We start from the raw sequence: 72,089 nt of genomic DNA, 5'->3' as shown, positions 1-72,089 counted from the left end.
AATGATTAGCAAGAGCAAAATCTTCGCCCTGTACATCCTCGTGTTGCCAATGAAGTGCAGATTGGAAGAATAATTGATAGCATCAATGCACCCAACACTCGTTCAAGGGCAACTCAGCTAGCAAATTTCTATGGGCACTTCGCATTCGTCTCAATAACAGAACCCAAGAAAGTTGAAGAAGCCTTCATGGAACCTGAATAGATTCAAGCTATGCAAGAAGAGCTTCAACAGTTTGAGCTAAATAATGTATGGGAACTAGTTAAGCGTCCCGATCCTCGGAAGCACAACATAATAGGCACAAAATGGATATACTGCAACAAACAAGATGAGCATGGTCAAGTTGTCAGAAACAAAGCTCGTCTCGTTGCTCAAGGATATACACAAGTGGAAGGCATTGACTTCGATGAAACATTTGCTCCTGTGGCTAGACTTGAAGCCATACACATACTGCTGGCCTATGCAAATCATCACAACATACTTCTTTATCAAATGGATGTGAAGAGCGCCTTTCTCAATGGCAAGATTGAAGAAGAAGTGTATGTTGCACAACCACCTGGCTTTGAAGATCCAAAACATCCTGACATGGTATACAAGCTCAACAAGGCACTATATGGCCTCAAACAAGCCCCTCGGGCCTGGTATGACACACTCAAATACTTCCTGAACAGCAAAGGCTTCATACCTGGTTCCCTCGACCCCACTCTCTTCACGAAGACATATGATGGTGAACTGTTTGTGTGCCAAATATATGTGGATGACATTATCTTCGGCTGCACCAATCAGAAGTACAGTGAAGAGTTTGGATATATGATGCAAGAGCAATATCAAATGTCTATGATGGGAGAGCTGAAGTTCTTTCTTGGTCTTCAAATACGACAGCAACGCAACGGCATCTTCATATCTCAAGAGAAGTATCTCAAAGATTGCCTGAAGAAGTTCGGTATGCAAGACTGCAAAGGCTTCACGACGCCAATGCCAGCCAAGCATCATCTGGGTCCTGACGACAATGGTAAAGAGTTCGATCAAAAGGTATACTGCTCCATGATTGGTTCTTTGCTCTATCTATGTGCATCTAGGCCAGATATTATGCTTAGTGTTTGCATGTGTGCTCGATTTCAAGCGGCACCAAAGGAGTCGCATCACTTAGCTGTGAAGCGAATTCTTCGATATTTGGCTCACACACCAACTCTAGGATGATGGTATCCAAAGGGCTCAGAGTTTGATCTGGTTGGATTCTCGGATGCTGATTATGCTGGTGACAAAGTGGATCGCAAGTCTACATCAGGCACATGTCACTTTCTGGGACGATCACTTGTATGTTGGTCTTCTAAGAAGCAGAACTGTGTATCTCTCTCCACTACTGAATCTGAATACATTGCTGCTGGATCTTGCTGCGCTCAGCTTTTGTGGATGAAGCAAACACTCAAGGACTATGGCATTCATCTGAAGCAAGTGCCACTCTAATGCGACAACGAAAGCGCCATCAAGATTGCCAACAACCCAGTTCGGCACTCGAAGACAAAGCATATTGAAATCCGTCATCACTTTCTCAGAGATCATGTTATGAAGGAAGACATTGATATCCTACACATCAACACTGAAGAGCAATTGGCAGATATCTTCACCAAGCCCTTGGATGAGAAGAGATTTTGCAAGTTACGGTGTGAGCTAAATATCCTGGAATCCTCAAATGTCCTGTGATCAGGCACACATCCTAACCCTTATGCATATTGATGACTTAGATGTGCAACACACGAAGTAAAGTATATCTTCAATCAATGAAGACAAACATTCTAAGTGTGAATACATTAATGTGGAATTTGACTTCAGAGCGCCATGATAATTGTGCGCCGTGTCTGGGTCTAATACTTCCTATACGGTGGGTAACGCCACCACCAAATGTTCTATTTGAAGTGTTTCACTCATGGCGTTACCTTGCTATGTCTTCACATTTGGTTTGGCTTCAATCTCAACATGTTTTCATGATTATCTTCACTATGTTGATTATATACATATATGCCAGTGTTCTGTCCTCTACAGCATTCACTTATAGCTATGTCTTCTTGTTGAATCTTTTGAACTAAGTGAATGTGATCGGACCCTAACCTCTCTGTGCTTTCTATCTCAAACTCTATCTCTCCAAATCATATGCATTCTATTGAAACTGTCGAATGTCTTCTCTGCGTCCCTGTCAGCAAAAGATACAGAGACAAACCTTAAGTCCGCTTTCAATGCTCATTCCTCCACATGAAACCCGGAGAAGTAGGAACGACCACCCGACAATCCAGGCGTGCGTGGGACGTGGAACAAACCCCAAAATTCTGCATGATGGCCACGTGTTCCTCAGATGCGAATTGTCAGGGGCACCTGTGTAATAACGCAGTGCCGCCCCTGTACCTATAAATACACACTTCACAGCGGTCATTATCTCTTCTTCCACTCTCGCACGAACCCTAGCGCCACCACTAGCCCTCGACGACATCGACGACGAAGCGCTTCGCTGCCGCAACCTCTCCGACGCCGTCTTCACGCCGACCGTGGACATCGTCCTCTCCGCCGTCGCCAAGTTAGGGCACGGAAGATCGAACTGCTCGGCCTCCTCTTCCACTCTATCTAGCAGTTCTTAGTGTGGTAAATAAAACTTCCTTTCTACGGCCCCATTGATCCTATGGCTTTGTCACTTTCTACCACAAGCAGTTTCTATTCACACAAGTTGGATCTCTCTCATACTGCATCTCATAACATGCCTAGTATATTCACTTATGCTTCACAAAGTAGTTAGATTCCTCACTTGTACTGGTCTCTGGATTCGTACAAATCTGGAACCGACTCCTTATCTATGAGTGAATGTCTTCGCACGATGAGGTCAATGTCTTCTAAACTGATTTATATTCAAAATCTTCTGAGAATGCATATGACCTCTTCCCCTTCCCTCGCACCTTAATGCTGTCATAGGTACATGTCCGTGGGAGAATCCCTTGGTTCTCATAGTCTGCATTCATTTGCAGAATTCTTAGAGCATCATATAAATTCTCCCGAAGCCAGTTCCTGTCTGTCCAGCAAGCGAAAGCCCTTGAAGCCTTTGAACGTATTTAAGCCTTTCAGTTTAAAGTTCATGGCTTCGAAGAAATCAGCAAGGAAGGGTGGCAGAAAGCGTCGTGGAGAAACATCAAGAGATCTGCCAGATGACCTCTCAGAACTGTACAAGACAGATCCTGAAGAGGATTACAATCAGCGCAAAACACGAATCCAATGGATTCGACGCTATTGGGCAGAACAGTGGTTCAAGTACAGATTTGTGACAAAGGAATATGCTGAAAAGAATGCCATCAAGCGACCATGGGGAGACATCCTCTACAAAAATCTTCAACCCAGGATCAGAGATGAAGCCATTGAACAAGGCTTCTATCCCTGCATGGTCCGTGGACCACAGCCTGCGGATGCTGACCCATCGTCACTGCTATGGTGTCGTGATGACATTCTGTTCAAGCGCAACTTTCAGTTTGCCCAGAACTCAGCGAAGCAGAACAAGAAGACATTGGGACTAGACTTTAACCCTGGTCCTTCTGCTCCAAGGGCTGACGGCACACGGGATGCAGAACCCAATGTCGTCGGTCCTTTCTACAACCTTGAAGGTCTCATCACCCATATCTTGGTTCAAGGGATAGCCGTGAATGAGCCTGGAGCTGACGCTGAATCAGATGAAGCGCCTGCAGCGCCGAAGCCAAAGAAGTTGAAGAAGCCTAAAGCTTCAAAGCCTGCCTCTTCACCAAAAATCTCACGGGCGAAGCCACTGGCAACTGCACCTCCTGAAGACAGTGTGTAGTCTGAAGATTTGTCACGCATCTCCAAGCCCCAGAAGGTCAAGATGCCTCTGCCACACACCGGCCAAGAGCTAACTGCTGCTGCCATTCTGCGCAATGATGCCATTGATCTATCAAGTGATGAAGATCTTGCAGATGACGCTCTTGAGCAACTCATCAAGAGCAAAGAAGAAGCAGAAATCTTCAATGATATGCTGCTCTTTGATGTAACAATCATCCACAACTTCATTGATGAGTGGTTTGACATGCCAAACATCAGCTTCGAAGATCTCCAACTACCCATCAGCCTCAGTGTCGCCTTCCATGGCGTCATTGCTTCAGAGTTAGCCATCGCCCAGCGCATTGTTGAACTGAAGCAGAAGATTGACTTTGAGAAATCTCAGTTCAAGAAGCATATGGCCAAGCTCAGCGTGCAAGACGTGAAGAACTTCAAGATTATGCTGCATGAGCTCAAGGAAGGCTTTCTAAAGAAACATGTAGAAGCTCAGGGTTCTCATGAGCGCATGAAGGTCCTGGCTGATAGGTGTGTGCAAGCCTACAATGAGGCTGAGAAGCGCAAGGCCCTTGGGCGTCCTGGCATCGACCCCAGGATGGCTGCCAAGAAGAAGAAGAAGCCCGCTATGGCTGAACCCGAAGCACCAAGGCAGGAAGCAGATCTCCTTGTCTTCCCAACTAGCATGACTGGCCCGAAGCCAAAGGCCAGGTCAACCACTTCAGAACTGAAGAAGACCAGGACTGCTGAGGCTGAAGCAAGGAAGAGAAAACATCCTGAAGCCTCTGCTACTGCCCTCGCCAAGAAGAAAAGAAAGACCAAGAAGGAATGGGCTGCTCCCACAGAACCCCTAATTGTTGAACCCATTTCCATGGTTCACCCCGACGCTGATCCACAAGAACGTCAACTGACTGTCCATGAGCCTGCTTTCACAGAGGCTCATGAAGCTGAAGACTTTCCAGCAGTTGATCCCATCGCTGCTGAAGACATTGGTCACCATGACCATGTTGAAGATGATGCAGCCCTTCCTCAGCTAGAGCACCAACAGGTATCATCGCCTGTGCTAACGCACAGCAAACTCATCAGCATTGGTCGTCCACTAACGCCAATTGCACATGATGCTTCATGGGCGGATCGCCCACAAGAAGAAGAAGACTTTGAGGCCCAGCCAACACCAACTCCACAGGCGTCACCTGCGTTGCACAGGCTTCCCAAAGGTCCAAGGCCTCAAGTCTCTGCGACTGAAGATAAAACTGCTGAAGACAATCCGGCTGCATCAGCCGCTGAAGAAGAAGTCCCACAAGTTGCCACTCCCCTGTCCCACCAAGAAGCGGTTCTCGAGGAGAACGTGATCGTGACCGACCCTCCTGCTCGTCAAGTGGAGGTTGAAAATCTTGAGGCTGCCACCACCAACACCACTGAAGCCACTGACGCTGTCATGGCTGAAGCTAATGTGGAGCCCTCACCAACAAAATCACCAGAAGTCAGCGAAGCCACTGATCCCGCTGCTTCTGTTCCTGCGTTTGCTGCCGGTCCCCAGTTCGACTATCATGTTGAGCACATGCCTCAGGTACAGAAGCCAATCCCAAGATTGCCCAGGTTCCCAGGTCCTGCATCAGCACCTGGCTCCTTCAATATCAATGGCTTTAGAGCAGACAACACATTCTTCAATAGCTCCAGGAACCCCTACTCAAGGGAAAGAATATCATCTGATCGGTTCTGGAGCTATCCGCAGCGAAGCTATTACTCATGCATTCTTTACAACCAAGGTCGCATCTTCCCACACAAGCGCCTTGACATTGAAGCAATAGCTGGTCTGCCCTGTCTAGAAGAAGCTTTGAATTGCTTCAAAGAGGTTGGACTGCTGTCGTTCGTCACTGACCAAGAGCATTGGAATGAAGAGTTGCTGCTCCAATTCTATGCCACACTTCACATCCGCGGGTATAACAGAGATCCGAAGACTTGGGTCCTGGAGTGGATGACAGGAAACGTTCATCACGAAGCCAAAGCCTTTGACATCATTGAGCTCACTGGTTTGCACACTCCTGGCGATCTCTATGAGCATGGCTGTCAGCTTCATAGTGAAGCTGTTGAGAGCATCTTTCAGAAGACTGAACCTAATATGAGTCAGATGCTCAGTATGATGAAGCCATTGCCCCAAGATGCTGCTTATCCCACGGAGTTCTTCGTTGAAGACCTTGAGTATTTGCCAAGGACCATTTATCACATCATAAGGCGAACTCTCTGGCCAATCAAAGGACATTCTCCTCATGCCAAGCTGGAAGGTGCAATGAAGACTTTGGTCTTCTATATTCTTCATGGAAAATGCTTCAATACACAGGATTTCTTCATTCGCCAACTTGCTGCATCTGGCTCTGATCTGTTTGGTTTGAAGTTCTACGCCCCTTGGGTGATGCGGCTGATCAAACTTCACTCCGCTATCTCATATCAGCCCTCTGCCCGCAATCATCGGATCTTTTTGCCTGATGTGGATATGTCTATTGAAGCCATCTATCCTGAGCCTGCCAAGGAACCTCTAAGTCTTCAGAATGCAGAGCATCAAAGTTTTTCTCAGAACGTTGAAGGCGTTGAAGCCGTAACTCGTGTGTATCCTTTGGCTGGCACTACACGTGCACCGCATCCTGCTCTCACTGAAGCCACTGATAGCACCATTGCCCAATGACCCAAGAAGCGCACTCATGTTCTCAATGACCGAGAGCTTCTGGTGGCTCTTCATCAGAAACAGGATAGGCATCATGCCTGGCTGAAGCATCAAATGCAAAGCCTCTTGGTGGATGTTAATCGCATTCGCAATCTTGCCACCAAGAATGCCTTTGTTGCTCGTGAAACCTCTCGACGCACATGGAAAGGGCTGACGCTGCTGTGTTCTGAAAATGTTCTTCAAGAGGATGGCTTCTCTGAGCGATTCAAGTTTGACTCCACACCTCCTCGAAGGGCAGTGCTGCGACGAACTCCATCCCTTGAAGACACTGAATTCTCTTCCTCTCCTGCAACTGTGAATGCCAGAGTGATCGAGGATGAAGACGATGCTACTTCATCGCCACCTCCTTCTTCTGCACCGCCGAACACCACTGACGACCCTGCTGCTTCACCTACTCTTCATGGGAACGAGTAGATGCTCTATGTCTTCGAACCTTTTTGGTCCTTACTGACAAAAGGGGGAGAAACATATGAGTTTGATAGTCTTCAAGCGGGTCCATATGGGCGGGTGCTTTATATTTTTTGCTTCGTGCTTACAACTCTCGTTTTGATACATTTGGTTCTTTGAGTTGTAACACTTAAACTCGATGGTCGTCTGCTACTTATTTGCCACCTTGTGTTGCGATGATAAATTCCACATGTGCGACGATAAATTCCGCACTTAGATCATTCTGCAGACGTCCATTTTCCATTATGCATGTCATTATCTTCACATACTTTCACATGCATAGTGGATTGTCATCATAAGTTGAAGTGGATCTCCACAAGTACAACCTGCCATGCGCATTTGCATTCCAAAAGCAAATTACTTATATGCACATCTTTAGGGGGAGCCCTTGCAACTTATGAAGACAATTCCTTATCCTTTACAATTTCACAGATTATATTCCCCGTTGAAAACTTCAACTAGTTTGTCATCAATCACCAAAAAGGGGGAGATTGTAAGTGCATCTAGTGCCACCCCTAGTTGGTTTTGGAGTATTGGCGACAAACCTAGTTGAGGGACTAATGTGTTTGTGAGAATTGCAGGATAACACGGGTAGAAGTCCCTCATTGATTCGGTTTTCCTACCAGAGATGACCCCTAAAAATGTATGAAGACATTGAAGTCAAAGGTGGTATATGAAGATATTCACATTGAAGACTATGACAAGAGAAGACACCGCATGAAGCCTATGGAGCTCGAAGACTTAGATCTTTCGTAGTTCTTTTTCTTCTGTGTTGAGTCATAGGAACCACCGTGCTGTTAAGTGGGGTCCAAGAGAACCAGTCAGAATGACTGAAGTGATGCTTAAACAAAACCTATGTCTTCGAGTGAAGACTATGAGAGCGAATCTTGTCCAGAGTCGGACAAGTCAGCTTTGCTTGTAGCCCAAGTAAAGTTGCCGTGTGAGTTTGAAATCTGACCGTTGGAACACGTGTCAGTTCCTTAGTGACCCAGGGTCATTTCGGACAAATCAGGTCAGGTTGCCTAGTGGCTATAAATAGTCCACCCCCTACAACCATAAATGGTTGGCTGCTCAGATTCAGAGTACGGCTTTTGTCATTTGAGAGCAACCCACCTCGAAGCCTTTGAGAGAGAATTCCTTGCGAGGATAAAGCCCTAACCACCCAGAGCCAAAGAGAATTAGGCATCACTTAAGTCTTCTTGTCTGTGTGATCTAAAGACTTATTACACTTGAGGACTGTGCATCCTCCAGCCGGTTAGGCGTCGCGTTCTGAGCATCCAAGAGACATTGTGGATTGCCGGTGAACGAAGTCTGTGAAGGTTTGGGAGTCTACCTTGAAGACTTACCAGAGTGATTGGGCGAGGTCTGTGTGACCTTAGCTCAAGGGGAATACGGTGAGGACTGGGTGTCCTGAGCTGCGTGTTCAGGACTGGGTGTCCGGTTCTGTGTGTCCTAAGGTTTAAATACCTAGCCGCCCTAACCAGACGTACAGTTGTCACAGCAACTGGAACTCGTCCAACAAATCATTATCTTCAACGAGTCACTGGTTTCATCCTTCCCTTCCCTTTACTTACTGTTACTCCTTGTGAAGTCATTGTATGTTTGCACTATCTTTTGTCTTCACTGAGTGACTGCATGTTCTGTGTGGCTTCACAATATCTTCCTACCTGGTCTCTACTACATTGCTGCTATTAGTCATTGTGCTCTCACTTCATTGAATACTTGACTATGGTTTGCCTAGTGTAGTCTACCTTCCGCTGCATGGTAAAAGGTTTATTTCTATCGTTCGTCTTCGAAACTTTCACATTTTGAAGACTTTCATAAAAATCGCCTATTCACCCCCCCCCCCTCTAGTCGATATAACGCACTTTCAGTCCTTGTCAGCAGAAGATACATAGACAAACATTAAGTCTGTTTTCAATGCTAAATCCTTTCACCTGAAACCCGGAGAAGTGGGAATGACCACCCGACAATCCAGGCGTGCGTGGGAACGTGGAACAACCTCCGATATGTTGCATGATAGCCACGTGCCCTTCAGATGTGAATCGCCAGGGGCACCTGTGTAATAACACTGTGCCGTCCCTGTCCCTATAAATACACGCCTCGCCATAGTCATTATCCTTTCTTCCACTCTCGCACAAACCCTAGCGCCACCGCTAGCCCTCGACGACGCCGGCGACGAAGCACTTAGCTGCCGCGACCTCACCGACGCCGTCTTCACGCCGGCCGCGGACATCGTCCTCTCCGCCGTCGCCGTAGGTGTCCTCCGTCGCCAAGTTAGGGCACGGACGATCGAAATGCTCAGCCTCCTCTCCCACTCCGTCTTGCAGTTCTTCGTGTGGTCAATAAAACTTCCTTTTTACGGCCCCTTTGATCCTATAGATTCATCACTTTCTACCACAAGCAGTTTCTGTTCACACAAGTTGGATCTATTTCATCCTGCATCTCATAATATGCCTAGTATGTTCACTTATGCTTCACAAAGTAGTTAGATTCCTCACTTGTACTTATTCGTGGATTCGTACAAATCTGGAACCAACTCTCTATCTATGAGTAAATGTCTTTGCACTATGAGGTCAATGTCTTCTAAACTGATTTATCTTCAAAATCTTCTGAGAATGCATATGACCTCTTCCCCTTCCCTCGCACCTTAATGCTGTCACAGGTACATGTCCGTGGGAGAATCCCTTGGTTCTCATAGTCTACATTCGTTTGCAGAATTCTTACAGCATCGCATTAACTCTCCCGAAGCCAGTTTCTGTTTGTCCAGCAAGCGAAAGCCATTGAAGCCTTTGAACGTGCTGGAGCCATTCAGTGTGAAGTTCATGGCTGCAGAGAAATCAGTAAGGAAGGGTGGCAGACAACGTCGTGGGGGAACGTCAAGAGATTTGCCTGATGACCTCTTAGAGCTTTACAAGACAGATCCAGAAGAGGATTACAATCAGCGTAAGACCCGAATCCAATGGATTTGAAGATATTGGGCAGAACAATGGTTCAAGTACAGGTTTGTGACCCAGGAATATGTTGAGAAGAATGCCATCAAGCGACCATGGGGAGACATCCTATACAGAAATCTTCAACCTAGGTCCAGAGATGAAGCCATTGAACAAGGCTTCTATCCCTGCATGGTCCGTGGACCACAGCCTGCGGATGCAGACCCATCGTCACTGCTATGGTGTCGTGACGACAATCTGTTCAAGCGCAACTTCTAGTTTGCCAAGAATTCGGCTAAGCAAAACAAGAAGTCATTGGGACTAGACTTCAACACTGGTCCTTCTGCTCCCGTGCCGATGGCACCCGCGAAGCTGAACCCAATCTTGTTGGGCCCTTCTACAACCTGGAAGGTCTCATCACTCATATCATGGTTCAAGGGACAGCTGTGGATGAGCCTGCAGATGACGCTGAATCTGATGAAGTGCCCGCACTGCCGAAGCCAAAGAAACTGAAGAAGCCTAAAGCTTCAAAGCCTGCCTCAGCACCAAAAATCTCACGGGCGAAGCCACTGGCTACTGCACCTCCTAAAGACAGTGTGCAGTCTGAAGATTTGTCACGCATCTCCAAGCCCTCGAGAGTAAAGATGCCCTTGCAACACACCAGCCAAGAACTGACTGCTGCTGCTATTCTGCGCAATGACGCCATTGATCTGTCCAGCGATGAAGATCTTGCAGATGACGCTCTTGAGCAACTGATCAAGAGCAAAGAAGAAGCAGAAATCTTCAATGATTTGCCTCTCTTTGATGTGGCAATCATCCATAACTTCATTGATGAGTGGTTTGACATGCACAACCTCAGCTTTGAAGATCTGCAACTTCCAATTGGCCTCAGTGTCGCCTTCACTGGCGCCATTGCTTCTGAGCTAATTCTAGCTCAGCGCATCATTGAACTGAAGCAAAAGATCGACTATGAGAAAGCTCAGTTCAAGAAGCACATGGCCAAGCTCAGCGTGCAAGATGTGAAAAACTTCAAGATTATGTTGCACGAGCTCAAGGAAGCCTTTCTCAAGAAGCGTGAAGAAGCTAAAGGTTCTCGTGAGCGCATGAAGAGCCTGGCTGACAAGTGTGTGCAAGCATACAATGAGGCTGAGAAGCGCAAGGCTCTTGGTCATCCTAGCATCGACCCCAGAATGGCTGCAAAGAATAAGAAGCCCTCAACTGACCAGTCTGCACCTTCAAGGCAGGAAGAACCTCGCATAGTCTTCCCAAGCAGCATGACTGGCTCAAAGCCAAAGGTCAGGTCAACCACTTCAGAACTGAAGAAGACGAGGACTGCTGAGGCTGAAGCTAGAAAGAGGAAAAATCCTGAAGCCTCTGATGTTGCTCCCTCCAAGAAGAAGCGCAAAACCAAGAAGGATCGAGCTGCTCCCACAGAGCCCTTAGTTGTTGAACCTATCTCAATGGTTCGCCATGCATCTGAACACCACGAGTGCCAACTGATTGTTCATGAGCCTGCTTCCACAGAGGCTCATGAAGCTAAAGACATTCCAGCAGTTGATCCCACCGCTGCTGAAGACATTGGTCACCATGACAATATTGAAGATGATGTAGTTCTTCCTCAGATCGAGCACAACTTGGTATCATCGCCTGTTCTCATGAACAGCGAACTCATCGGCATTGGTCGTCCTCTGACGCCAATTGCTCAGGATGCATCTTGGGCTGATCACCCACAACAACAAGACACACCGAGTACTCCCCAACAACAAGTCACACCACCCGTGCAAGAAGAATAAGATGACTTTGAGGCCCAGCCAACTCCATCTCCAAAGGCGTCGCCAGCGTTACGCAGGCTTCGCAAAGGACCAAGGCCTCAAGTCCCCCTTTCAAGCATTCCAGAAGGAGAAGTGCCCCAATCTGTTGCACGTCAAGTGTTCCCAGAAGCCACTCCGACTGTGAATGTCTCCGTGTCTGAAGCCAAAGGTGCTGAAGACAATCAAGCTGCATCAGCCGATGACAAACAAGAAGAAGATCGTGTCCCCACACCCCCAATCTCTGAAGAAGTTGTTCCTGAAGTGAACGTGTCTGTGCCCGACCCTCCAGCTCATCAAGTGGAGGTTGAGAATCTTGAGGCTGCCACCACCAACACAAATGAAGCCAATGATGTAGTCATGGCTGAAGCAAATGTGGAGCCTGCACCTGAAATCAATGTGGCCCCTGAAGCCCATGAAGACAATGCCAATGCCCCTGTTCCCCCTCCAAGACCTCACACAATGGAGCTGGCATTTGATCGTGGTCAACCAGTTATGGTTCGATGGCCCATTCTGACTCCTCCACCTGATGTTGGTCCACAATTTGAGTACCACGTCGAGCACAGGCCTCAAGTCTAAAAGCCCAAGCCAAGACTTCCACGTTTCCCAGGCACTGCCACTTCACCTGGGGTCTTCAATGCGAATGGCTTCGTGGCACATAATACCTTCTTCAACAGCTCCAAGAACCCTTATACCAGACCGCGCATTTCCTCAGATCGGTTCTGGAGCTATCAGCAGTGCAACTACTATTCTTGTGTCCTATACAATCAAGGGCGCATATTTCCACATATGCGCCTCGACACTGAAGCTATAGCTGGTCTGCCCTGCCTCGAAGAAGCATTGGACTATTTCAGAGATGCTGGTCTGTTGCAGTTCATCACTGACAAGGAGCACTGGAATGAAGAATCGTTGCTTCAATTCTATGCCACTCTTCATATTCGAGGCTACAACAGGGATCCGAAGACTTGGGTCCTTGAGTGGATGACAGGCAATGTCCATCATGAAGCTAAAGCTCTTGATATCCTTGAGCTCACAGGCCTACACACTCCTGGTGAATACTATGAACCAGGTTGTCAACAACATCAAAATGCCTTGGAAAGCATCTTTCAGAAGCCAGAACCCAACATGAGTCAAATGTTGAGCATGATGAAGCCTCTGCCTCACGACGCTGAATACCCATCTGAGTTCTTTGTTGAAGACCTAGAGTACCTGCCTCGCACCATTTACCACATCATCAGGAAGACTCTATGGCCTGTCAAAGGACACTCATCTGCAGCGAAGCTTGAAGGAGCAATGAAGACTTTGGTTTTCTATATCTTCAATGGCATCAGCTTCAATGCTCAAGACTTCTTCATCAGGCAGTTGGCTGCATCTGGCTCCGACATCTTTGGGTTGAAATTCTATGCTCCATGGGTCATGCGTCTGATCAAGCGTCACTCAACCTTCAACTAGCAGCCGTCTGCGCGCAATCATCTTATATTCTTGCCCGAGGTTGATCTGTCAGTTGAAGCCATTTGCCCAGAGCCTTCTAAGGATCCCATTTATCTTCACAATGCTGATCACCAAAGCTTCACCCAGCCCATTGAAGGAATTCCATCAGTGTCTCGTGTTTATCCCCTTGCTGGAAACACACGTTCCCCTCGTGCTCAAACTGATGCCACTGGTAGCACCATTGCGCAAAGGCCTCAAAGACGATCTCGTGTCCTCAATGACCGAGAGCTTCTCGTCGCGCTGCATCAGAAACAGGACAAACATCACGACTGGCTTAAGCGTCAGATGCAAAGCCTCTTGGTGGATATCAACCGCATTCGCAATCTTGCCACCAAGAATGCCTTTGTCACTCATGAAACCTGTCAGAGGTCGTGGAAGAGTTTGACCCTACTGAGTGCTGAAGCTGATCTACACGACGATGGCTTCACCGAATGCTTCAAGTTTGACTCAACTCCTCCCAGAAATGCTCACTTGCGTCGGACTCCCTCACTTGAAGACTCTGAATACTCATCCTCAGCTGCGATCGTAAATGCCAGAGTCATCGATGACCAAGATGATGCAACTTAACCTCCTCCAACTTCAGCGTGTGACAACACTGCACCAAGTTCCTCTGCACCACTGGATCTCACCGACGACCCTGCTGCCTCGCCTGCACCTTATGGGAACGAGTAGGCGCTCTATGTCTTCAAACATTTTTGGTCCTCACTGACAAAAGGGGGAGAAGCATGTGAGTTGATAGTCTTCAAGCGGGTCCATATGGGTGGTTGCTTTACTTTTTGCTACTTTTGCCAAGTGCTTACAACTCTCGTTTTCGATACATTTGGTTCTTTGAGTTGTAACACTTGAACTCGATGGTCGTCTGCTACTTATTTGCTTTTCTGTGATGCGATGATAAATTCCGCATGTGCAACGATAAATTCCGCACCTAGATCATTCTGCAGACGTCCATTTTTCATTATGCATGTCATTATCTTCACATACCTTCCATGCATGATGAATTGTCATCATAAGTTGAAGAGGATCTCCACAAGTACAACCTGCCATGTGCATTTGCATACCAAAAGCAAATTATATATATGCACATCTTTAGGGGGAGCCTTTGCCACTTATGAAGACAATAACCTATCCTTTACAATTTCACATATTTTATTCCCCGTTGAAAACTTCAACTAGTTTGTCATCAATCACCAAAAAGGGGGAGATTGTAAGTGCATCTAGTGCCACCCCTAGTTGGTTTTGGAGTATTGACGACAAACCTAGTTGAGGGACTAATGTGTTTGTGAGAATTGCAGGATAACACAGGTAGAAGTCCCTCATTGATTTGGTTTTACTACCAAAGATGACCCCTAAAAATGTATGAAGACAATAAAGTCAGAGGTGGTATGTGAAGACATTCACATAGAAGACTATGATAAGAGAAGACATCGCGTGAAGACCATGGAGCGCGAAGACTTAGCGGTTTCGTCGTTCTGTGTTTTTCTTTGTTGAGTCATAGGAACCACTGTACTGTTAAGTGGGGTCCAAGAGAACCAGTCAGAATGACTGAAGTGATGCTTAACCAAAATCCTATGTCTTTGAGTGAAGACTATGAGAGCAAATCTTGTCCAGAGTTGGATAAGTCAGCTTTGCTTGTAGTCCAAGTAAAGTTGCCGTGTGTGTTTGAAATCTGACCGTTGGAACACGTGTCAGTTCCTTAGTGACCAAGGGTCATTTCAGAAAAATCAGGTCGGGTTGCCTAGTGGCTATAAATAGCCCACCCCTTACAACCATAAACGGTTGGCTGCTCGGAGTTAGAGTACAGCTTTTGTCGTTTGAGAGCAACCCACCTCGAAGCCTTTGAGAGAGAATTCCTTGCGAGGATAAAGCCCTAAACACCCAAAGCCAAAGAGTGTTAGGCATCACTTAAGTCTTCCTGTCTGTGTGATTTGAAGACTTATTACACTTGAGGACTGTGAATCCTCCAGCCGGTTAGGCGTCACGTTCTGAGCATCCAAGAGTCATTGTGGATCGCCGGTGAATGAAGTCTGTGAAGGTTTGGAAGTCTACCTTGAAGACTTACCAGAGTGATTGGGCGAGGACTGGGTGTCCTTAGCTCAAGGGGAATAAGGTGAAGACGAGGTCTTCTGAGTTGAATCTCAGCCTCCCTAACCAGACGTACAGTTGTCACGGCAACTGGAACTGGTTCAACAAATCATTGTCTTCAACGAGTCACTGGTTTCATGCTTCCCTTCCCTTTACTTACTGTTGGTCCTTGTGAAGACATTGTATGATTGCAGTATCTTTTGTCTTCACTGAGTGACTGCTTTTTCTGATTAGCTTCACAATATCTTCCTACCTGATCTTTACTACCTAGCTGCTATTATTCATTGTGCTTTCACTTCATTGAATACTTGACTATGGTTTGCCTAGTGTAGTCTACCTTCCGCTGCATGGTAATAGGTTTATTTCTATCATTTGTCTTTGAAACTTCCATGTTTTGAAGACTTTCATAAAAATCGCCTATTCATCCCCCCCCCCTCTAGTCGATCACTGGCACTTTCAAGATCCATTTATTCTCAATTGCTTGCCGATCAATGGGCAAGTCAACCAAAGTCCATACTTTGTTCTCATACATGGATCCCATCTCAGATTTCATGGCTTCAAGCCATTTTGCGGAATCTGGGCTCACCATCGCTTCTTCATAGTTCATAGGTTCATCATGATCTAGTAGCATGACTTCCAGAACAGGATTAACGTACCACTCTGGTGCGGATCTTACTCTGGTCGATCTACGAGGATCAGTAGCAACTTGATATGAAGTTCCATGATCAACATCATTAACTTCCTCACTAATTGGTGTAGGTGTCACAGAAACCGATTTCTGTGATGTACTACTTTCCAATAAGGGAGCAGGTACAGTTACCTCATCAAGTTTTACTTTCCTCCCACTCACTTCTTTCGAGAGAAACTCCTTCTCTAGAAAGGATCCATTCTTAGCAATGAATGTCTTGCCTTCAGATCTGTGATAGAAGGTGTACCCAACAATCTCCTTTGGGTATCCTATGAAGACACATTTCTCCGATTTGGGTTCGAGCTTATCAGGTTGAAGCTTTTTCACACAAGCATCACAGCCCCAAACTTTTAGAAACGACAACATTGGTTTCTTGCCAAACCACAGTTCATAAGGCGTCGTCTCGACGGATTTCGATGGTGCCCTATTTAACGTGAATGCGGCCGTCTCTAAAGCATAACCCCAAAACGATAGCGGTAAATCTGTAAGAGACATCATAGATCGCACCATATCTAGTAAAGTACGATTACTCAGACACACCATTACCCTGTGGTGTTCCGGGTGGCGTGAGTTGCGAAACTATTCCGCATTGTTTCAAATGTAGACCAAACTCGTAACTCAAATATTCTCCTCCATGATCAGATCGTAGAAACTTTATTTTCTTGTTACGATGATTTTCAGCTTCACTCTGAAATTATTTGAACTTTTCAAATGTTTCAGACCTATGCTTCATCAAGTAGATATACCCATATCTGCTTAAATCATCTATGAAAGTGAGAAAATAATGATATCCGCCACGAGCCACAACATTCATCGGACCACATACATCTGTATGTATGATTCCAACAAATCTGTTGCTCTCTCCATAGTTCCGGAGAACGGCGCTTTAGTCATCTTGCCCATGAGGCACGGTTCGCAAGTACCAAGTGATTCATAATCAAGTGGTTCCAAAAGTCCATCAGTATGGAGTTTCTTCATGCGCTTTACACGGATATGACCCAAACGGCAGTGCCACAAATAAGTTGCACTGTCATTATCAACTCTGCATCTTTTGGCTTCAACATTATGAATATGTGTATCACTACTATCGAGATTCATCAAAAATAGACCACTCTTCAAGGGTGCACGACCATAAAAAATATTACTCATATAAATAGAACACACATTATTCTCTGATTTAAATGAATAACCGTCTCGCATCAAACAAGATCCAGATATAATGTTCATGCTCAACGCTGGCACCAAATAACAATTATTTAGGTCTAATACTAATCCCGAAGGTAGATGTAGAGGTAGCGTGCCGACCGTGATCACATCGACTTTGGAACCATTTCCCATGCAGATCGTCACCTCGTCCTTTGCCAGTGTTCGCTTAATCCGTAGTCCCTGTTTCGAGTTGCAAATATTAGCAACAGAACCAGTATCAAATACCCAGGTGCTATTGTGAGCTCTAGTAAGGTACACATCAATAACATGTATATCGCATATACCTTTGTTCACCTTGCCATCCTTCTTATCCGCCAAATACTTGGGGCAGTTCCGCTTCCAGTGACTAGTTTGCTTGTAGTAGAAGCACTCAATTTCAGGCTTAGGTCCAGACTTGGGTTTCTTCTCCTGAGCAGCAACTTGCTTGCTGTACTTTTTGAAGTTCCCCTTCTTCTTCCCTTTGCCCTTTTCTTGAAACTAGTGGTCTTGTTGACCATCAACACTTGATGCTCCTTTAGCATTGCGAAGAGCTCGGAAATTGTCTTATTCATCCCTTGCATATTATAGTTCATCACGAAGCTCTTGTAGCTTGGTGGCAGTGATTGAAGAACTTTGTCAATGACACTATCAACCGGAAGATTAACTCCCAGCTGAGTCAAGTGATCATGGTACCCAGACATTCTGAGTATATGTTCACTGACTGAACTATTCTCCTCCATCTTGCTGCTGTAGAACTTATTGGAGACTTCATATCTCTTAATCCGGGAATTTGCTAGAAATATTAACTTCAACTCCTAGAACATCTCATATGCTCCATGATGTTCAAAACATCGTTGAAGTCCCGGTTCTAAGCCGTAAAGCATGACACATTGAACTATCGAGTAGTCATCAACTTTGCTCTGCCAGACGTTCTTAGCGTTGTCAGTTGCATCAGCAGCAGGCCTGGAACCCAGCGGTGCTTCCAGGATGTAATTCTTCTGTGCAGCAATGAGGATAATCCTCAAGTTACGTACCCAGTCCGTGTAATTGCTACCACCATCTTTCAACTTTGCTTTCTCAAGGAACGCATTAAAATTCAATGGAACAACAACACATGCCATCTATCTACAATCAAACATAGACAAGCAAGATACTATCAGGTACTGAGTTCATGATAAATTTAAGTTCAATTAATCATATTACTTAAGAACTCCCACTTAGAAAGACATCCATCTAATCCTCTAAGTGATCACGTGATCCAAATCAACTAAACCATAACCGATCATCACGTGAAATGGAGTAGCTTTCAATGGTGAACATCACTATGTTGATCATATCTACTATATGATTCACGCTCGACCTTTTGGTCTCAGTGTTCCGAGGCCATATCTGCATATGCTAGGCTCGTCAAGTTTAACCTGAGCATTCTGCATGTGCAAAACTGGCTTGCACCCGTTGTAGATGGACGTAGAGCTTATCACACCCGATCATCACGTGGTGTCTGGGCACGACGAACTTTGGCAGCGGTGCATACTCAGGGAGAACACTATCTTGAAATTTAGTGAGAGATCATCTTATAATGCTACCGTCAATCAAAGCAAGATAAGATGCATAAAAGATAAACATCACATGCAATCAATATAAGTGATATGATATGGCCATCATCATCTTGTGCTTGTGATCTCCATCTCCAAAGCACCGTCATGATCACCATCGTCACCGGCGCGACACCTTGATCTCCATCGTAGCATCATTGTCGTCTCGCCAATCTTATGCTTCCACGACTATCGCTACCGCTTAGTGATAAAGTAAAGCATTACATGGCGATTGCATTGCATACAATAAAGCGACAACCATATGGCTCCTGCCAGTTGCCGATAACTCGGTTACAAAACATGATCATCTCATACAATAAAATTCAGCATCATGTCTTGACCATATCACATCACAACATGCCCTGCAAAAACAAGTTAGACGTCCTCTACTTTGTTATTGCAACTTTTACGTGGCTGCCACGGGCTTAGCAAGAACCGTTCTTACCTACGCATCAAAACCACAATGATAGTTTGTCAAATTGGTGTTGTTTTAACCTTCGCAAGGACCGGGCATAGCCACACTCGATTCAACTAAAGTTGGAGAAACTGACACCCGCCAGCCACCTATGTGCAAAGCACGTTGGTAGAACCAGTCTCGCGTAAGCGTACGCGTAATGTCGGTCCGGGCCGCTTCATCCAACAATACCGCCGAACCAAAGTATGACGTGCTGGTAAGCAGTATGACTTATATCGCCCACAACTCACTTGTGTTCTACTCGTGCATATAACATCAACGCATAAAACCTGGCTCGGATGCCACTGTTCGGGAATGTAGTAATTTCAAAAAAAATCCTACGCACACGCAAGATCATGGTGATGCATAGCAACGAGAGGGAAGAGTGTTGTCCACGTACCCTCGTAGACCGAAAGCGGAAGCGTTATCACAACACGGTTGATGTAGTCGTACGTCTTCATGATCCGACCGATCAAGTACCGAACGTACAACACCTCCGAGTTCAGCGCACGTTCAGCCCGATGACGTCCCTCGAACTCCGATCCAGCCGAGTGTTGAGGGAGAGTTTCGTCAACACGATGGCGTGGTGACAATGTTGATGTTCTACCGACGCAGGGCTTCGTCTAAGCACCGCTACATTATAATCGAGGTGGACTATGGTGGAGGGGGGCACCACACACGGCTAAGAGATGAATGATCAATTGTTGTGTCTCTAGGGTGCCCCCTGCCCCCGTATATAAAGGAGCAAGGGGGGGGGTGGCCGGCCAAGGGAGCGAGCGCGCCAAGAGGAGTCCTACTCCCACCGGGAGTAGGACTCCCCCCTTTCCTAGTTGGATTAGGACTTGAGGGGGAAGGAGTGGAGGAGAAGGAAGGAAGGGGGGGCGCCGCCCCCCTCTCCTTGTCCTACTCGGACTAGGGAGGAGGGGCGCGCGGCCAGCCCTTGCCTCCTCTCCTCTCTTCCACCTAGGCCCACTAAGGCCCATTTGATTCCCGGGGGGTTCCGGTAACCTCCCGCTACTCCGGTAAAATCCCGATTTTACCCGGAACACTTCTGATATCGAAACATAGGCTTCCAATATATCAATCTTCATGTCTCGACCATTTCGAGACTCCTCGTCATGTCCGTGATCACATCCGGGACTCCGAACAACCTTCGGTACATCAAAACATATAAACTCATAATATAACTGTCATCGTAACGTTAAGCGTGTGGACCCTACGGGTTCGAGAACTATGTAGACATGACCGAGACACGTCTCCGGTCAATAACAAATAGCAGAACCTGGATGCTCATATTGGCTCCTACATATTCTACGAAGATCTTTATTGGTCAGACCGCATAACAACATACGTTGTTCCCTTTGTCATCGGTATGTTACTTGCCCGATATTCGATCTTCGGTATCTGAATACCTAGTTCAATCTCGTTACCGGCAAGTCTCTTTACTCGTTCCGTAATACATCATCTCGCAACTAACTCATTAGTTGCAATGCTTGCAAGGCTTAAGTGATGTGCATTACCGAGAGGGCCCAGAGATACCTCTCCGACAATCGGAGTGACAAATCCTAATCTCGAAATACGCCAACCCAACAAGTACCTTTGGAGACACCTGTAGAGCACCTTTATAATCACCTAGTTACGTTGTGACATTTGGTAGCACACAAAGTGTTCCTCCGGTAAATGGGAGTTGCATAATCTCATAGTCATAGGAACATGTATTAGTCATGAAGAAAGCAATAGCAACATACTAAACGATCGTGTGCTAAGCTAACGGAATGGGTCATGTCAATCACATCATTCTCCTAATGATGTGGTCCCGTTAATCAAATGACAACTCATGTCTATGGTTAGGAAACTTAACAATCTTTGATCAACGAGCTAGTCAAGTAGAGGCATACTAGTGACAGTCTGTTTGTCTATGTATTCACACATGTATTATGTTTCCAGTTAATACAATTCTAGCATGAATAATAAACATTTATCATGATATAAGGAAATAAATAATAACATTATTATTGCCTCTAGGGCATATTTCCTTCACCAACATGTTGAGCTTGCCTTTCCCCCTCATGCTAGCCAAATTCTTTGCACCAAGTAGAGATACTACTTGTGCTTCCGAATATCCTTAAACCCAGTTTTGCCATGAGAGTCCACCATATCTACCTATGGATTGAGTAAGATCCTTCAAGTAAGTTGTTATTTTTGCAAGCAATAAAAATTGCTCTCTAAATATGTATGATCTACTAGTGTGGAGAAAATAAGCTTTATACGATCTTGTGATGTGGAAGAAATAAAAGCGACGAACTGCATAATAAAGGTCCATATCACAAGTGGCAATATAAAGTGATGTTCTTTTGGACTAAGATTTCGTGCATCCAACCATAAAAACACATGACAACCTCTGCTCCCCTCTGCGAAAGGCCTATCCTTTATTTTTTTTCCTATACTTTATACAAGAGTCATGGTGATCATCACCTTTCCCTTTTACACTTTTTCCTTTGGCAAGCACTTTGTGTTGGAGCAATCCGGATATATATATATATATATATATATATATATATATATATCACTTGGATGTAGGTTTTCATAAATTATTATTGTTTACATTACCCTTGAGGTAAAAGGTTGGGAGGCAAAACTATAAGCCTCTATCTTTCTCTGTGTTCGATTAAAACTTTGAACCAATAATTATCACGTGAGTGTTAGCAATTGTGAAAGATTAAATGATAGTTGAGTATGTGAAGTTTGCTGAATCAAAGATCTTACATAGACCCTTCCCGAAAATAAGATGAATTGCAATTGTTCGATGACTAAGAGCACGGTTTGTTAGTTTTCAAGAAAGTTTATGATCTATACTTTAACATGTGAATAGCTTGTTACTTGATCATGAGAAGTTTTATGAGTTGAGCTACTGTTATGATATATAATGATGCTATGAAAGGTGATTGAAACTATCATTGATCAAACTTAAGCACTTGCTAGCATTCACACTTCATAAATTATTTCTTTTATCATTTACCTACTCGAGGACGAGCAGGAATTAAGCTTGGGGATGCTGATACGTCTCCAACGTATCTATAATTTATGAAGTATTCATGCCATGTTTACAATAGTTTTATATGATTTTGGTATGATTTGATTAGAACTAACCTAGACTAACATTGTTTTCAGCAGAACTACCATGGTGTTGTTTTAGTGCAGAAATAAAAGTTCTCGGAATGCGATGAAAATCAACGGAGAATTTTTCTGGAAAATATAAAAAATACTGGAACAAAAATCTATCGGAGGGGAGTCCCGTGGGCCCCACAAGGGTGGGGGCGCGCCCACCCCCCTAGGCGCGCCCCTGTGCCTCATGGACTACCCATGGGGCCCCTGACTTGTTCTCGACGCCAACCTCTCCTATAAATACCCAAACCTCTAGAAATTAACCTAGATCAGAAGTTCCGCCGCCGAAAGCCTCTGTAGCCATGAGAAATCAATCTAGGCCCTCTCTCGCACCCTGTCGGAGGGGGCCATCATCACCGGAGGCTGTGGAGGAGGAACCCGAAGGGGCCATCATCACCATGAAGGCCAAGGACCAGAGGGAGAACCTGTCCCCGTCAAGGGGGGAGGCCATGAAGGAGGAAGCACAAGAGGGAGAACCTCTCCTCCTCTCTCTTGGTGGCACCAGAGTGCCATCGGGAGGGGAATCATCGTCGCGGTGATCGTCTTCATCAACATCACCATCATCATCACCATCCTCATCTCTTTTACGCGGTCCACTCTCCCGCACCCCACTGTTCCCTACTTGAACATGGTGCTTTATGCCACATATTACGATCCAATGATGTGTTGCCATCCTATGATGTTTTAGGTAGATATCCTTTGTCTTTCGGTTGATTGGTGATCTAGATTGGTATGAGTTGTATGTTTTATTTTGGTGTTGTCCTATTGTGCCCTCCGTGTCGTGCAAGCGTGAGGGATTCCCGCTGTAGGGTGTTGCAATACGTTCATGATTCGCTTATAGTGGGTTGTTGAGTGACAGAAGCATAAACCTGAGTAAGGGGTTGTTGCGTATGGGATAAAGGGGACTTGATGCTTTAATGCTATGGTTGGGTTTTACCTTAATGATCTTTAGTAGTTGTGGATGCTTGCTAGAGTTCCAATCATAAGTGCATATGATCCAAGAAGATAAAGTATGTTAGCTTATGCCTCTCCCTCATATGAAATTGCAATGACGACTATAGGTCTTGTTAACAATTGCCTAGGACAATTCCGCACATAGATCCATCATTATTCCACACTCGCTATTTATAATATTTAGTAATATATTCTAACATTATGATAACATCACCTACTTTTATATTTTATCCCTCTGATACCATGCAAAGTTATCCTCTTCATACCCACAACGTAGTTTTATTTCTCGTTTCTAGTTGGAAGCAAACGTTCGGTGTACATAGAGTCATATCAGTGGCAGATAGGACTTGAGAGAATATTGATCTTACCTTTAGATCCTTGTGGGTTCGACACTCCATACTTATCACTTCCACCATTCGGAATTGCTACGATGATTCCCTGCACTTGGGGGTTATCACCCGCTCAATCCATATGTGCCAATCATGACTCTTGAGACCAAATATCTTCAATTTATCAAGATTCGCTCCCCTCTTTAGATTCGCTGCATACCCATCGGGGAACATCAACTGCTGTTTCACCCACAAGATAATTTCCCTCATAGTTGGCCTTCCAAGATTGAACCATGCCTTTGGCTTCGTCCAGTCCTACTTTCCTTTCGGTTCTTTCATGTTTTGTAATGGCCTATCACATAGCGCCTCCAGATCGACTCTAGCCTTAGTATTATCCTTTGACTTCCCATCTATGCCGAATAATGTACCAAAAAGTTCCTCGGCGATATTCTTATCAGCGTGCGTCATGTCGATGTTGTGTGGGCAAAGGAGGTCTTTGAAGTAAGGCAGATCCCACAAGCATGTCTTGTGAGTCCAGGCGTGTTTCGAATTATACCCCTTGAAATACTCTAGATGCTCTGGATCTGGCTCGAGAGCGTTTAACTGATCTAGTGTCTCTTGGCCTATCAACGCAGGTGGTGCCGAGTTTTTGACAACTCTACCTCTGATGAAGTTCTTCTTGTCTTTCCTGAACTTATGGCTAGGATCCAGGAACTGTCTATGCATGTCGAAGCAAGAAAACTTGAGACCGGTCTGAAGCCAACGAAACTCAAGAGCTCCCTTGCATGTGACCCTTGCAGCGACAAAAAAACTGCACATTTAAATCGAAAGATGAGTTTCATAGCAATATTGTTTTCTCCGTCAACCTAAGTAAATATTTACAATAGGACGAGCAGGTTAGGGGTTCCTCGGCGTTGATAAAACCCTAAATAGCAACTACCATCAGTGCAAGATACATGAGGCGCTCGGCGTTGAACACTAGATCCACGTCCCACAAGTGATGTCGACGCCCGACATCCTGCAACAATAGTTCTGGTGGCCGATGACGGTCGAACACCTTGGCAAATTTGTCTGGCAGCCTCTGCAATGAGGATTTAAGCCTAGCTTTGGAATTTCAAACAACCAAACCGACTTGAGTCAGTTTGGGTGTTTCAAGTTTCAACACTTAGCTTTCAATCGTCATCTCTGAGGCTGCCAGACAAATTCGCAATGGTGTTCGACCGCCATCGACGCCGAGAATTGTTGCCGCGGGACGCGGGACCCCTGTGTCACTTGTGGGACGTGGATGTGGTATTCGACACCGACGGCCATATGTATCTCGCACTGATGATACATGCTATTTAGGGTACCATTAACACCGAGGAACCCCCTAACCCGCTCGTCCCCGGGTAAACTAAATTAGAATGCATTCAATAAGCAAAACTACATCATCTCTTGCGTCCGTACATCATCGAATATTATCACTATACATCTCGAATTGTATCATACATATAGCATCGCTAATATAGCTAGAACTGTAGTGAACGACAGGTATCGGCGCGAGTGGTGGACACCCAAAGAGAACCAATGAGATTGCTGAAGAACCTGCCAGGTACTGTCCAACCTGCCCTCCAACGCAACCATGTAGCGATGGATGTGCTCCTCCTCCTCGCTGACACGGTGACGTACCACCTCCGCGGTGTCCGAAAGCCTCGGCACCGTCACTGGCCCACGCGACCGCCACCAAACAAGGTTCAGGTCAACGACAGGCTGACTCCTCACCAACCTACTGATACCTCTTGAGCATGCGTTGGTTTTCCCTTGAAGAGGAAAGGGTGATGTAGCAAAGTAGCGTAAGTATTTCCCTTGTTTTTGAGAACCAAGGTATCAATCCAGTAGGAGACTACACGCAAATCGCCTAGTACCTGCACAAACAATCAAGAACCTTGCCACCGACGCGATAAAGGGGTTGCCAATCCCTTCACGACCACTTGCAAAAGTGAGATCTGATAGAGATAATAAGATAAATATTTTTGGTATTTTTGTTGTATAGATTGAAAGGTAAAGATTGCAAAATAAACGGCGGCAAGTTGACGGGGAACTAATATGATGTAAAATAGACCCGGGGGCCATAGGTTTCACTAGTGGCTTCTCTCATGATAACATATATTACGGTGGGTGAACAAATTACTGTCGAGCAATTGATAGAAAAGCGCATAGTTATGAGAATATCTAGGCATGATCATGAACATAGGCATCACATCCGTGTCAAGTAGACCGAAACGATTCTGCATCTACTACTATTCCTCCACACATCGACCGCTATCCAGCATGCATCTAGAGTATTAAGTGCATAAGAACAGAGTAACGCATTAGGCAAGATGACATGATGTAGAGGGATAAACTCAAGCAATATGATATAAACCCCATCTTTTTATCCTCGATGGCAACAATATAACACGTGCCTTGTTGCCCCTGCTGTCACTGGGAAAGGACACCACAAGATTGAACCCAAAGCGAAGCACTTCTCCCATTGCAAGAAAGATCAATCTAGTAGACCAAACTAAACCGATAATTCGAAGAGACTTGTAAAGATATCAAATCATGCATATAAGAACTCAGAGAAGAACCAAATATTGTTCATAGATAATCTTGAGCATAAACCCATAATTCATCGGATCTCGGCAAACACACCGCAAAATGTATTACCGAATAGATCGCCAAGAACATCAAGGAGAACTTTGTATTAAGAACCAAAGAGAGAGAAGAAGCCATCTAGCTAATAACTATGGACCTGAAGGTCTGTGGTAAACTACTCACACATCATCGGAGAGGCTATGGTGTTGATGTAGAAGCCTTCCGTGATCGAATCCCCCTCTGGCAGATCGCCGGAAAAGGCCCCAAGATGGGATCTCATGGGTACAGAAGGTTGCGGCGGTGGAAAAGTGGTTTCGTGGCTCCCCTGGATGTTTTCAGGTTATAAAGAGTATATATAGGAGAAAAAAGTAGGTCGGTGGAGTTACGAGGGGCCCACGAGGGTGGGGGCGCGCCTACCCCCTGGGCGCGCCCTCCTGCCTCGTGGCCTCCTCGTTGTGTCTCTGACTTCCACTCCAAGTCTCCTAGATGACGTTTGTTCCAAGAAAGATCATCGCGAAGGTTTCGTTCCGTTTGGATTTCGTTTGATATTCCTTTTCTGCGAAACACTGAAATAGACAAAAAACAACAATTTGCACTGGGCCTTCGGTTAATAGGTTAGTCTCAAAAAAATAATGTAAAAGTGCATATTAAAGCCCATTAAACATTCAAAACAGATAATATAATAGCATGGAACAATAAAAAATTATAGATACGTTGGAGACGTATCACCTGCGACCCCGGAAGGTAGAACCTCCCAGTACCAGCCCGGCGGAGCCTAGTCTCAGACATGGCCCCTCTGATCAAGTAGGCCTCCTCCGCCAAGCCGCCGACGAGGATGCAGGATAAGCATCGTCGACGTTGAAGCGGGAATAAATGTTTGAACTAAAAAAATAACAACAAATTTCACATGTTCAAAATAAACCAGAAACTTAACCTAACCTAAACTAAACTAAACTAAACCTAAACTAAACTACTAAACCTAAACTAAACTAAACTAACTAAACTAAACCTAAACTAAACTAAACTAACTAAACTAAACCTAAACTAAACTAAACTAACTAAACTAAACCTAAACTAAACTAGAAACTTGACCTAAACTAAACTAAACTAAACCTAAAGTAAACTAACTAAATTAAACAAAACCTAAACTAAATTATACTAAATCTAAAAAACAGAAGAAAAAAAATGAAAATGTCTCACCTTGGAGCGGACGGGGCGGCGAGGCGCCGCGGCGGGGTGGGGAGGCGGCGGGGCGGCCGAGGTGGGGCGGGCCGGCGTGGCCTGTCGGGGCGGGGCGACGACGCGGCCGGGGCGTGGCAGCGGCGAGGGGGGCGACCGGGGCGGGGCGGTGGCGAGGGGCGTCCGTGGCAGGGCGGCGGCGAGGGGGGCAGTCGGGGCGGGGCAGCGGCACGGGGTTGGGATGAGGGGAGAGGGAGAGAGAGGGGTAGGGCGCGAGGGTGTTTTGATACATACAGGGCTAGGCTCTTTGCCGCCCGTTTCTTTGCCATCAGCTAGCGGACGACAAAGAAAGTGGTCGTTAGTTGCCCCTCACTATCGGCCCACCCTGCCTCTTTGCCATCAGCTAGCGGACGATAAAGGTTCTATGCCGTCAGCTAGCTGACGGCAAAGATGGAGCCGACAACAGACACTTTCTTTGCCGTCAGCTGCTTCTTTGCCGTCAGGTTTCTTCAAGCTGATGGCAAATACCCTCTTTGCCATCAGCTAGCTAACGGCAAAGAAACAGCTGACGGCAAAGTTCCTTATTCCAGTAGTGAATGCGCCAAGAGAGGGACAGACCAGCCCCTAAGGGGCTGGTGCGCCCCCCTATATGGGCTAGCCAAATTGGAGTAGAAAAGGGGAAGGAGGAAAGGAAAAAGGGAATATGATTCCCCCTTCCCCCTCTTGCCTTCCTACTCTGAATAGGAATAGGAAAGGGGGAGGTCGAATTGGGAGGACCCCAAGTAGGATTCCTCCTACTTGGGGCGCCCCCTTGGCTGCCTCTCCTCCTCTCCAACCTATATATATGAAGGAGCACCTCTAGAACACACAACAAACATTGTTAGCCGTGTGTGGCACCCCCCTCCATAGTTTACGCCTCTGGTCATATTCACGTAGTGCTTAGGCGAAGCCCTGCGCGGATCATTTCACCATCACTGTCACCACGCCGTCGTGCTGACGAAACTCTCCCTCGACACTTTGCTGGATCAAGAGTTCGAGGGACGTCATCGAGCTGAACGTGTGCAGAACTCGGAGGTGCCATACGTTCGATGCTTGATTGGTCGGAACGAGAAGAAGTTCGACTACATCAACCACATTGTCAAACACTTCCGCTTTCGGTCTACGAGGGTATGTGGACACACTTTCCCCCTCTCGTTGCTATGCATATCCTAGATAGATCTTGTTGAGCGTACGAAAATTTTGAAATTGCATGCTACGTTACCCAACAGCCTCGACATCGTAGCTCTGGTCATGCATGGCGATCCGGCCACTTCGGCGTGGGGTGAAGTTGGGCGGGATCTCGCCGCGCCTGGGGGTGGAAGTTGCCAGCAGTGGCGCCGTTGGCGCCTTGATCGATTCCAGGAATCCCAGGATGTGGGAAGGGATGGCGTAGGAGGCGGGTCCATTGGACGTGCATGGTGGGAGCTGCGAGGTTGTGGTCGTGGACGCGCCACGTGGGATGCAATTGGCGGGTTCCGCATGGGCGTGGTCGCCACCAAGTGCATGGGTAGGGGGCGGGGGACCAATACGGCGGCCTGGGGATCGGTAGCGGGCCCAACCTGCGCCTGGTCGGACTCCAGTCCCAATGTTGCCACAAGCGGTTGGGTAGTGTCGCCCGGGGGGAGGGTGGGAATGGCCACATCCAAGGCCGCAGATTGGCATTCATAGGTGGAAGTAGCCGTAGAAGGCTGCAAAAGTGCTTTTGCAGGCGATATGGTGGGGTTAACAACTACGGTTTCAGGCTGGACGCAGAGGACATTAGATTCCGCCTCTAGCTGGAGCAACAGATATGAGGCGGACCCAGTGTGAGCTGGGTGGAGGGTGCGCTGTGTGGCGAGTTAGACCCGGTCAAGAGCAGGATTCAAATTTCGAGGTCCACGACTTGCACATTTGCTTGGCCTGTAGTGGCTTGTGGGTTAGCAGCCTGGCCTAACAAGAGCAGGGGTGCAGCCGGGCCCGCTTGACTGGCCATCAAGCGTGTGTGGACTGGAGGCGATGTGGCGCCGAGCCGGTTGCCGGGCAGGGGCCCAGCACGCCGTGCCAGTCGTGGCAGGCTGGAGCGGCATGGCGATGACGACCGATATTTGCACGGCCAGTGTTTTTGCGGCCAGAGGGGTGGCCGACATGCTGGTTTCTGGTGGGTCACGGAAAAGCGTGCCGGTGTGGCCAAGCGTCAGGGCAGTGAGGGGATCCTCGGTCCGGCCCGTTGTCAGAGCTAGTGCTGACCGGCGGGGGCGGCGGCGGCGATGGGAGGCGGCAGTTGGTGGTGTGATGGACGTGGATCATGACCGGGAATCGCATGAGCCGCAACGTGAAGCGCTCAACACGGTCAGTATCTGCATCAGCGAACTCATCGGGCTCCTCTTGGAATGCTATCTGGGTTCGCAGTCCAATCCTCTAACTTGAACACGGAGAGGTTGCTGCCGTCGGTGGTCTCCGGCGTGAGGCGTCCCACCATGCAGTAGGGGGAGAGCAGCTGCACGACGGAGGAGACGTCCCAGCCATGCTCCGGGATGCCGTAGATCTCGATGTCGAAGTGAATATGTACGTGGAGAGGTTCAGCGCCGCCCAGGCGGCTCCAAGGTTGCAGGAGAAGGCAAAAGTTCATCCCGTGCACGGTGGCCATGGCAGCGCGCGCTCGAGCGGCCGTGTCAATGAAGCGGAGGAGGAACTCACCATTGCGGGTATGGTGGACGGTGAAGTCAGTGGGCTGCAGCGACACGCAGGAGCAGACGACACGAGTGACATCAGCGGTCGACACACCGAAGCGGTTGCCGACCACGCCGGCGACGAGCGCAAGCCCGAGGGCGTGCTCGGCTGCCTCGATGCGCCCGGAGCGCGGCATGTAGCAAACTGCACCCGCCGGGCGCAGCGAGGGGTGCCCCGACATCGCGGTGATTTCGCGTGATGAGGAGGCAGAGGAGGAGGCCGTTGCTGGAGAGGGGGTACCCGCAGCGATGGGGGCAAGGAGGAGGTGGGTGTGAAGGAAATATGCCCTAGAGGCAATAATAAAGTTATTATTTATTTCCTTATATCATGATAAATGTTTATTATTCATGCTAGAATTGTATTAACCGGAAACATAATACATGTGTGAATACATAGACAAACAGAGTGTCACTAGTATGCCTCTACTTGACTAGCTCGTTGATCAAAGATGGTTATGTTTCCTAACCATAGACATGAGTTCTCATTTGATTAACGGGATCACATCATTAGGAGAATGATGTAATTGACTTGACCCATTCCGTTAGCTTAGCACTTGATCGTTTAGTTTGTTGTTATTTCTTTCTTCATGACTTATACATGTTCCTATGACTATTAGATTATGCAACTCCCATTTACCGAAGGAACACTTTGTGTGCTACCAAACGTCACAACGTAACTGGGTGATTATAAAGGTGCTCTACAGGCGTCTCCGAAGGTACTTGTTGAGTTGGCGTATTTCGAGATTAGGATTTGTCACTCCGATTGTCGGAGAGGTATCTCTGGGCCCTCTCGGTAATGCACATCACCTAAGCCTTGCAAGCATTGCAACTAATGAGTTAGTTGCGGGATGATGTATTATGGAACGAGTAAAGAGACTTGCCGGTAACGAGATTGAACTAGGTATTGAGATGCCGACGATCGAATCTCGGGCAAGTAACATACCGATGACAAAGGGAACAACGTATGTTGTTATGCGGTCTGACCGATAAAGATCTTCGTAGAATATGTAGGAGCCAATATGACCATCCAGGTTCCGCTATTGGTTATTGACCGGAGACGTGTCTCGGTCATGTCTACATAGTTCTCGAACCCGTAGGGTCCGCACGCTTAACGCTACGGTGACAGTTATATTATGAGTTTTATGTTTTGATGTACCGAAGGTTGTTCGGAGTCCCGGATGTGATCACAGACATAACGAGGAGTCTCGAAATGACCGAGACATGAAGATTGATATATTGGAAGCCTATGTTTGGATATCGGAAGTGTTCCGGGTGAAATCGGGATTTTACCGGAGTACCGGGAGGTTACCGGAACCCCCGGGGGCTTAATGGACCTACATGGGCCTTAGTGGGAAAGGAGGGAAGCTAAGGAAGTGTGGGGCGCCCCCCAAGGCCCAAACCGAATTGGTTTAGGGCAAGGGGGGCGGCTCCCCTCTTTCCTTCTTCCCCCCTCCCAAGTCCTATTCCAACTAGGAAAGGGGGGAGTCCTACTCCCGGTGGGAGTAGGACTCCTCCTGGCGCGCCTATGCCCTGGTCGGCCGCACCCCCCCTTGCTCCTTTATATACAGGGCAGGGGGGCACCCTAGAGACACAACATTAGATCATTGATTTCTTAGCCGTGTGCGGTGCCCCCTCCACTATAGTCTACCTCGATAATACTGTAGTGGTGCTTAGGCGAAGCCCTGCGTCAGTAAAACATCAACATCGTCATCACGCCGTCGTGCTGATGAAACTCTCCCTCAACACCCAGCTGGATCGGAGTTCGAGGGACATCATCGGGCTGAACGTGTGCTAAACTCGGAGGTGCCGTACGTTCGGTACTTGATCGGTCGGATCGTGAAGACGTACGACTACATCAACCGCATTGTGCTAACGCTTCCGCTTTCGGTCTACGAGGGTACGTGGACAACACTCTCCCCTCTCGTTGCTATGCATCACCATGATCTTGCGTGTGCGTAGGAATTTTTTTGAAATTACTACGTTCCCCAACAGGGTGACGGGGAGCCGGGCCTGGAAGACGCAGGCTGGCTTGGTCCGGCCACGCTTGATGCGGAGGAGCTTGCGGGGATCGGGAGGAGGTCCATGGCCGCTTGGAAGGAGCCAGGGGAGCTGGGACGCGTGGTGCAGTTCCTGACGATGTAGCCGAAGAAGCGGCACCGCCGGCAGCGGACGTCGCGCCTACACTCAGAGCAGGGATGGAAGCCGAGACAGCGGGGCACTCGCCGGGAGCTGGCGACGACGGCGGTTCGCGACACACTCCAGGGCTGCAACGACGAAGCCGAGTGTTGCGCGGAAAGCGCGACCTCTTGTCGCCCGTGGCGACCCTCCAGCCGTCGTCTCGGTCGGCCTCGTGTCCATGGTCCACACGATGGCCCTTGAAGCGAGGGATGCGGCGTAGGACCGACGACGATGGCGGGGGGTGGGGTGGAGGAGGGGCCTAGGAGAGGGCATCGTGCGGAGCCCGTCGAGGTAAGATGGGGCCTCAGATCCGGCAGAGGAGGAACTCGACTCCATCCATCTCAGCTCGCGGATGCGGCAGGCGGGCGGGGTGGCCATCAAGGGAGGTGGGCAACGGTGCCGGAGTGGTGGACGTCGCGAGCATGGGGGCGCCGGGGCCGGAGTGCCCGACGGCGCAGGAAAGGCTTGACGCTTGGCACTCAAGACTCTTGCGCACAAAAAATCTAATTCTGCTAATAATCTTCAACACTGTTTAGCTAGCAAGGACAAGTTAAAACCGTGCAAATCTATGAAGCCCATACCTCCAAGTTGAGATTGGAGAAGCGAAGCAAACAAAGTTACCGAACTCGAGTGTCTAGCAGAGTCCACGCGCCACGCATTGCGCCCATGAAATCTGGGCCGTCCACACCTCAATAATTCTCCCGTATCCCCCGTCCATTCCCCCACCGTCCTTGCTCCGCAAGCCTCCGCATAAGACCCTGGAACTTTCCACGACCCCAAAACCTCCCCGCTTTCTCTCTCCTCCACCTCCCCCCTTCCCCACCCCCACCCCCACCTCGCGATCTCCACGCCTCCCGCAACCCACTCCCGGGGCGGGCCCCACATCGCCGCCGGCCACCCCCTGGTCCCCTCCCCCGTCGCTATGACGATCTCCACACCGCCCCCGGCGCCCGCAGAGGTAAGCTTGCGCGGGGTGGCCGAGGCAGCCCTCTCCCCGCAGCATCCCCTTTCTCCCTCTTTGCCTTCCTCCTCGCGCGGGCCCTGTCCGTCGCTTTGGGCAGCCGCGTTGCCGTACGCATCGTCGCCTGCGGACGCCGCGGTGTCCGTTGCCCTAGGCTTCTGGGTTGGTTTCCTGGGCGGGGGTTCTGGCGTTGGTGCCCTCAGCCAGGGTGTGCATCCCGCGTGGGCGGAATGGATTCTAGGGTTTGGGGTTTTTAGCCGCTTTGATGAGGTTTGTTGGGATGGATCTGATATGACGTCAATTTTGCGCAGCCGCAGCCGCAGCAGGAGGAAGAGGAGGTGCTCGTGCCGCACCAGGAGCTACCCAACGGGACGCAGCCAATGGAAGGTTCTCCTCCGTCACCTCGCCTCGCTTTTCTGCTACGGCTTGTCATTTATTTTATTGCCTGTTGACGCTCTCAGACGTGTGTTGTGTCGAACTGATTAGCTACCCTGTAGGTTGCATGTTGCTGTCTCGTTTTTCTTTCCCTTTGGTGGGAGTATTTTGCTGCTTATTGTGTAGAATGATGATTCGTTATTTGATTGATTGCAAGATTTTTTACTTCCTGCCTTATGCAGGATTTCTATTGTTTATCATATTTGTTGTGCAGAACGGTGATTCATCATTTGCTTGATCTGTTAGTTGCTCTATACTCAGAGCTATCATGGTTCTGTGTAGTTTTGTTAGATATAAAAATAATGCCAATCACTGCTCCCAGTTAACAAAAAAGCTTGCTTGCTTCGCTTGCAACGTTATTTCCTTGCCCCATGCTGGGTTATTGATCTACTTGTGACATTTTTATGCCAATGTGGTTCTGTAGTAATTGTTAGGGTTGTTGTAATTGCGTTTTTGTGTAATTGCATTGACACAGAAACTTCTTTTATTTGCTTTCTTTCTGGGTTGCATTTTTTCTCTCTCTATGCAGTATGTTCAGCAAATGCATTTAATCGCGCCCTTTGTTTGTGCTTCGTGGTAATACAGGATCCAGTTGGAACTGGTGTGCTATTAAGTGTTGTTTTGTTATTATATGTGATTGCCATGTAAGGTTAAGCCGTATTCATTCATGCTGACTCTGTATTGTCACTCCAGTTGTGCCTGCTGAGCCAGCTGCTACTGTCGAAAACCAGCCAACAGAGGATACACCAATCTCGAGATTTACTTGGACCATTGATAACCTATCAAGAGTGAATACGAAGAAGCTCTACTCTGAAACTTTTGTTGTTGGTGGCTACAAGTGGTAGGTTCCTACTGCTCTTTTTCTCCGAAATAGTATTTGATTAGCCCTGGTCTCCGAGAATGTCTGGTAGTGTTCTTTATCAAATCCTTTTTGTTTTCAGGCGAGTTTTGATTTTCCCAAGGGGAAATAATGTTGAATTCTTGTCTATGTATTTGGATGTTGCTGATTCAGCAGTCTTGCCCTATGGATGGACTAGATATGCACAGTTCAGCCTCTCAGTGGTTAATCAAATTCACAACAAGTTTACAATAAGAAAAGGTACTTTTTTGCCCCTTTTGTGTGTAATAATCTGCTGGCGAAGAAGAATGCTTATGGTACATTGGTTTGCAATTTATGCATTTTACATAAAGTTCTCTGACCATCTTCTAGTCACCCTACAATTGGAACTGTTTAACCAATAGAGACAATATTTTGATCTGAGGTGTAACGGCTTCTATAACAAGTGAATTGAAATGCTTGCAGAAACACAACATCAGTTCTCTGCTCGAGAAAGCGATTGGGGTTTCACTTCATTTATGCCTTTGAGTGAACTCTACAATCCCAGTAGAGGTTATCTTGTAAATGATACTTGTGTAATAGAAGCAGAGGTTGCTGTGTGTAAGGTTGTTGATTATTGGAGTTATGACTCTAAAAAGGAGACTGGCTATGTTGGCCTCAAAAACCAAGGTGCCACTTGCTATATGAATTCTCTCCTTCAGACTCTCTATCACATTCCATATTTCAGAAAGGTACTGACTCCTTGTTCACAGATTATTTTCTTTTTCTGCTCAACCTATCTGGACTGTGGTAACTTGGTATATTGCTTGCTAGGCGGTTTATCATATGCCCACTACTGAGAATGATATGCCCTCAGGAAGCATTCCATTAGCTCTTCAAAGTCTCTTTTATAAGTTGCAGTATAATGACAGCAGTGTTTCCACAAAGGAGCTAACAAAATCTTTTGGGTGGGACATGCACGATTCATTTATGCAACATGATGTGCAAGAACTAAATAGAGTTCTTTCTGAGAAGTTGGAAGATAAGATGAAGGTTTGACATCTGTAAGCTCTTTCTTTTTATATCCTCCGGTGTTGTTTATTGAATCATATATCTCTGACTGAATTATACCTGTACAATGTTGATTCAAGGGAACCGTTGTGGAGGGCACAATACAACAATTATTTGAAGGGCATCACATGAACTATATCGAGTGTATCAATGTGGACTTTAAATCAACAAGGAAGGAATCCTTCTATGGCAAGTGACGCTGTTACTGAAAATGGTTAACAAAGTTTAAACCTTGCACCCTTGTTTGACCTAATTGTAGTGTATGCTTCTGCAGACCTACAGCTTGATGTCAAAGGTTGTCAGGACGTCTATGCTTCATTTGACAAGTATGTGGAGGTGGAGCGCCTGGAAGGTGATAACAAGTATCATGCGGAACAGCATGGATTGCAGGTTAGTCCTCTGGAGCTTTTGTGGCAGCTCAAGCAACCCATGCACCCTCTCAACCTTGGGTTTCCTGAACTTAATCTAAATAGGGCTACACCACCCCACCACACACCCTAACCCCACGCTGATTGTTGAATATAGTGAGCTGTGGTCACCAGTTACCTGATTATCTGGCAACAAAGTAAATTGATGTATTGCATGGGTTTCTTCATTAGACATATTGTTGTTTCAGGATGCAAAGAAAGGTGTTCTTTTTATCGACTTCCCTCCTGTTCTACAACTTCAGCTAAAACGCTTTGAATATGATTTCATGCGTGACACAATGGTGAAGGTTTGTATCAGCGCCACCAACTTATTACTTATCCGTCTCTGTTTTCGCATTCCAGTAAATTTGAAGATGATGACTTTGTTGGTAGGGGAAAGTTTAGACCTGACAGGGCTTACACATTTGTCTGAGTATCTATTTGAAGCGCAGAAATGCTTACACATACTCCCTCCGTTCCAAAATAGATGACTCGACTTTGTACTAACTTTAGTACAAAGTTGAGTCATCTATTTTGGAACGGAGGGAGTACCTCTGAGTATCTGTATTTGAAGCGCAGAAATGCCTATTTAAAAGAATACAGCACAGTATTATCTAGCATATGTCTGATCTCAGGGAACCATAGTAGTAACACTGTTATCTTCTAGGGTGGTAATAACCTTCTGTTCAGTGATGTTGACTGAGTACTCTATGTGCAGTGTGAACAAAATGCTAACACTTGTATCAGGCTGATACATTCGGAGTTTACATTAGCCGTCTGTTTGAAAGTTGGAATAAAGTCTCAACATGTCTCTTTAGTCACTTTTTTTTAATTTTCTGGATTATTAGATTTCTACCACAGCTGCATATACTAAGATGACATCAAGTGGTATAAATGATTTTCAAGTGCAACAACATCACCTCATTCAATACTGTTTTAGTTATTGGAAATGCAAATCCTAACTTAGTTCATAAAATTCAAGTCTCCTTTGCTTTTTTTTATCTTCTACTCCCTCCGTCCCATAATATAAGAGCGTTTTTGACACTACACTAGTGTCAAAAACACTCTTATATTATGGGACGGAGGGTCTTTTATGAAGAATACTTACCTCTACTTCCTGAAATGCAGATAAATGACCGTTACGAGTTCCCACTTCAGTTGGATCTGGATAGAGATGATGGGAAGTATTTATCTCCCGATGCAGACAGGAATGTGCGAAATCTTTACACTTTGCACAGGTTAGGTTGGATATTCTAATGTTTTCTTGTGTAAGATTTTGATAGTTGAAGATGTCACATATCATGGTTAATTAGCCAATAGTACTGGAGGTGAATTTGATGTTCTGATATTGCCATTTCTCCTGTCCTCAACTTACCTAGAGATCCTAGCCAGACCATAATTAATCTATGAGTTGTAAGTGTTTCTTTGTATGGACATACTTCTTATGTCCATTAACTTAAGCTAAATCCAAGTAAAGATGCATGGTTCTTGATCAGACACAATTACGGTATAACAGCTGGGGGGGGGGGGGTAATGGCCCAACCTTTTAGATGGTCTAGGTAAAAAGTAAAATAATGATTGCAACTCATAATTACATGTTAATATTTATCTCGATACAGTTCATAACAGTTATTTTCTTGCAGTGTTCTTGTCCATAGTGGCGGTGTTCATGGTGGGCATTACTATGCTTTCATAAGACCTACGCTCTCTGATCAGTGGTACGTCTGTTTGCCTGGATTGTTTTTTATGACTGGCTCTGCTCCCTGTAGGAAAATAGCAGATTCTTGTAACCATCTTGGCCGTGCTGGGCTTGTCAACATTTTTTTTACTCTTGCTGGATTTGGTCAGTTGCTGTTTGCAGCTGGACAGCATGGTGCTGCCAATAAAATTTCACAGTATTTTGTTAAATGCACCTGTGGCGGTGCTACCTGGCTCATCAAACTCATGATGATTTGGAATTGTTCGCAAAGAGTTTATTTTTTGTTTTGGCAATGATGCATGTTTTTCGACAATGTTTTCGAGAAAATGCAAAGAGATTTTTGCATTTCTTTGTATTGAGAAGATAGGGTTTATCGTACAATCCTCCTAGGAGGTACAGAAGTACAGAACTGATGATGAAAACAGGGAATCAGTGCACGTCCCATGTCTGGGGGATGATGTCGCGAAGGCCAGCGGCTCCCGCCTTGGCCCAGAGCGACACCTTACGTTTGATTATTTTTGCTCATCTACTCTAGAAATTTATTTGTATCTTAAACCAAATGTATCCATTGTAAGTAGTTGTTGGCATGCATGATGGCCACCTTTGCTTTTCAAAACATAATATGATCTTGTTGGCTAGTTGTTGTGTTCATGTTTAATTTAATTACTCGCTGAGCAACAATTTCCAGGTTCAAGTTCGATGATGAGCGTGTAACAAAAGAAGATGCAAAGAGGGCATTGGAAGAGCAATATGGTGGTGAGGAGGAGGTTCGTTACAATTCCTCATGGGTACAATACCTTTATTTGGTGTCTGAACGTTGGGCTAATTAATCGTACCTACATTTTTGCAGCTACCCCAGACTAATCCTGGCTTAAACAACACTCCGTTCAAGTTTACCAAATATTCGAACGCATACATGCTTGTATACATTCGTGAAAGTGACAAGGACAAAATAATTTGTAATGTGGATGAGAAGGACATAGCTGAGCACCTTCGAGTAAGCTGTCTCCTAAGATATCTGTCTATTGAGAGCTTCTATTTTAGTAGTCTTATATTTCCATGTGCTCCCAGATTAGACTGGAAAAGGACCGTGAAGAGAAGGAGCGCCGGAAAAAGGAGAAAGCTGAGGCCCACCTATATACCATCATTAAGGTATTTGAGTCTACCTGCTGGGCGTAGAAAACATCAACTGTTTTAAGCAGCTTTGTGTTATTTTCACTTACTTTTCTCACATGTTTTCTTCCTGTATAGGTTGCTAGGGATGACGATTTGACTGCTCAGATAGGGAAAGATATATATTTTGATCTTGTTGATCATGATAAAGTCCCGAGCTTTCGTATTCAAAAGCAGATGCCTTTTACTCAATTCAAGGTAATTACATGGGGCAAGACTATGTTTGCTGTGATGCTGCTTTTGGCTTATTCCAGCTGTAGGAATCGAATCAGGCTGTTGCTTATTACTGGTTGTATCCATAAACCAAAACCGATGATTCAAGGGCTCGAGTGGCCCTATCTTGTTACATGACACTTTTTGGTAAAAATAACACTTTGATGCCTATCTCAGATGGACTAGTTGCTGTTTGTTCTTCAAAAATAGTAAGCCTAAAATGGTGCAATAATACTTTGGTTTTAAGTAGCACATTTATGTGTTTCTTAACATTCTGGAGGTGTAGCCTATTGTGAATCATTGATAGGATTTCTAATTTACCAGTATGATATCAAGGAGGAATATGTCTTGCTTGCTACAGCTATGTGCACTGTTATTTTGGAATACCAAACTTAGCGCCAATAAGAGTAGAATTTCATGGTTTCCATGTTGATCAGTCATCTGTGAAGTGCTTTACAGGAGGAGGTAGCAAAAGAATTGGGCATCCCTACGCAGTTCCAACGATTTTGGTTGTGGGCCAAGCGGCAAAACCATACCTACCGACCCAATCGACCGTTGACTCCTCAAGAAGAAGCACTAACTGTAAGATGCTTCCATTACATTGCATTGGATAATGATTTTCTTGTCTCTAGTTCTCCTTGAGTATTTGCAAGGGCTGAATGGAACATACACATACTTTATGTTACGGTTTTGGTATCCTGTGGTTTCTTGGTTGATTACTCTGTCTTCAGAAACTAGTAATTTTGTGATAACTTATGGTGTTCATAACTGAAATCTGTTTGTATTACGATGCGGTAGTTCTTTTGGATGTTAATTATTTGTTTTTAATTGATTAGTAATCAATATTGGGTATTGAATGCCACCACTCGTCTAAGCAAGTTTCTGTTGAATTGTCTATGGTTGTGCACTCCAGTAGACTAGCAGTAATTTATTGTCTGTAAGATAGAAGAAGTATAAAAGATATAACCTGTAAATAAAAAGATTTGACCAGTAGAAAATACCACATTACTAGTTGCACATACTTCTTATCGGACAAGTTGCGCCTGCTCCGATTCTTCCACTTGATTGCATGTCACCCATTAGTATCATCTTATGTGCAACCACTATGTAAAGCATTCTCTTTTTGCAGTCAAAACTTTCCTGTTCATTCAACTGTCGACATAATTTACTTGATTCTAATGACAGCCAGGGTCTCCTATGTTTTCTTCTCTTTTTAAGTCGCAGTCAAACTAGATCTAGCCCGATTTAATTATTGGTGTGATCTCTTGTGAAAATAATACTTCCCTGTCTTTCTTTCAGCATTTGTATTCTCTTTATGCATATGGGCAAACACACTTAACTCTTAAGGGTAAACATTTTATGTAGGTTGGGCAATTAAAGGAAGCAGCAAACAAGGCCCACAACGCAGAACTGAAGTTGTTCTTGGAAGTTGAACTTGGGCTGGTAATAGCGCACACCTTCCCCGTCTGTTTCGGTGCAGTATTGATATTGTCATTTACTTCCAACTAAAATAAATTTGTTTGCAATTTTTATGGGCAATGCAGGACCTAAAACCTCTTGCTCTACCAGACAAGACCAGGGATGATATTTTGCTTTTCTTCAAACTCTATGATCCTGAAAAGGAACAGCTGCGGTACTTCTCATACTTTCTAACCTTCTGCATCATTGCTCATTTGTGATTAGACTAGAGTCTTACTTGTCTGATGAATGCTTTCTTCAGGTATGTTGGTAGGCTCTTTGTGAAGGCTTCAGGAAGACCACAGGATATTCTGCCAAAATTGAGAAAAATGGCTGGTTTTTTGCAAGATGATGATGTCGAACTTTACGAGGTATGTTGGTAGGCTCTTTGTGAACTTTACGAGGGTAATGAGTCTTGAAGCTTAATTAGCCTGATGCATATGTGATAAGCATATTATTTTGGTTCAGTATCTTACATCTTCCACCAATTTTAGGAAATTAAGTTCGAGCCAAATGTGATGTGTGAATACATTGATAATAGGATTATATTTCGCTCTTGCCAGGTAAATCCGATGTCTATAGTTCTATATTTTGAACTGATATCGTTCTTGTTTCTCTGATATTGTCATATCTGAAATTATTGTTGTGTTCACAGCTGGAAGATGGTGATATTGTTTGTTTTCAAAAATCCCCAAAGCCAGATACTGCTGACCAGTTTAGATACCCTGATGTCCCATCGTTTCTGGTGTATATACGTAACAGACAGGTGCCAAAGAACACTCCACTTGCTAGTTCAGAATCTTATATTATCTGATATTTACACACATTTTCCTTGCTGTGACATTTTCTTGCCTTGTACTCCCTCCGTCCAAAAAAGCTTGTCCCTCAAATGGATGTATCTAGCACTAACTTGATGGTAGATACATCCATTTGAGGGACAAGCTTTTTCGGACGGAGGGAGCAGATTACTAGTGTTTCCAACATTTTTTAAGAAAAAGAACAGTTACACACGATTTTTGTGATTGTATCTAGTTTTGTTTGCTATCTTATTTCCCAAATTCATTTTACCATCTCTCTAGGACTGCGCTCTCATATTGCATGTGTATGTTTATGAACATCATATATATTGTACAATTTTTATATACGATTAACTGCTGTTATCATTGTTTAGGTTGTCCACTTCCGGTCGTTGGAGAAGCCCAAGGAGGATGATTTTTGCCTAGAGATGTAAACATTTGGACATATTGTGATAAACAAATCTTGGTATTCTGCATCGTTACTGACTTCCTTCTCTTCACCCTTCCTGTGTAGGTCAAAGATTTTCACGTACGATGAAGTTGTAGAAAAAGTCGCTCAACAGCTTGGTGTTGATGACCCATCAAAAATTCGTCTTACATCACATAATTGTTACTCTCAACAGCCTAAGCCTCAACCCATTAAGTACAGAGGCGTTGAACGTTTGCTAGATATGCTGATTCACTACAATCAGGTTTGTGACAAACTAATCATTACATGATCATTAGTTGCTTAATAACAACTAAAGTGAAGAGTAACATATCTAATAACTTTTCATGCATCAGACTTCTGATATTCTGTACTATGAAGTATTGGATATACCCCTGCCAGAACTACAAGCATTGAAGACATTGAAAGTTACATATCATCATGCCACCAAGGATGAGGTTATTTGGTTTTAAAGTTTTGTAGTAGATTGATTTTGTCCAGTAGTCTCAAATGTATTTTACCAGGTGTCTGTTCACAGTATAAGATTGCCAAAAAATAGCACGGTTGGTGATGTTCTAAGTGATATCAAATCAAAGGTAAACTGTAGTATCCTTATCTTATGGTCTGTATGGCATGTACTAGATTGCTTTATTGCTTATATGATGCCAGCTCATGTTCTATGCATCCTTCTGTCATTGTCAATCAGGTTGACCTATCTCATCCTGATGCTGAACTTCGATTACTTGAAGTTTTCTACCACAAGATATACAAGGTGGTACATGCTAGTTTAACACCTCTTAGTTGCATTTAGTTCCACACAGTAGACAAGTGTTATTTACCATGTATTTGCTGCAGATTTTTGCACCCAGTGAAAAAATAGAAAACATCAACGATCAGTACTGGACACTGCGTGCAGAGGAGGTATGTGATGATATGCCATGCTTAACAAAACCAGAGCCCCCCCACCCCAACACACGCACACACCACCCGTTCAACGGATGATGTTATCTTTTCTTTGTAGGTACCGGAGGAGGAGAAAAACCTTGGTCCTTTTGATCGCTTGATTCATGTATACCATTTTACCAAAGACACTCAAAACCAAACGGTAATGAAGTTTGGCTAATGCTTGCCCTCAGTTACTCGATCTATGCATTTGGTTGTGTTCTGTAAAACACAAAAAATACAGCCTGGTTGTGAGTAGTTCCTCAAATGCAGTTGGACGAACTTTTAGTCACTGTACCACATTTGATTTTAAGTTACTTTGTCATTCACTGAAAGAAATGCTTTAGCTGTGTCTCTAATACTCCAATATTTGACATTGTTGTGTTCTGCCCACCATCCAGCATAAATGATGGAATTGGGGGCAAGGCAATTATTACTAAGCAAGATTTCCTTGGTCTGCTTCTGATAGCATATTTGGATCTCTAGTTAACCACATGCTTGATATTTATCCTGATTTCCACAGCAAGTTCAGAATTTTGGAGAACCTTTCTTTATGGTTATTCGTGAGGATGAGACCTTATCTTCTATTAAAGAACGTTTACAGAAAAAGCTTAAGGTCTCAGATGAGGATTTCTCCAAGGTAATGAGGATTTTTCCATGGTTTCTGCAGCATATATTGCGATGTATATAAATATGTGGTTTTATTTTTTTGCTATAGCGGCATAGTGCATCCGTGTCCGCCGCCGAATCTTCGTTAGATGTGATGTTATTGAGATATGTGTATGCTTACTAGTTAGAATATTTAACACCAGTCAAACATCAAATATCTGAGTTGGCATTTATAGCCCAAGGTCTCACTCGGGGCTTAAGAAACACAGTTAGCTATCAAACTTTGGTTGGCGCTCATAAAATGATTATGAAAAGCATAAGCTTTTTCTTTTTTCTGGTAGGTTTTTCGTTAGCGGCTTATCGCCTATATATTTCGATGTGGAACTTTAAATATTCCGACACATACTGTCACAAACCTTGGTTCATGAATGCTTAGGTGATGGGGGATATAGTGGAGGTTCTTAATTTCATCAAAGTGGTCCTCTGTGTTTCGAAGCCTAACAATCTAAAATAAGTAACTAAATTATGCTTCTCTAAATTGGTGTTAACCTAATTGGAAAGGTACTCCTGTCCCAAAATAAGTGTCTTAACCTTAGTACAACTTTGTACTAAAGTTAGTACAAAATTGAGACACTTATTTTGGGACGGAGGAAGTATTAATACTTATTGGAAGATAGCGGTGGGCTAGGACATGAGTTGCTTATCTGCATGACACATCATCCACAATGCATATAATTAATCAACTGCATTGGTCTAAGCTTGGCAGTAATCTCTAGAAAATTAGGCTTTGTCCATTTGAAGCTGTTGGGCTGCTTTAAACATGATACATACTATCTTTTTATTTCTTCGAGGCGTGTTTATCTTGCATTTTGTATGTGGAGCTGACACCTAGTGCAAACATTGGTTAAAATGTACTTGTCCGATGCTAACACATGTTCTATTTGAACAGTGGAAATTTGCGTACATATCCCTTGGTCGCCCAGACTATTTTGAAGATTCTGACACTGTAGCTACGAGATTTCAGGTACTATGATGCTAGTTATCTACTTGATGAAGCAGCTTTTGTAGCGCTTAATTTGATTTCAATTGTATAAACTTGTTTAGAGAAACATGTATGGAGCTTGGGAGCAGTATCTTGGACTGGAGCACCCGGACACAGCGCCAAGAAAGGCACATAGTGCTAACCAGGTACTTGCTGCACATTGTTGCAACTTGTGCCAATAATGTCAGGTGTGTTGTCTGGAATTTTGCTAATTTCATATGTTGTGCGCAGAACCGCCATTCATTTGAGAGGCCTGTAAAGATCTACAACTAGACAGTTGTGAGAAGCGGGAGCGACGTCCTGCCATGCAATACCACCAAGCAAGTGGCTGAAAGTGAAATTGCTGGCTTGAATAAATCGTGTGCCATATGATGGCAGGACTAGTTGCTCAAGTTAATGACGGAGCCTGTAAGCTAGCGTTTCCGCGCACTCTGCCCTGGATATATAAAGTTTGTGCAGAGATGACCCAACGAACCATCACCTTTTAGTAGATAAGGAGGCTGTTTTTCTTTTCTTGCACTAGGTGCTCTATACAGTCAAATAGCTAGTGGATTGCTTGGTTCTGCAGTTGTTGCTAGGTGCAGAGTTGTTGATGCTTTTTCTGTATATTATTGTTGTGAGCTGTACAAGTCCAGTCCTTGTTGACGGTCACACGGTATCTGTAACTCCAGTGATGATATAGTGCTCTGCGTCTTTTCACAAATTTGTATTATCTGACTCTCCTAAGCTGTGCTACAGGGCTATTACCGCACCTGACTCGAGTTTGAGCTTCCTTACCCTCTGCTCTACTTGCACCATTTGAAGTCTTTTTGCAGCTGTTATAAGTAAATGTAAACGAGAGATGGGTTAGAGCAAATGAGTCAATCAGTTATCTTTATTGATGGGAATGAATCCTTATATACAACATGGATGGACTCGTGGGATTACACATGCGGGACAGCGGGGATTTATCCCCTAATAACACTGGGTTATTATTCTTAACAGCAACTGAAAGTTACGGCTGGGAAGTCTCGGTTCAAAAGTATGCTAGTAACATGTTTTGCCTAGGATTTTAAGCTCGTTAAATGCCATGGTTTGATGATCCGTGCGGGTGATGGTAGTGAAGTTTTGTTTAGGGTTGCCCTTACTACTTCGCACTTTGATAATTTGCCACTGCTTACATTGGATTTGATAATTTACAACATCTTATTTTGGACTTTGATTGTTTGCCTTACCCACGAGGAAAGACAAATGGAATTGCACAAACCACCACTTATTGGGGTATCGTTGTGCAAAACACCTACTATACGGGTTTGTTGCGGAAAACACCATCTATTGATGTAATACATTGCAGATATGTCTAATCTAGTGTTTGAACATATTAACATAATTACAGACACATGGGTCCTGCTTGTAAGTGCCCGCGTGGCAATAAAAACCGGCCACATCAGCTACATATTAGACCAAGAAGTGAAAAGACCAGAGTAACAAAAAAAAAACAGTTAAACAAGTGGGCTGGAAGGCTACTAAAAATAGTTGGGCTGAAAGCCCATGTGGATCAAACAAGACATGACCATCTCGTACAGAGTTTTCTCAAAAAAAAAAAAAAAATCTCATACAGAGTGGTTCGAGCAGAGGAACGACCTCGCACAGAGCTTCCGTACAGGAACAACAGGCGGCAACAACGGCAACCATCCCGTCGCTGGTGATGGAGCGGACAATAAAGAGATAATAGATTTAGACGACGATGATGGTGCTGTGTTGGAATCAGAAATAGCAGTGAGAAAGAGGAAGATCATAGCAATGCCAGTGAAGAAGAGAACGTACTATAATGAGAGCAAGAGCAGTGCACATGAACAGTTTGCATTGGACTTGTGTTTCCATGATGTCACACAATTAAGGAAGGCTTTAGATAATTATCACATAGCTCACATCAGAAACTTCACATATTTGAAAAATAACCAAAAGAGGGTGGTTGCTTGCTGTAGCTCGGGTGGCACTTGTGCTTTCATGGTTTGCTCATCTCAAATAAAGGGAGAAAAGACGCATTGCATTAGGCAGATAATGCCGCCACACACTTGTGGCACAACCACGGATACATCAAGGATCAACAGCACTTGGCTTGCTAAGGAGTATGAAGATGAGATCAGGAGTGATCCAACCATAAATATAACTGCTCTTATTGATGCTATGCACAGGCGCTTTGGAATTGAAATATCCAGGCACATGGCTTATAGGGCGAAGAATAAAGCTCTTGAAGCTGTAGAAGGAGATGAAGATAGGCAATACATGCGTATCAGAGATTATTTGCAAACCGTAATGGAAAAGAATCCTGGTTCTAGATGCCATGTGTGGACAATCCGTCCAATCAACAAACCTGAAAAGAACCCAAGGTTTCATGGTCTTTTCTTTGGTCTGCATGCTCAAATCGAAGGGTTTAAGAATGGATGCAGGCCTTTCATTGGTAAATATCTCACCTCTTTATTCTATAGTTTAATATTTCTCGCCTTTGTCAATTGCATTTATCCAAATTTTGTACTATGTATAGGGATTGATGGATGTTTTCTTAAGATGGGTAATGGAGCACAAGTGCTTGCCCCCACGGCTCGAGATGGCAATAATAATTTTATCCGCTCGCATTCGGTGTCGCTGGAATGGAAGATATTGTTACATGGTCATGGTTTCTCAATCAACTCAAGTATGCACTAGGTGGTACTGCAGGTCAGTTTGGCACCTATACCTTCATGTCTGATAGGCAAAAAGGTCTTCTAGCTGCTGTTCATTTGGTATTCCCTCAGTCTAGCCATAGGTACTGCCTTAGGCACATATATGCAAATTTTCAAAGTGCTGGGTACAAGGGCGGAGACCTTAAGAAATTAGTAGATGCTGCTGCTTATGCCTTTGATAAGTGTGACTTTGATGTTGCCATGGAAGAACTAAAAACAGGATAAGGATGCATGGGAATGGATGTGCAATATACTGCCTAAACATTGGGCACGTCATGCACTTGACACACACTGCAAGACTGACTTAGTGGTCAATAACATTGGTGAGGTGTTCAACAACTACATTCTCAAAGTCAGAGATAAGGCAATAGTGACCATGATTGATTCAATTAGGACCAAACTAATGCCCAGATATGCATCTAGGAGAGGAGGGGTAGAACATGTCCACTGGGAAATTACTCCTACTTATGTTGAAAGATTAGAGTGGGAGAAGAGAAATGCAAGATGGTGCACAGTTGTATGTGCAAAGAAGGGTCTATGGCAAGTTACAAATACCCCAAGGACTTATGAAGTTAATTTAACCGAAAGTAAATGTGGTTGCTTCAAATGGGACCTGACCGGTATACCTTGCAAGCATGCTGTTTGTGCTATCTACAAAGCAAAAGAATTTCCAGAGGATTATGTTAGTGACTTCTTTAAGAAGCCCATGTACAAAGAGGCATACAAGAATCTCATATATCCAGTGCCAGGTCCTCATGGATGGACGAGAACGGAAACACCTGATATATAGACCTGCTTGAGTATGAAACAAAGCGTGGAAGAAAACAGAAAAAAAAACGCAAAGGAAAACATGAATCATCCAAGTCTAGCGTTCAAGGAAGAATGACCACAATCAAATGCTCAAATTGTCATCTACAAGGGCATAGGTACACAAACTGTACACAACCTTTGAAGCCAGACTTGGCAATAAGAAAGTCACTTCATAAGGTAATCGTTGCCTCCCTCCTATTTTCTCTATGGTTACCATAATTTACATGTTTGACAAATTTTAAATGTTTTCAGACCGTGAGGAGGCTACCAGATGAAGCTTCAGCTCCTCTACGGGCTGTTGTGACGCCACAAGCATCTCCACAGCCTGTTGCCCCACGTCCAGCTCCTTCACGTGCCGTTGCACCAACTCCAGCTCCTCCAAGGGCAACTGCTCATTCCTCTCAAGAATCCACCGTGACAGGAAGATCTTCAAGTGCAAGCGGCTCACGTTTAGGAATGCGACGATATGAAGATAATAGATTGTTTTCCTACTTCACTCCAGGTCCAGGGTACCAACCTCGTCAAGAATGAATGGCGTATAGTAGTTTGTAATGGCCATGTTGCGACTTTGCAAGTACTTGGATGTTCAAACCTGATGGATGTACCTTTTGGTGTATGAGACTAGTCATATTATTTTGCGATGGTTGTAATGCCCATAAGGTAACTACTTTGATGTAATTGCCATATGACAACTACTTGGATGCTAAAATCTAATGGGAACAATATCTACCATATTTTTTTGTCAGTGGTCTCATACCGAACTTGCTTCATTTAAATTTGGGTTCAAAATTTAACAATTTTAGAGAAGTGTGAAAAAAATATAGTAAATTACACATGTATAAAGTACCATTATGAAAAAGTTTTACCCCATTTGGATTAATGGTTTGCTAGATAATGGAAGTGTTAGTTAGCCCATTCAATTTTTTTGTTAAAAATTTGGCATTTTCAGAAAAATGTGAAATAATTCCAGTAAATACTACATGTATTCAATAGTAATCTGGGAAAGTTTTGGCTCAATTGGACCATAGGTTTTGGAGATAATGACAATCTAGTATGTTGCTGATGTGGCCGGTTTTTATTGCCACGCTTGCACTTACAAGCGGGACCCATGTGTCTGTAATTATGTTAATGTGTTCAAACACTAGATTAGACCTATCTGCAACGTATTACACCTATATGTGGTGTTTTTCGCAACAAACCCGTATAGTAGGTGTTTTGCGCAACGTTGGCCCAATAAGTGGTGGTTTGTGCAATTCCCTCAGAAAGACAAGTTTGTCCCTGCTCCACCCCATTGACCACGCACAACGTCTCTCCCCATTCCCCAACTCTCTCTCTCTCTCTCTCTCTCTCTCTTCCAAAGAGATAGTGGTGACCGCGATGGATACTCCCGGCAACGCAAGGGCCGACACAGCAGCACGAGCAAGCAAGCAGCAACATCACCACTAGCAACCAGCAAGGCAACCAAGCAGTAGCAACACGGGCTACACAAGCGCACGAGCACGAACATGGGAGATAGTGAATCTGTCACCGTCGCCGTCGTCCGGCACGCCCTCGTTCTCGCCCGTACATCGTCAATGTGAACCAGGGATGCGACATGCGCATCGGCGAGGAGCAGAAATACGAAGCGACGGCAATGGAGGAGCCCCGCGACGTCACGTGAGCCTGCCTGTCGTCGGATTTGGCATCACAGGTAGGCCGCACGCCTCTGCACCGACCTCACCATGGCTGGCACGGTCCTCACTCGCCATGGTCAGGACCACCCCGCTCATTCATCTGCGTAGTGGACGCGTCCGCCCAGGACCATGGAGGGCGTCGCCGTCGAGGAACACCGGGGATGGGGAATGAGGCAACGAGCTCCTCTCCCGTGGGATGCGCGTCATGGAGCTGAAGGAAATATGCCCTAGAGGCAATAATAAAGTTACTATTTATTTCCTTATATCATGATAAAAGTTTATTATTCATGCTAGAATTGTATTAACCGGAAACATAATACTTGTGTGAATACATAGACAAACAGATTGTCGCTAGTATGCCTCTAGTTGACTAGCTCATTGATCAAAGATGGTTATGTTTCCTAACCATAGACATGAGTTATCATTTGATTAACGGGGTCACATCATTAGGAGAATGATGTGATTGACATGACCCATTCCGTTAGCTTAGCACACGATCGTTTAGTATTCTGCTATTGCTTTCTTCATGACTTATACATGTTCCTATGACTATGAGATTATGCAACTCCCGTTTACCAGAGGAACACTTTGTGTGCTACCAAATGTCACAACGTAACTGGGTGATTATAAAGGTGCTCTACAGGTGTCTCCGAAGGTACTTGTTGGGTTGGCGTATTTCGAGATTAGGATTTGTCACTCCGATTGTCGGAGAGGTATCTTTGGGCCCTCTCGGTAATGCACATCACTTAAGCCTTGCAAGCATTGCAACTAATGAGTTAGTTGCGAGATGATGTATTACGGAACGAGTAAAGAGACTTGCCGGTAACGAGATTGAACTAGGTATTGAGATACCGACGATCGAATCTCGGGCAAGTAACATACCAATGACAAAGGGAACAACGTATGTTGTTATGCGGTCTGACCGATAAATATCTTCATAGAATATGTAGGAGCCAATATGAGCATCCAGGTTCCACTATTGGTTATTGACCGGAGACGTGTCTCGGTCATGTCTACATAGTTCTCGAACCCGTAGGGTCCGCACGCTTAACGTTACGATGACAGTTTATGAGTTTATGTGTTTTGATGTACCGAAGGTTGTTCGGAGTTCCAAATGTGATCACGGACATGATGAGGAGTCTCGAAATGGTCGAGACATGAAGATTGATATATTGGAAGCCTATGTTTGGATATCGGAAGTGTTCAGGGTGAAATAGTGATTTTACCGGAGTACTGAAGGGGTTACCGGAACCCCCGGAGGCTATTGGGCCTTATGGGCCCAAGTGGAGGAAGAGGAGAGGCGCCCAAGGGGCAGCCGTGTGCCCCTCCCCCCCCAAGTCCGAATTGGACAAGGAGGGGGGGCGGCGCCCCCCCTTTCCTTTCCCCTCTCTCCTCCTTCCCCCCAAGTCCTAATCCAACTAGGAAGTAGGACTCCTCCGGCGCGCCTCCTCCTATGGCCGGCCGCATCCCCCTTGCTCCTTTATATACGGGGGCAGGGGGGCACCCCAGAGAGACAACAATTGATCATTGATCTCTTAGCCGTGTGCGATGCCCCCCTCCACCATAGTCCACCTCGATAATACTGTAGCGGTGCTTAGGCGAAGCCTTGCGTCGGTAGAACATCAACATCGTCACCACGCCGTCGTGCTGACGAAACTCTCCCTCAACACTCGGCTGGATCGGAGTTCGACGAACGTCATCGAGCTGAACATGTGCTGAACTTGGAGGTGCCTTATGTTCGGTACTTGATCGGTCGGATCGTGAAGACGTACGACTACATCAACCGCGTTGTGCTAACGCTTCCGCTTTCGGTCTATGAGGGTACGTGGACAACACTCTCCCCTCTCGTTGCTATGCATCACCATGATCTTGCATGTGCGTAGGAATTTTTTTGAAATTACTACGTTCCCCAACAGTGGCATCCGAGCCAGGTTTTATGCGTTGATGTTATATGCACGAGTAGAACACAAGTGAGTTGTGGGCGATATAAGTCATACTGCTTACCAGCATGTCATACTTTGGTTTGGCGGTATTGTTGGATGAAGCGGCCCGGACCGACATTACGCGTACGCTTACGCGAGACTGGTTCTACCGACGTGCTTTGCACACAGGTGGCTAGCGGGTGTTAGTTTCTCCAACTTTAGTTGAACCGAGTGTGGCTACGCCCGGTCCTTGCGAAGGTTAAAACAACACCAACTTGACAAAATATCATTGTGGTTTTTGATGCGTAGGTAAGAACGGGTCTTGCTAAGCCCGTAGCAGCCACGTAAAACTTGCAACAACAAAGTAGAGGACGTCTAACTTGTTTTTGCAGGGCATGTTGTGATGTGATATGGTCAAGACATGATGCTAAATTTTATTGTATGAGATGATCATGTTTTGTAACCGAGTTATCGGCAACTGGCAGGAGCCATATGGTTGTCGCTTTATTGTATGCAATGCAATCGCCCTGTAATGCTTTACTTTATCACTAAGCGGTAGCGATAGTCGTGGAAGCATAAGATTGGCGAGACGACAACGATGCTACGATGGAGATCAAGGTGTCGCGCCGGTGACGATGGTGATCATGACGGTGCTTCGGAGATGGAGATCACAAGCACAAGATGATGACCATATCATATCACTTATATTGATTGCATGCGATGTTTATCTTTTATGCATCTTATCTTGCTTTGATTGATGGTAGCATTATAAGATGATCTCTCACTAAATTTCAAGATAAAAGTGTTCTTCCTGAGTATGCACCATTGCCAAAGTTCGTCGTGCCCAGACACCACGTGATGATCGGGTGTGATAAGCTCTACGCCCATCTACAACGGGTGCAAGCCAGTTTTGCACACGCATAATACCCAGGTTAAACTTGACGAGCCTAGCATATGCAGATATGGCCTCGGAACACTGAGACCGAAAGGTCGAGCGTGAATCATATAGTAGATATGATCAACATAGTGATGTTCACCATTGAAAGCTACTCCATTTCACGTGATGATCGGTTATGGTTTAGTTGATTTAGATCACGTGATCACTTAGAGGATTAGAGGGATGTCTTTCTAAGTGGGAGTTCTTAAGTAATATGATTAATTGAACTTAAATTTATCATGAACTTAGTACCTGATAGTATCTTGCTTGTCTATGTTGTTTGTAGATAGATGGCCCGTGCCGTTGTTCCGTTGGATTTTAATGCGTTCCTGGAGAAAGCAAAGTTGAAAGATGATGGTAGCAATTACACGGACTGGGTCCGTAACTTGAGGATTATCCTCATTGCTGCTCAGAAGAATTACGTCCTGGAAGCACCGCTGAGTGCCATGCCTGCTGCTGATGCAACTGCAGACGTTAAGAACGCCTGGCAGAGCAAAGCTGATGACTACTCGATAATTCAGTGTGCCATGCTTTACGGCTTAGAACCGGGACTTCAACAACGTTTTGAATGGCATGGAGCATATGAGATGTTCCAGGAGTTGAAGTTAATATTTCAAGCAAATGCCCGGATTGAGAGATATGAAGTCTCCAATAAGTTCTACAGCTGCAAGATGGAGGAGAATAGTTCTGTCAGTGAGCATATACTCAAAATGACTGGGTACCATAATCACTTGAATCATCCGGGAGTTAATCTTCTAGTTGATAGTGTCATTGACAGAGTTCTTCAATCACTGCCACCAAGCTACAAAAGCTTCGTGATGAACTATAATATGCAAGGGATGAATAAGACAATTCCCGACCTCTTCGCAATGCTAAAAGCTGCGGAGGTAGAAATCAAGAAGGAGCATCAAGTGTTGATGGTCAATAAGACCACCAGTTTCAAGAAAAAGGGTAAAGGGAAGAAGAAGGGGAACTTCAAGAAGAACGATAAGCAAGTTGCTGCTCAGGAGAAGAAACCCATGTTTGGACCTAAGCCTGAGACTGAGTGCTTCTACTGCAAGCAGACTGGTCACTGAAACCGGAACTGCCCTAAGTATTTGGCGGATAAGAAGGATGGCAAGGTGAACAAAGGTATATGTGATATACATGTTATTGATGTGTACCTTACTAGAGCTTGCAGTAGCACCTGGGTATTTGATACTGGTTCTCTTGCTATTATTTGCAACTCGAAACAGGGACTACAGATTAAGCGAACACTGGCAAAGGACGAGGTGACGATGTGCGTGGGAAATGGTTCCAAAGTCGATGTGATCGCGGTCGGCACGCTACCTCTACATCTACCTTCGGGATTAGTATTAGACCTAAATAATTGTTATTTGGTGGCAGCGTTGAGCATGAACATTATATCTGGATCTTTTTTGATGCGAGATGGTTATTCATTTAAATCAGAGAATAATGGTTGTTCTATTTATATGAGTAATATCTTTTATGGTCATGCACCCTTGAAGAGTGGTCTATTTTTGATGAATCTCGATAGTAGTGATACACATATTCATAATGTTGAAGCCAAAAGATGCAAAGTTGATAATGATAGTGCAACTTATTTGTGGCACTGCCGTTTAGGTCATATCGGTGTAAAGTGCATGAAGAAACTCCATACTGATGGACTTTTGGATCCACTTGATTATGAATCATTTGGTACTTGCGAACCGTGCCTCATGGGTAAGATGACTAAAACGCCGTTCTCCGGTACTATGGAGAGAGCAACAAATTTGTTGGAAATCATACATACAGATGTATGTGGTCCAATGAATGTTGAGGCTCATGGAGGATATCGTTATTTTCTCACCTTCACAGATGATTTAAGAAGATATGGGTATATCTACTTAATGAAGCATAAGTCTGAAACATTTGAAAAGTTCAAAGAATTTCAGAGTGAAGTTGAAAATCATCGTAACAAGAAAATAAAGTTTCTACGATCTAATCGTGGAGGAGAATATTTGAGTTACGAGTTTGGTCTACATTTGAAACAACGCGGAATAGTTTCACAACTCATGCCACCCGGAACACCACAGCGTAATGGTGTGTCTGAACATAGTAATCGTACTTTACTAGATATGGTACGATCTATGATGTCTCTTACAGATTTACCGCTATCATTTCGGGGTTATGCTTTAGAGACGGCCGCATTCACGTTAAATAGGGCACCATCAAAATCCATTGAGATGACGCCTTATGAACTATGGTTTGGCTAGAAACCAAAGTTGTCGTTTCTTAAAGTTTGGGGCTGCGATGCTTATGTGAAAAAGCTTCAACCTGATAAGCTCGAACCCAAATCGGAGAAATGTGTCTTCATAGGATACCCAAAGGAAATTGTTGGGTACACCTTCTATCACAGATCCGAAGGCAAGACATTCGTTGCTAAGAATGGATCCTTTCTAGAGAAGGAGTTTCTCTCGAAAGAAGTGAGTGGGAGGCAAATAGAACTTGATGAGGTAACTGTACCTGCTCCCTTATTGGAAAGTAGTTCATCACAGAAACCGGTTTCTGTGACGCCTACACCAATTAGTGAGGAAGTTAATGATGATGATCATGGAACTTCAGACCAAGTTATTACTGAACCTCGTAGATCAACCAGAGTAAGATCCGCACCAGAGTGGTACGGTAATCCTGTCCTGGAAGTCATGCTACTAGATCATGATGAACCTACGAACTATGAAGAAGCGATGGTGAGCCCAGATTCCGCAAAATGGCTTGAGGCCATGAAATCTGAGATGGGATCCATGTATGAGAACAAAGTATGGACTTTGGTTGACTTGCTCGATGATCGGCAAGCAATTGAGAATAAATGGATCTTCAAGAAGAAGACTGACGCTGATGGTAATGTTACTGTCTACAAAGCTCGACTTGTTGCGAAAGGTTTTCGACAAGTTCAAGGGATTGACTACGATGAGACCTTCTCACCCGTAGTGATGCTTAAGTCTGTTCGAATCATGTTAGCAATTGCCGCATTTTATGATTATGAAATATGGCAGATGGATGTCAAAACTGCATTCTTGAATGGATTTCTGGAAGAAGAGTTGTATATGATGCAACCGGAAGGTTTTGTCGATCCAAAGGGAGCTAACAAAGTGTGCAAACTCCAGCGATCCATTTATGGACTGGTGCAAGCCTCTCGGAGTTGGAATAAACGCTTTGATAGTGTGATCAAAGCATTTGGTTTTATACAGACTTTTGGAGAAGCCTGTATTTACAAGAAAGTGAGTGGGAGCTCTATAGCATTTCTGATATTATATGTGGATGGCATATTGCTGATTGGAAATGATATAGAATTTCTGGATAGCATAATGGGATACTTGAATAAGAGTTTTTCAATGAAAGACCTCGATGAAGCTGCTTATATATTGGGCATTAAGATCTATAGAGATAGATCAAGATGCTTAATTGGACTTTCACAAAGCACATACCTTGACAAAATTTTGAAGAAGTTCAAAATGGATCAAGCAAAGAAAGGGTTCTTGCCTGTGTTACAAGGTGTGAATTTGAGTAAGACTCAATGCCCGACCACTGCAGAAGATAGAGAGAAAATAAAAGATGTTCCCTATGCTTCATCCATAGGCTCTATCATGTATGCAATGCTGTGTACCAGACCTGATGTGTGCCTTGCTATAAGTCTAGCAGGGAGGTACCAAAGTAATCCAGGAGTGGATCATTGGACAGCGGTCAAGAACATCCTGAAGTACCTGAAAAGGACTAAGGATATGTTTCTCCTTTATGGAGGTGACAATGAGCTCATCATAAATGGTTACGTTGATGCAAGCTTTGACACTGATCTGGACGATTCTAAATCGCAAACCGGATACGTGTTTACATTGAACGGTGGAGCTGTCAGTTGGTGCAGTTCTAAACAAAGCGTTGTGGCAGGATCTACGTGTGAAGCGGAATACATAGCCGCTTCGGAAGCAGCAAATGAAGGAGTCTGGATGAAGGAGTTCATATTCGATCTAGGTGTCATACCTAGTGCATCGGGTCCAATGAAAATCTTTTGTGACAATACTGGTGCAATTGCCTTGGCGAAGGAATCCATATTTCACAAGAGAACCAAACACATCAAGAGACGCTTCAATTCCATCCGGGATTTAGTCCAGGTGGGAGACATAGAAATTTGCAAGATACATACGGATCTGAATATTGCAGACCCGTTGACTAAGCCTCTTCCACGAGCAAAACATGATCAGCACCAAGGCTCCATGGGTGTTAGAATCATTACTGTGTAATCTAGATTATTGACTCTAGTGCAAGTGGGAGACTGAAGGAAATATGCCCTAGAGGCAATAATAAAGTTATTATTTATTTCCTTATATCATGATAAAAGTTTATTATTCATACTAGAATTGTATTAACCAGAAACATAATACATGTGTGAATACATAGACAAACAGATTGTCACTAGTATGCCTCTACTTGACTAGCTCGTTGATTAAAGATGGTTATGTTTCCTAACCATAGACATGAGTTGTCATTTGATTAACGAGGTCACATCATTAGGAGAATGATGTGATTGACATGACCCATTCCGTTAGCTTAGCACACGATCGTTTAGTATTCTGCTATTGCTTTCTTCATGACTTATCCATGTTCCTATGACTATGAGATTATGCAACTCCCGTTTACCGGAGGAACACTTTGTGTGCTACCAAACGTCACAACGTAACTAGTTGATTATAAAGGTGCTCTACAGGTGTCTCTGAAGGTACTTGTTGGGTTGGCGTATTTCAAGATTAGGATTTGTCACTTCAATTGTGGGAGAGGTATCTCTGGGCCCTCTCGGTAATGCACATCACATAAGCCTTGGAAGCATTGCAACTAATGAGTTAGTTGCGAGATGATGTATTGCGGAACGATTAAAGAGACTTGCCGGTAACGAGATTGAACTAGGTATTGAGATATCGACGATCGAATCTCGGGCAAGTAACATACCGATGACAAAGGGAACAACGTATGTTGTTATGCGGTCTGACCGATAAAGATCTTCGTAGAATATGTAGGAGCCAATATGAGCATCCAGGTTCCGCTATTGGTTATTGATCAGAGACGTGTCTCGGTCATGTCTACATAGTTCTCGAACCTGTAGGGTCCGCACGCTTAACGTTACGATGACAGTTTTATGAGTTTTGATGTACCGAAGGTTGTTAGGAGTCTCGGATGTGATCACGGACATGACGAGGAGTCTCGGAATGGTCGAGACATAAATATTGATATATTGGAAGTCTATGTTTGGATATTGGAAGTGTTCCGGGTGAAATAGTGATTTTACCGGAGTACCGGAGGGGTTACCGGAACCCCCCGGAGGCTATTGGGCCTTATGGGCCCAAGTGGAGGAAGAGAAGAGGCGGCCAAGGGGCAGCCGCGCGCCCCTCCCCCCAAGTCCGAATTGGACAAGGAGGGGGGGCGACCCCCCTTTCCTTTCCCCTCTCTCCTCCTTCCCCCAAGTCCTAATCCAACTAGGAAAAAGGAGGGGAGTCCTACTCCCGGTGGGAGTAGGACTCCTCTGGCACGCCTCCTCCTATGGCCGGCCGCACCCCCCTTGCTCCTTTATATACGGGGGCAGGGGGCACCCCAGAGAGACAACAATTGATCATTGATCTCTTAACCATGTGCGGTGCCCCCCTCCACCATAGTCCACCTCGATAATACTGTAGCGGTGCTTAGGCAAAGCCCTGCGTCGGTAGAACATCAACATCGTCACCACGCCGTCGTTCTGACGAAACTCTCCCTCAACACTCGGCTGGATTGGAGTTCGAGGGACGTCATCGAGATGAACGTGTGCTGAACTCGGAGGTGCCGTACGTTCGGTACTTTATCGGTCGGATCGTGAAGACGTACGACTACATCAACCGTGTTGTGCTAACGCTTCCGCTTTCGGTCTACGAGGGTATGTGGACAACACTCTCCCCTCATGTTGCTATGCATCACCATGATCTTGCGTGTGCGTAGGAATTTTTTTTGAAATTACTACATGCCCCAACAGGAGCTGCCGCTGACTCTTGCCGGTAAGGCCCCGCATGCGACATGCTCGTGGCGGGCACTTGCCTTCATCGTACTCATGGCGCCCGTGCTGCAGTTGCTGTTGCTCGTGGGGAGGAACGAGGAGCATGGGGTGGTGGCAGGGAGGAGCAAGGGGCGGCGCCAGAGAGCTGCAAGTGCAGCGGCGGGGAGCAGCAATGGCCGGCGCCAAAGAGCAGCAAGGGCGGCTATGAGGAGTGCGTAGCTGGTGTGGAGGAATTTGGGGAATTTCACGTGAAGGGCTCGGTCTTCAGTCAAACATGTACAAAGAGCAATATGGTCACTGGCTTTGGGTATATATCAAACATATACCATCAAATACATTTGAAAGGATTGTTTTTAGGGGAAAAGGGCAAACAATTAAAGTTCAAAGTAAGACGTGGCAAAAAATCAAATCCAATGGAAGGAGCGGCAAATTGTCAAAGTGTAAAGTAATGAGTGGCAAATAATCAAATCCCCTTTTGTTTATGATGATTGAGGAAATGCAGTGGATCCAGATTAAGCCTGTATGGGTTTCGTGTTAGGGACGGAAACAGTGAGTAGGAACGAACTATTTTGTGTCTGATTTCTGCAAATATTCGGCATTCTAAATCTGAGTAGATTACGCATGAATGTTCAAATTCTCTTGGCATGAAAGTAAAATATAAAAGATAGATTCAAAAAAGCTTTAAAAGAATTCTAAATTTTTTTAGCTACATTAAGAAAATTTTCGAGTGCTAGCAAATTTCATCATCATATCACATTTTTGAAAGTTGTGGCAAACAAATATAAAATCAGCGCCCCAAAATGCTTTTGAAAGTAGCACCTTTGGAGCATCAATATTGTTTTTTGTCACACTTCCACAAATGTGATTCTATGATGAAAATTTGCAAGCACTCAAAACATTTCTAAATTTTGCCACAAAAGAATGCATATATTTTTTAATCTTTTTTTTTTTCGATTTTACTGCTCATCCGGACTCATTTGAGCCCGAGCTAAGAAACTCCATGTCCCGTTAACAATATGTACTCTCACCCATCATGATATATTTGCTTTGCCTCCCCCATGACGACGGACGAACTTCGCTAGCAGAACCATAGTTATGTGAACTCCACTTAGAGTCCCATATCACACAACAAGAAGTTCAATGGCCACCTCGGTGATCTCTGGCGCCGACAGTGACACTCCCCCTGGCCGGATGGGTGGTCATCGTCACCCGTGCATGCCACGCCATTGTGGCCCACCCGTCCTTGTAAAAATGATAGGAATTCTTTTGTCTTGGGCCACGCGTGATCAATTGATCATAGAGATACAAGAGGATTATAGGACTTGGAGCACTCCAAGTTGATGGTTTGGTCCAAATAGGAAAGGACCCTAATATATATAGGTAATGCTAGTTGGGGGGCTTTCCTTGAGCGAACGATTTATTCGCTCGTGGAGGCTCCCTCCAGCGAACTTTTCTGCAATTCCCTCTAGTGGGGGTACCCTCCAACGATTTGTTCGCTTTGGAGCGACCCCTGGTTGATCCAGAGGCCAAATTAACCATTTTTACGAAAGAAATGCCATCAGCAAAAAAAGAGACTAAGTGCCATGATCTAAATTATGAAAAAAAATATAATGCTACTTCAATAAAGTTGCCATGCTATTTTATGAACTGCCATTTCTCTAATTTATAAATTTACAGTGGTATGGTTTAAAAGGTGCCATGTGATCTAATTTTTTGAATGAATTTTGTCGTGTATAACTGTAGATGTTTCGCCATGCAAAAAATGCCATGTTTTGAAGAACGTATTTTTCTTTATATTTGCCATAAACCAAAAACAAAATGGCACAATGTAATGTTTTTGATTTATTTGGTCCACCGTGCAAAAATAAATCATAAAAAGGCCTTGCCAAAAAAAATAGAATTTCCATGCTAATAATAAAAAATTGCCACCTTCTTAATAATAAATTCCATGCCAACAATATTAAAAATGCCATACTCTCAAATAATAAAAATATCATCGTGTTAATAATAAAATCACCATCGTCCTAAAAATAAACTACTGTTTTATTAATAATAAAAATGCCATGCTCTTAAACAATAAAACCGTCGTCTTCTTAATAAAAAATGCCATGTTATCAATAATAAAGTGCCATCCTATTAATAATAAAATGCCATGTTGTAAACAATAAACTGCCATGTCAGAAGAGTAGAAAAACAATCTAAAAAATTGACTTGGACTTGTAAAAGATGGCACGTGACAAAATTAGGATTTTTTAGCGTTCAAAACAATGAAAAGAAAACCTGATATTTTCGACCAAATTTTAAAAAATGAAATAAAAACACAAATTACCTTTAAATATACATATAGAAGCTTAAAGAAAAGATTCACAGCCCCCACCTCAGTCCAATGGCAAGCGCCTGCCAACTTCGCACGAGGTCACGAGTTCAAACCCTTGCGCACATTGGTTCGTGCATTTTTTGGAGGAAAACAAGAGAGTGTTCGCCCAGGAAACAAGTTATAGCGAACAACTCTAGCTTATCTACGTGGTGTCAACCTTGTGCCAAAATCCATGCAATGAAAGGGACGGCATTCACCAAGATTGGTCCCCTGACGAACGTTTGCCAAATATCATTTCCAAACTATCTCTATTTAGAATATTCCATGTGTGATGTTTGCAATCTCTAACAGCCTTCCTTAATCAAAACTTCCTTAGGCTGAGATTATGCTTCAATTCCTCTAAGCCTTTGACTGAAAGTGCTTTAGTGAAGTCATCTCTAAATTGATCCCGTGAATGAGTAAATTTTATCTCCAATAGCTTGTTCGCCACTCTTTCTCTAACGAAATGGTAGTCAATCTTAATGTGCCTTGTCCTGGGATGGAAAGCATGATCAACACATAGGTAAGTAGCAGCTAAATTTAATACCATAAACATGGTGATTGAGTTTTCATAATTCCAAGCTCAACAAGTAGTGACTGCACCCAAATGATCTCAGTTGTTGCATTAGGTAGTGCATTGCACTCAACCTGGGTACTTGATCTTGACATTGTTGCTTGTTTCTTTGCACACAATGAAATATGATCTTGTAGGAGATATGCCCTAGAGGCAATAATAATAGCTATTATTTATCTCCAAGTTTGTAATTAATATTTATGTTCTATGTTATAATTGCAATGGTTCTTGATTATGTATATCCAAGAGGCTAAGAGGGAAACTCATGCTCATGTGTGGAATAATAAATGGTAAAATAGATTCTTAGTCTCTCCTCTAAAGACTAGCTCAAGTGTTGCATGATGGTTCCGTTTTCCTATCATGGGCATGAGAATGCTGACAACTTTGACGACACAATGTTAGAAAAACATTTGTGTTGAACAAACTTAGATTGACTATTATTACTATGAGATACTTTTGTTAGAAGTCAATGGTTGATGACAAAGTAAAGTTAAAACTTTGCATAATTCCTTAGACCATGAGAGTATCGAGTTCGTACACACTTGCTCCATGAACTTTGGGGTTTGTCAAATGACATCCGTAACATGTAAGAAATTATGGCAGCTTACGGCTTCATGGAAAAGTATGACAAGGGACTTGGTAGCTTAAGAATGGGATTTGCTCCTTCGTTGATGGAGAGACAACCTTAGGGCCCTCTTGGTGTAACGGTATCCATCATCGTCTGGCCAGACACAACGTGATTCGACCACGGGGATGCCGGAACGTGGGAACGAGAAACAAGAACAAAATCGGTAACGAGGAAACCAACATAGTGAACAAGTTGTTGATTCACGGGGATGCCGATAAATCTCACCTCGGGTATTTTTAACATATCGCTAAGCAATATGAAGTGCACACGGTAACTAAAGGTTCACTTGAATATCCATTCGTGTTGGTATAGGGGTCAATATGGATATTCGGTCATGTCTATATTTCACCAAACCTATAGGGTCACATGCTTAAGAGTCATCTATCTATCGAGTACTAGGTTAGGAGCCCGAGAGAAAGTCATCAGAAAAGTTTTGGAGACACTGAAAATGTTTTAGAGAGAAGACTAGAAATGTTTCAGAACCATCAAGCCAAAAATGTTTTGGAGTACGTCCGATATTTTTGGAGTGTGTTGGAAGGTTTCGGGACCTTCCAGAATTTTCTGAACAGCCCCAAGGGGCTGCACGACTAAAGGAAATATGCCCTAGAGGCAATAATAAAGTTGTTATTTATATTTCCTTATATCATGATAAATGTTTATTATTCATGCTAGAATTGTATTAATCGGAAACTTAGTACATGTGTGAATACATAGACAAACAGAGTGTCACTAGTATGCCTCTACTTGACTAGCTCGTTAATCAAAGATGGTTAAGTTTCCTAGCCATGGACAAAAGATTTGTCATTTGATGAACGGGATCACATCATTAGAGAATGTTGTGATTGACTTGACCCATCCGTTAGCTTAGCACTTTGATCGTTTAAGTTTACTGCTATTGCTTTCTCCATAACTTATACATGTTCCTATGACTATGAATTATGCAACTCCTGAATACCGGAGGAACACTTAGTGTGCTATCAAACGTCACAATGTAATTGGGTGACTATAAAGATGCTCTACAGGTGTCTCCGATGGTGTTTGTTGAGTTGGCATAGATCGAGATTAGGATTTGTCACTCAGTGTATCGGAGAGGTATCTCTGGGCCCTCTCGGTAATGCACATCACTATAAGCCTTGCAAGCAATGTGACTAATGAGTTAGTTATGGGATGTTGCGTTACAGAATGAGTAAAGAGACTTTCCGGTAACGATATTGAACTAGGTATTGAGATACCGATGATCGAATCTCGGGCAAGTAACATACCGATGACAAAGGGAACAACGTATGTTGATATGCGGTTTGACCGATAAAGATCTTCGTAGAATATGTAGGAATCAATATGAGCATCCAGGTTCCGCTATTGGTTATTGACCAGAGATGAGTCTCAGTCATGTCTACATAGTTCTCGAACCCGTAGGGTTCGCACGCTTAACGTTCGGTGATGACCGGTATTATGAGTTTATGTGTTTTGATGTACCGAAGGTAGTTCGGAGTCCCGGATATGATCATGGACATGACGAGGAGTCTCGGAATGGTCGAGACATAAAGATCAATACATTGGAAGGCTATGTTTGGACATCGGAATGGTTCCGGGTGAGTTCGGGCATTTACTGGTTACCGGAACCCCCCGGGGAGTATATGGGCCTTAATGGGCCTTAGTGGGAGAGAAGAGAAGGCATCCTAGGAGGGGGCGCCCCCAAGCCCAATCCAAATTGGGTGGGGGGGTGACCCCCCTTTCCTTTCTCCTTCTCCCTCTTCCTTCTATTCCTAGTGGGACTAGGAGAAAGGGGGAGTCCTACTCCTACTAGGAGGAGGACTCCTCCCCCCCCCTTGGCGCGCCTAGAGAGGGCTGGCCGCCCTCCCCCTTCCTCCTTTATATACGTGGGGAAGGGGGCATCCTAGAATAGACAAGTTGATTGTTTAGCCGTGTGTGGTGCCCCCCTCCATAGATTTCCACCTCGGTCATATCGTTGTAGTGCTTAGGCGAAGCCTTGTGCCGGTAACTTCATCATCACCGTCATCACTTCGTCATGCTGACGAAGCTCCCTCGACACTCAGCTGGATCTAGAGTTCGTGGGACATTACCGAGCTGAACGTGTGCAGATCGCGGAGGTGCCGTACCTTCGGTGCTAGGATCGGTCAGATCGTGAAGACATATGACTATATCAACCGCGTTGTCATAACGCTTCCACTTACGGTCTACGAGGGTACATGGACAACACTCTCACCTCTTGTTGCTATGCATCACCTAGATGGATCTTGCGTGCGCGTAGGATTTTTTTTGAAATTACTACGTTCCCCAACAGTGGCATCCGAGCTAGGTCTATGTGTAGATGTTATATGCACGAGTAGAACACAAAGGAGTTGTGGGCGTGGGTATATACATATTTCTTGCCGTCACTAGTTGATTCTTGATTCAGCGATATTGTTGGATGAAGCAGCTTAGACCGACATTACGCGTACGCTTACGCGAGGCTGGTTTTACCGACATGCTTCGCACACAGGTGGATGGTGGGTGTCAGTTTCTCCAACTTTAGTTGAATCGGATTCAATGAACATGGTTCTTTCTGAATATCAAAAAGCAATCACTATACCGTGTTGTGGTTTTTGATGCGTAGGTAAGAACGGTTCTTGCTCAGCCCGTAGCAGCCACGCAAAACTTGCAACAATAAAGTAGAGGACGTCTAACCTGTTTTTGCAGGGCATGTTGTGATGTGACATGGTCAAGACATGATGCCAAATTTTATTGTATGAGATGATCATGTTTTGTAACAGAGTTATCGACAACTGGCAGGAGCCATATGGTTGTCGCTTTATTGTATGAAATGCAATCGCCATGTAATTGCTTCACTTCATCACTAAGCGGTAGTGATAGTCGTAGAAGCAATAGTTGGCGAGACGACAACGATGCTTTGGAGATCAAGGTGTCAAGCCGGTGACGATGGTGATCATGACGGTGCTTTGGAGATGGAGATCAAAGGCATGATAACCCACAAGTATAGGGGATCGCAACAGTTTTTGATAAGTAAGAGTGCCGAACCCAACGAGGAGCTAAAGGTAGAACAAATATTCCCTCAAGTTCTATCGACCACCGATACAACTCTACGCACGCTTGACGTTCGCTTTACCTAGAACAAGTATGAAACTAGAAGTACTTTGTAGGTGTTGTTGGATAGGTTTGCAAGATAATAAAGAGTACGTAAATAAAAAGTAGGGGCTGTTTAGATAAAGAAACAATAAAGTAAATATAGTGAGTGTGGAAAAGTGGTGGTAGGAGTTGCGAAATTGCCCCTAAGCAATTGACTACTTTACTAGACCGATAGCAAGTATTATGTGGGAGAGGCCACTGCTAGCATGTCATCCCTGACTTGGAATTCTATGCACTTATGATTGGAACTATTAGCAAGCATCCGCAACTACTAATGTTCATTAAGGTAAAACCCAACCATAGCATTAAGGTATATTGGTCCCCCTTCAATCCCGTATGCATCAATTTCTATGCTAGGTTGAAGCTTCTGTCACTCTTGCCTTCCAATACATAGTCCTATCAACATACAACTAACCCTATGGTGTGATCCACGTGCGCAATCATATGATGGGCACCAAAGGACAGCAACATAACCACAAGCAAATTAAATCAATCATAGCAATTCATCAACTACCGATAGGACAACGAAAATCTACTCAGACATCATAGGATGGCAACACATCATTGGATAATAATATGAAGCATAAAGCACCATGTTCAAGTAGAGGGTACAGCGGGTTGCGGGAGAGTGGACCACTGTAGATAGAGGGGGGAAGGTGATGGAGATGTTGGTGTAGATCGCGGTGATGATGATGGCCCCCGGTGGCACTCCGGTGCCACCGGAAGCGAGGGGGAGAGAGCCCCCTCCTCCTTCTTCTTCATTGACCTCCTCACTAGATGGGAGAAGGGTTTCCCCTCTGGTCCATGGCCTCCATGGCATGGGAGGGGCGAGAGCCCCTTCGAGATTGGATCTGTCTCTCTGTCTCTCTCTGTTTCTGCGTTCTCAGATTCTTCCCTTTCACCGTTTCTTATATTCCCGGAGATCTGTAACTCCGATTGGGCTGAAATTTTAACATGATCTCTATCCGGATATTAGCTTTCTTGCGGCGAAAGAAGGGCATCAACCGCCTTACGGGTGGCCCACGAGGGTCAGGGGCGCGCCCCCTGCCTCGTGGCCACCCCGGGCACCATCTCGCGTGGATTTTTCTTCCAAAAAATCATATATATTCCAAAAACAATCTCCGTCAGTTTTTATCCCGTTTGGACTCTGTTTGATATGGATATTCTGCGAAACAAAAAACATGCAACAAACAGGAACTGGCACTGGGCACTGGATCAATATGTTAGTCCCAAAAAATAGTATAAAAAATTGCCAGAAGTATATGAAAGTTGTAGAATATTGGCATGGAACAATAAAAAAATTATTGATACGACGGAGACGTATCAGCATCCCCAAGCTTAATTCCTGCTCGTCCTCGAGTAGGTAAATGATAAAAAAGATAATTTTTGATGTAGAATGCTACCTAGCATAATCTTGATCATATGTCTAATCATGGCATGAATATTAAGATACGAGTGATTCAAAGCAATAGTCTATCATTTGACATAAAAACAGTAATACTTCAAGCCTACTAATAAAGCAATCATGTCTTTTCAAAATAACAAGGCCAAAGAAAGTTATCCCTACAAAGTCATATAGTCTGGCTATGCTCCATCTTCACCACACAAAATACTCACATCATGCACAACCCCGATGACAAGCCAAGCAATTGTTTCATAATTTTGATGTTCTCAAACCTTTTCAACTTTCACGCAATACATGAGCGTGAGCCATGGACATAGCACTATAGGTGGAATAGAATGGTGGTTGTGGAGAAGACAAAAATGAGAAGATAGTCTCACATCAACTAGGCGTATCAACGGGCTATGGAGATGCCCATCAATAGATATCAATGTGAGTGAGTAGGGATTGCCATGCAACGGATGCACTAGAGCTATAAGTATATGAAAGCTCAAACTGAAACTAAGTGGGTGTCCATCCAACTTGCTTGCTCATGAAGACCTAGGGCATTTGAGGAAGCCCATCGTTGGAATATACAAGCCAAGTTCTATAATGAAAATTCCCACTAGTATATGAAAGTGATAACTCAAGAGACTCTCTATATGAAGAACATGGTGCTACTTTGAAGCACAAGTGTGGTAAAAGGATAGTAACATTGCCCCTTCTCTCTTTTTCTCTCATTTTTTTCTTTTTTCTTCTTTTTTGGGCCTTCTCTTTTTTTTGGCCTTTCTCTTTTTTTGGGGCTTCTTTGGCCACTTTTATTTTGATAACCTCACATGGGACAATGTTCTAATAATGATGATCATCACACTTTTATTTACTTACAACTCAATATTACAACTCGATCTAGAACAAAGATATGACTCTATATGGATGCCTCCGGCGGTGTACCGGGATGTGCAATGATCTAGCGTAGCAATGACATCAAAAAACGGACAAGCCATGAAAACATAATGCTAGCTATTTCACGATCATGCAAAGCAATATGACAATGAATGCTCAAGTCATGTATATGATGATGATGGAAGTTGCATGGCAATATATCTCGGAATGGCTATGGAAATGGCATGGTAGGTAGGTATGGTGACTGTTTGAGGAAGATATATGGTGGGTTTAAGGTACCGGCGAAAGTTGCGAGGTACTAGAGAGGCTAGCAATGATGTAAGGGTGAGAGTGCGTATAATCCATGGACTTAACATTAGTCATAAAGAACTTACATACTTATTGCAAAAATCTATTAGTCATCGAAACAAAGTACTACGCGCATGCTCCTAGGGGATAGATTGGTAGGAAAAGACCATCGCTCGTCCCCGACCGCCACTCATAAGGAAGAAAATCAATAAATACCTCATGCTCCAACTTCGTTACATAACGGTTCACCATACGTGCATGCTACGGGAATCACAAACCTCAACACAAGTATTTCTACAATTCACAACCACCCACTAGCATGACTCTAATATCACCATCTTTATATCGCAAAACTATTGCAAGGAATCAAACATATCATATTCAGCGATCTACAAGTTTTATGTAGGATTTTATGACTAACTATGTGAATGACCAATTCCTGTCATCTCTCTAAATAGATATAAGTGAAGCAAGAGAGTTTAATTCTTTCTACAAAAGATATGCCCGTTCTCTAACAAATATAAGTGAAGTAAAAGAGCATTCTACAAAGGGACAATTGCATTTTTACCCCTAGTTGGTTCCTACCCACGGGTTTTGCCCTTACTTTTCGAGCTTGCTCAGTTTTGCCCTTATTTTTTCCATCGAGGTCCCTCGAATGCCCTTTGACCGTTTGACCAAAACTTTGAAAATTCATAACTAATTCACATGAACTCAGAAAAATGCAAATAAGATATTAAAATGTTCAGATAAACATTACCTTTATGGGCATATCATTTGCATTCAGGACAAAAGTATCGTTTAAACTACCCGAGGTAATTAATGTTATTAACATTATTAAAAATAAATAGGTAAAAACAATATTGTTTCCGTGAATAAAAATTATATACAAATGTAGGTGATGTTTTCTGAACATCCTGATACCTTATTTGCATTTTCCTGAGTTCGTATCAACTTGTTATGAAGTTTCCAAATAATGGTCAAAGTCGTTAGAACATTCATAACAAGTTGATACAAACTCTGAAAAATGCAAATAAGTTATCAAGATGTTCAGAAAACATCACCTACATTTGCATGTAATTTTTATTCATGAAAAAAATATTGTTTATACCTATTTATTTTTAATAATGTTAATAACACTAATTACCTCGGGTAATTTAAATGATGCTTTTGTCTTGAATGCAAATGATATGCCCATAAAGGTAATGTTTATCTGAACATTTTGATATCTTATTTGCATTTTTCTGAGTTCATATGAATTAGTTATGAATTTTCAAAGTTTTGGTCAAACAGTCAAAGGGCATTCGAGGGATCTCGACAGAAAAAGTAAGGGCAAAACTGAGCAAGCTCGAAAAGTAAGGGCAAAACCCGTGGGTAGGAACCAACTAGGGGTAAAAATGTAATTGTCCCTTCTACAAATGGAAGTTGTATATGTAAAGACAAACATGCAATCCAACTTCAAATGATATAAGCGAAGCACATGAAGCATTCTATAAAGCCATACTCAAAAGATATAAGTGAAGTGCATAGAGCATTCTATAAATCAACCAAGGACTATCTCATACCAGCATGGTGCATAAAAGAAAAGTGAAAACTAAATGCAAAGGACGCTCCAAGATTGCACATATCGCATGAACGAAACGAATCCGAAAACATACCGATACTTGTTGAAGAAAGAGGGGATGCCTTCCGGGGCATCCCCAAGCTTAGATGCTTGAGTCTCCTTGAATATTTACTTGGGGTGCCTCGGGCATCCCCAAGCTAGAGCTCTTGCCTCTCTTCCTTCTTCTCACATCGAGACCTTCTCGATCATCGAACACTTCATCCACACAAAACTTCAACAGAAAACTCGGTAAGATCCGTTAGTATAATAAAGCAAATCACTACTCTAAGTACTATTGAAAACCAATTCATATTTTGTTTTTGCATTGTGTATACTGTAATATAACTTTTTCATGGCTTAATCCACTAATATAAATTGATAGTTTCATCAAAACAAGCAAACTATGCATCAAAAACAGAATCTGTCTAAAACAGAACAGTCTGTAATAATATGAACATTCACCATACTTATGATACCTGAAAAATTCTTCCAAAATTAGGAAAAATAAACAATTTGTATAGGAAGACAGTGCAAAAAGAATCAGAACCATTTGACGTTCCAGCAAAAAAATGTAAAATCGCGCACTACAACCAAAGTTTCTGTCCTGCACCGTACAAACCATCAAGCAAATGTAAACATCCTAAAGGCAAACCTTGACACATTATTTTTATATTTAAACTTTATAAAAGCATACAACATAAATAAATGACTCTCTAAAACTTCTGGGTTGTCTCCCTGGCAGCGCTTTCTTTAAAGCCATTAAGCTAGGCATATAGTGCTCAAGTAATGGATCCACCCGGATCCCAAGGTATATCAAAGCCAATTTTAATTAACAATGATTTGTAATTTAGTGGTGAGCACAAGGTAACATATATCATGTAATGACGAAGTCTAACTCTCTTCCTATGCATCGGCATGTCATAAAAGAACAATTCATGCACACAAAGTAAAGGCCAATGCATAGTATAAACAGTTTCTTGCAATTTTATCGTATTGGAAACATAGAGAGGTGGAGATATAGTTCCTCTCTCATAATAATTGCAAGTAGGAGCAGCAAGCACATGCATATTATATTCATCAAAATCATCATGTGCAACGGTAAAAGGCAACCCATCAATATAATCCTTAATAAGTGCAAACTTCTCCGATATAGTGTAGTCGGGAGAATTCAAAAAGATAATAGGACTATCATGCATGGGTGCAATAGCAACAATTTCATGTTTAACATAAGGAACTATAGCAAGTTCATCTCCATAAGCATAATTCATATTGGCATCTTGGCCACAAGCATAGCAAGCATCATCAAAAAGGGATATTTCAAAAGAATCAACGGGATCATAACAATCATCATAGCAATCATCCTCCGGTAAGTACGAATGGAAATTAAACAATGTATGAGTTGAAGAGTTACTCTCATTAGAAGGTGGGCACGGGTAGCTAATCCGCTCTTCCTCCTTTTGTTCTTCGCTCTCCTCCTCATCTTTTTCATCCAATGAGCTCACAGTTTTATCAATTTCTTCTTCCATAGGCTCCTGCAAAATATTAGTCTCTTCTTGGACAGCGGAGTAGTACTGAATATATGGTTCAACATAGGCATTAGAAGCATAATTATCATAGCAATATTTAAGTATGGCAAAATTTTCAAATTTGTAAAGAGTAGCATCATACTTTTCAATCAAAGAAGCAATTTTGTAAGCACCCTTAAAAGCAACAAATTCTTCAATTTGTTGAACATCATAGTAACTATAAACACCCTTAGCATAAGAGGATACGATTCTATTATCACTGAACAAACATTGGTAGGGAAGGTGTTTCTTAGGGTCTTTAGAACAACAAGTATAATCATATATTTCACATAAATTCCAAGCATAGCATTGCAAACGATGAATTTGATCCAGTAAAGTTTTCCCTTTTTCAGATATTCGGTGTCGCACATAACAAGCATGCTCATCTAAAGATTTTCCCTCAACTAAGCTAGTTGGGGTTTCAGCACGAGCACATAGGGATCGAAGATGATCCAAGTAATAAGCTTCAGCAGTGTGATAGATTTTGATTGGTTCTTCAACCATTAGTTTAGTAGGTACAACTATTTTTTTGGTATTTTGCGTTTCCTACCCATAACTAAAGATAGAAAACAACTAAGAATAGCAAATAAAAATTACTTAGTGATAAAGCAAACAAGCACACACGAGAATATTCACCCCACGCTATTGCTCCCCGGCAACGGCGCCAGAAAAAGGTCTTGATAACCCACAAGTATAGGGGATCGCAACAGTTTTCGATAAGTAAGAGTGTCGAACCCAACGAGGAGCTAAAGGTAGAACAAATATTCCCTCAAGTTCTATCGACCACGGATACAACTCTACGCATGCTTGACGTTCGCTTTACCTAGAACAAGTATGAAACTAGAAGTACTTTGTAGGTGTTGTTGGATAGGTTTGCAAGATAATAAAGAGTATGTAAATAAAAAGTAGGGGCTGTTTAGATAAAGAAACAATAAAGTAAATATAGCGAGTGTGGAAAAGTGGTGGTAGGAGTTGCGAAATTGCCCCTAAGTAATTGACTACTTTGCTAGAGCGATAGCAAGTATTATGTGGGAGAGGCCACTGCTAGCATGTCATCCCTGACTTGGAATTCTATGCACTTATGATCGGAACTATTAGCAAGCATCCG

The 72,089-nt window shown here is 44.1% G+C and overlaps 1 protein-coding gene across 1 annotated transcript; it reads left to right on the top strand.

Annotated features, from left to right (window-relative positions):
* The first annotated feature begins 33,165 nt into the window (after window positions 1–33,165).
* Window positions 33,166–45,216, top strand: LOC123188688 (ubiquitin C-terminal hydrolase 12). The gene is made up of 32 exons (XM_044600901.1): window positions 33,166–33,347; window positions 33,662–33,737; window positions 34,479–34,626; window positions 34,727–34,884; window positions 35,089–35,354; window positions 35,437–35,655; window positions 35,754–35,862; window positions 35,948–36,063; window positions 36,290–36,388; window positions 37,209–37,318; window positions 37,724–37,798; window positions 38,468–38,546; window positions 38,630–38,776; window positions 38,851–38,931; window positions 39,031–39,150; window positions 39,625–39,747; window positions 40,531–40,608; window positions 40,710–40,798; window positions 40,886–40,994; window positions 41,118–41,186; window positions 41,279–41,389; window positions 41,795–41,850; window positions 41,935–42,112; window positions 42,204–42,305; window positions 42,372–42,443; window positions 42,554–42,619; window positions 42,703–42,768; window positions 42,869–42,952; window positions 43,313–43,429; window positions 44,348–44,422; window positions 44,503–44,586; window positions 44,672–45,216. Exons 1-32 carry the CDS (start codon window positions 33,312–33,314, stop codon window positions 44,711–44,713), a joined length of 3,360 nt encoding a protein of 1,119 aa, XP_044456836.1. The 5' UTR covers window positions 33,166–33,311; the 3' UTR covers window positions 44,714–45,216.
* Window positions 45,217–72,089: the final 26,873 nt, after the last annotated feature.

This window comes from Triticum aestivum, chromosome 2A, assembly GCF_018294505.1.
Source record: "Triticum aestivum cultivar Chinese Spring chromosome 2A, IWGSC CS RefSeq v2.1, whole genome shotgun sequence".
Lineage (NCBI taxonomy): Eukaryota > Viridiplantae > Streptophyta > Magnoliopsida > Poales > Poaceae > Triticum > Triticum aestivum.
The sequence above is the reverse complement of the archived record's forward strand: the minus strand, read 5'-3'. Positions and strand labels throughout refer to the sequence as shown.

Excerpts from the sequence above, each read along its gene's own strand:
- LOC123188688 (XM_044600901.1), top strand. The coding sequence starts at position 33,312 with ATGACGATCTCCACACCGCCCCCGGCGCCCGCAGAG. Across the intron at positions 37,799-38,467 it reads CCTACGCTCTCTGATCAGTG|GTTCAAGTTCGATGATGAGC; the intron begins GTACGTCTGTTT and ends AACAATTTCCAG. Across the intron at positions 42,113-42,203 it reads TGCTGATTCACTACAATCAG|ACTTCTGATATTCTGTACTA; the intron begins GTTTGTGACAAA and ends TTCATGCATCAG.